Source organism: Rhinopithecus bieti, unplaced genomic scaffold, assembly GCF_001698545.2.
Source record: "Rhinopithecus bieti isolate Rb0 unplaced genomic scaffold, ASM169854v2 scaffold_14826, whole genome shotgun sequence".
NCBI lineage: Eukaryota > Metazoa > Chordata > Mammalia > Primates > Cercopithecidae > Rhinopithecus > Rhinopithecus bieti.
In genome coordinates, this window is record NW_016808328.1 from 3066547 (window position 1) to 3130007 (window position 63461).

General features: G+C 48.0%; 1 pseudogene; it reads left to right on the top strand.

The window, feature by feature from the left end:
• Positions 1–14421: 14421 nt before the first annotated feature.
• LOC108538398 (BRCA2 and CDKN1A-interacting protein pseudogene) lies at positions 14422–50646 on the top strand (annotated as a pseudogene).
• The last annotated feature ends 12815 nt before the right edge of the window (positions 50647–63461 follow it).

A 63461-nucleotide genomic window follows, 5' to 3' on the forward strand; every position in this document is an offset into this window, starting at 1 on the left:
GTCCATCCCTCTGTCCACTCCCTCTGGCTCCACTTCGTTTCTGTCACTCTGCTTTTCCCTTGTTGGCTCCTTACCTTTCTTCTGGTCTCGTTTCTGCTTTTCTCTGTGTCTCTGAGTCTGTCTCCCTTTCTCTGTCTCCTTATCTCTGTGTCCCCTCTGTGGGACTCTCTCTCTCTCATACCTCCGTTTTCTGACTCTTTTCTCCCCCTGCCTCTGTGTCTCTCACTCTCTCTCCCTTCCTCTCCTCCTTCAGCCTTGCTCCCTGCTCATCTCTGCTCATTCCTCCGCCCTGCTTGCCCTGCCTGCCCAGCCTGCCTTCACTGCCTCCCTCTCTCCCCACCGGCCTCCCCGTCGTCTCTTCCTCGCCCGGCCTCGTCTGTCTCCCGTCACCCTGTCTGTCTCTCCCTCCGCTTTCCGGGAAGGCAGCGTGATTTATGAGCTGCGGACAGGGCCAGCTGCGGGTGTGGGAGGCCCTGATTACAGTTTCCCGGAGGAAGCTGCCTGCTCGGGGATGGCAGGGTGACAGCGTTTACACAGAGCAGCCCGGGCTCGGAGCGCGGCTGTCAGCCTGAGACGGATGGAGTGCCGGAGAAGGCCCATTACTTCATTCACACCTCTGCGGGCAAACAATAAAACACTTACACACGGCTTTGACAAGGGGCGGGCGGGTGGGCCTCCCCCAGGAACGTTCCCAGCCTGGCCCAGGGGCTGGGCCTCTCTGATGGGAAAGAGTGTGGCCAGGGGGGGCAGCGGTGGTCCCAGGGGAGGCCCACTAGGCCCAAGCCCCAGAGAGAGCCCCGGAGCTGGCTTTGAGCCCAGGCTTTGGTACTGCCAGTCACTTCTTGCCGGGCCTCAGTTTCCTCATCTGTGAAATGGAGTATAATGCTCACACTGGAGAAACAGGAGAAAAGAGTGTGTTATCATCAATATGAACTAAGAGTCACATTCAGGTCAGCATCCTGGGTGGAAAGGGAAGTGCTCAGGATTCTAAACCTGGCCTGTGAAAGAAGGTATCCAAGGACGTGGGCTGTGACCCAAGGCTGCCATTGGACAGGCAGAAAACTGTGAGGTTGGCAGTCACCCCCTTTCTGCCTGTTTTCTGGGGAGCCCTTCACCAAGGCACGCAATTCTGGAATCTTCATTCACATGGAGGTGAAAGTGACTATGAACAGCTGGCCGGGTACAATGGCTCACACCTGTAACCCCAGCACTTTGAGATGCCAAGGAGGGTGGATCACCTGAGGTCAGGAGTTCAAGACCAGCCTGGCCAACATAGTGAAACCCCATCTCTACTAAAAATACAAAAAGTTAGCTGGGCATGGTACTGCCTGTAATCCCAGACACTGGCTGAGACAGGAGAATCACTGGAACCCGGGAAGGGGGCAGTGAGCCGAGATCGCATCACTGCACTCCAGCCTGGGCAACAAGAGCGAAACTCCACCTCAAAAAACAAAAACAAAAACAGCCATCATGTGCAGCATCCCTCCTTCCCCAGCCATAGTAACACCCGTGGGAAGTTGCGTTTCACCCAGGAACACAGCTTTCAATCCAGGGAATGCTGCCCCAGTGGCGGAATTCCAGGCACCATCAGGATACAGAGAAAGGACTGAGACTGGGTTGAGGCTGGTTTCACTGACTTGTAACTGACCCCGCATTTCTAGAAAATGAAACTAGAGTGGAAATATCGGTCATGACACACTCACGGGCCGTGGGACATGAACCACAAGTGCCACTCCCATTTGTCATACCCCTTCCATGTGCCAGGCATAGGCCATGCCCTTTCTATCCCTTGCCTCATTGGGATCCTGCAAAGTGGGTATTGTGTCCACATTGCACAGCTGAGGAAACTGAGGCTCAGAGAGAGTAAACAGCCGGCTCAGGCAGCTTGTACACAATGCAACTCAGGCTGGAATCCAGCTCTGAAGCTGTGTTCCTCTCCCAGATATGGGAGAGCCATGGGTGGGCTCTGGAGCCCAGTACCTGGGTCCCAAGTGCCGGCTTCTTGACTTGCCAGCTGTGTGACTTTGGACAAGTAGCTCAACCTCTGCTGCCCTCAGCCTCCTCATCCAGATACTGGGGAGAATGATGCTGAGGATCTTCAAGGATGGCCGTGAGGATGAACTGGGATGATGCATGGGAAGTGCTGGGAACAACGCCTGGTACACATACCATGCATCCAGTCAATTCCAGGCCATGAGCAAGGCCCAGAGCCTCTATCCATGTCCACAGGCCAGCCCCTGCTTCCTGCCCCTCCTTGCCCATCCCTGCCCCTCAGCCCCACTGTTCATCACTGGTGTCAATTTAACACCGATCCTCTCAGGGCAAGGCAAGAGGCTGAGGTTACACATGATAGCTGTTAACACAAGGGGTTGATCACAGATTACTTAACTCAGGGAATAAAATCCACCCCCCTACCCCAACGAAAGCCTGCACAACCTGCCTGGGGAAGCAGCCTGAAGGGAGCAGAAGCCAGCAGGTCAGTGTGTGCCTCTGTTTCTTTCTTTATGCTGAACCAACCAGTTGGTGTCATCACACACCAGCTTGTGGTCAAGAGGTGAGAGGCCTTGGTTTGATTTAGGCTCCACTGGTTACTGGGTTTGTAGAGTAGCCAATTCCCCTTTTTTGGAGCCTCAGTTTCCCCATCTGCAAAATAGAACTGAAGTTGCCTACAGCGAAGGGTGGGTATAAGGATTAAATGAGTGTGGTCATCAATCTAATGAGTATTTATTGAGCACTCACCATGTGTGCCAGGCTTTGTTCCTGGCACTGGGGACATGTGACAAACCAGACAAGGTCTGTTCTCACACTGTGGTGCTCACACTGTGGTGGGGGGTTTCAGGTTGTGGGAAGGGCTAAGGAGAAGACAAACCAACAAGGTGTGACGTAGGGGACTGGGGAGGACATCTGTGGCCAGGGTGAGTGGGTGGCGGGAGCAGGTTCTCTGCCGAGCCACTTCTCTTTTCCCACCTAAATTGTGAAAGCCCCATTCCTCCAGGGTGAGCAGGCCCCCTCCCCGAGTGCTGCTTTCTGGGGGATCCCCTGTCTCCACGCTCACAGGGGTTCTGACCAGACCTTTGAGCAAAGAGGCCATGGGGAAAGCAGCCTCCATCAGGGTCTTCTGAGGACTAAAGCGCGCCTTTTCCCAGTGCAGCCTGGCCTAGTCCCCAGTGTCCCATGGCTCCCGCCCCAGCCCTGCCCTGCTGCTGGCTACCAATGGGAGGCTGCTGGAGAAGGCGTCCTCCATTCCGGCTGGGGTCATGGGGCAGAGTTCACAGAGAGGCTGCCGCAGACAGGATGGCCGTGAGCCCAAGGGCAGCAGGTATTGCAGCAAATGTGGTGAGGCCTCAGTCCCGTGGGTGACTGGGCAGGGAAGCCTGATCTCCCAGGTGAGAGTGTCAGGCACAGCCAGTGCAACCGCCAATGAGGTTGTCTCGCCTTCAGTGTGAGGACTCCAGCTGTGGGGTAGCTGGCCACCAGCATGTCTCACACCCTGAGGAGCCTTCCTGGAGCCACTGGAATGAATTTACAGGTACCCTCTGGGATCCCCCATTTGAATGGAGCCTGGCGCCCGGCCCAGAAATGACCCTCTGACTTAAACTGCATAAACGAGACCTCTCTGGACTCTAGGGTTGGGGCCGGAGCTGGTACTGGAGTTGGGGCCAGGACTAGGGCCAGAGCAGCTTTGCTGTTCTATCCTAAACTGAGAGCTTACAGAGTATGAGCTGGGAGCTGCTGAGCAGAAGCAAAAAGGGGGAAATTCTTACCTCTGTTAGGCTCAGTCAGAGGAGGCTTCCTGGAGGAGGGGGTATTCTTAGGATGCTAAAATATGGTTATGATAATAACATTTACTGAGAGTACTGTGGACCTCTATGCACACTGCATCTCATTCTTTCCACGGAAGCTCACCATGGAAGGGCCTCCAGAGTCTTTGATTAGAAATGGGGACCCTGCAGCTCAGGAGGTGGCAGGGACCGTTCCAAGCATTCACGGTGGGTACGGGGGGAGCTGGGTTCCACACCCAGGCGTGCCAGTCCCAAGAACCCGTGTTCATAACCACCGTACCGCAGGTGTCCTGAGTTTAGGCAGCAGCGTGAGACAGAAGGCGCAGGACCCAAAGGCCGTCCAGCTGGAAGAAACCTCCTATTTGCCCACAGCACAGGTGAGAAAGTGGAAGGGGAAGTGTCCCCCCATTCAGCTGTGTCCCCTGTGAGCTCTGAGGCAACCTGGTTTCTGAGAGTTACATGAGCAGAGAGGAAAGTGGCCTGAACCATCATCTCCTAAATACCTGCTACGTCCTGAGAAATCACCATGAGTGGTCTTATCACACACACACCTGCAGAGATGCCAGCAACCCATCCATTCACCAAGGATTCCATTGATTAATTTTTGTTTTTTAAAATAGAGATGGTGTCACCCAGACTGGAGTGTAGTGGCATGATCTCAGCTCACTGCAGCCTCGAACTCTTGGGCTTGCCTCAAACTCTTGGGCTCAAGTGATCCTCCCACCTCAACCTCCAGGGTGGCTGGGACTACAGGTGCACATCACCACCCAGTTAATTTTTTTTTCTTTGGGTAGAGATGAGGTCTCACTACACTGTCCAGGCTGGTCTCAAACTCCTGGCCTCAAGTGATCCTCCTACCTTGGTTTCCCAAAGCACTAGGAGGGCAGGCATGAACCACCAGGCCCGGCCACTTTAATCAATCTTTTTTGAACATCAAGTATGCTTTCACCATTGTACTAAACACAGGGCCAGGGGTGGGGGATAACAAATGTCAGGAAATATAAGACATGACTCTTGCCTTTAAGGGGCCTGTGATCCTCAGATAGTAGAAATGTGGGCTGAGTTACGCCAGAAGGTGAGTTTTGTTCTTTTAAGTGTCTTATAAGTACGATCTGCAAATGCTACAAGAACATGGAAGGGGTTGAGGACCAGTGATCAGGGGGCTTTCCAGAAGGAGGGTGCTCAAAAAGCCCTGTGGAAGTTACCAGCCCCTTTCCACACACAGACACCTGGTCACTCCTGACTGCTGGTCATGTGTGGAGTACCCAGGTGCATGTGCTCATGGTACCCTGCATCTGCCTGGAATGCTTTGTCCCTGGTCTACCTGAAAACACCTACCCCTCCTTCAAGGACATCCTTGATGGTCCCCTCTCTATGGCTTTCCCACAGAGTTGGATGGATGGATGGATGGATGGATGGATGGATGGAATGATGGATGGGTGATTGAATGGATGAATGGATAGGTGATTGAGTGGATGGGTGATTGAGTGGATGGATGGATGGAGTGGACTGAGCTGGATGGATGGGATAGATTGACACCTGGACTGGATGCGAGTGATTGATGGGAGCGATGCGGATGGATGCGATGGTGCGATGGATGGATGGATTGAGATCGACAGGGCGTGATCTGAGCTGATGCGGTGGCCTTGACGTGGAGTGCGATGGTATGAATTGTGATACAGGTGATCTTGACGCTAGCGACGCGCGGTGAGCTCGATCTGAGTGGTGCGTGGGCTGCGGTGGGTGGATGGTATGGATGGATGGATGGATGGATGGATGAATGACTGAGTGGGCAGATGGGTAAATGGATAAATGAGTGATTGGGTGGATGGATAGAAGGATAGGTGGGTGGTTGAGTGGATGCATAGGCTGGAGGGATGAAAGGGTGGTGGGTGAACAAATCCATCCACCCACTCAACCACCCACTCACCCATCCATCTCCACTTTCCCATCCCTCTCCACTTCCTTTGGCAGAATTAGCAGCTTCAATCTCTGTAGTCCGATCACTATAACTAATATGGACTCTCCTACCTCACTGATCACACAGAAATGTGATCACCTGTTTTTCTCTTCCTTCATAGCCACCATGTAGATGAAGAGTCAAGAAGTGATGGCCATCAGGTGCTTCCTTAGCATGGGACCTGACACCCAGCAGGGCCGCAGCCATACAGGTAGTTCTTGATGTGGCCAGTGGCGCTCCACTTGTTCAGCACATGGGTGAGAATGGGAGGAAGCTCACACCTGGGGCAAGGCTGACCAGGAAGGAGCATACATGCAGGGGGTGCATCTAGGAGGCTTGGAGCACTCTGAAGATCTGCAGAAGGGGATGCCTGGTGGAGGAGCTGAGCAAGAGGAGGGAAGAGGGAGGCCGTGTCATCCTTCACTGAGATGAATGGTTCCAGCAACAGCCCAGACAGGTAAACAGTGGGGCTGGGGCCAGACAGGGCCCCACCACACCCCCACTGGCTCTGCACTGGTGACAACTCCTGTCAAGGCTTGATGGGAGGCTGCTGGTTGCTTCTGCCCCTTTTGCCCTGCTAGGGGGTGGGGTTTTACTCAAAGTTGGGGAGCCAGTGTCTACTCTGTTGACTCCAGCTGCATGAGAGAGCCCAGGGGGAGAAAGAAGAGAGGTTCTCCTTTCCTCCACCTCCATGGAAATTCAGGAGGACACTAGTCCTGCCAGATGTTCTGTGTTGGTCAATGCCCCCTTCCTCCAGGAAGTCCTCCCTGACCAGTGCTGTTTATCTCTGCTTCTATTCACCACCACTTCACACCCTCGCAGAAACTGATCTCCCAAGCGATGGCTCCGGCATCCACTGTCTGTCTCATTCACTCAACACTTGCACTGCTGTTTGTACAACTGAAGTCCAGTCTTCCCTCGCCGGCTGTGTGGTCTGGTCTGCTCTAACCTTCAGTTGCTTTATCTACTTCATGGGAATATGAGGTAGATATTCTTTAAGCTGAACTTTGATCCTAGATCTGCCACTTCCTGTTTTGAACCTCAGCCTTGCATCTGGCAGATGGAGATCACAATGCTGGGGTCCGGATGAAGTGAGGCCCTCGTGTGAGGGGCTGGGTCCAGGGCAAAGACGGCAGGTACTTCCTGAGCGTTAGTGATTGCCTCTTGTGACCAGGTGAGCACAGGGCTCACAGGCTGCCCCTGGACAAGAACTCAGGTGTGAAGGTTCCTGCTCCAGTCTCTCTGAGTTGGGATAAGGGATCTGGGAGAGAAAAATGGGGTGTCTGCTACATTCTCCAAAACTCTGTTAACCCAATGACCTGTTTACCTTTTGATGCCCCCCTTCAGTGTTTTTGCACCCACTGAGTATCTGATTTTGTTTGCTCCACTTTTTCTTTGTTTTTTAGCTACTCAGCTTAAAGACATTCATGCGTGATTTGGGGGTGATTAAATAAGGATTTCTTAACTACACAGTGTTTTGGTAGGAGACAGGTGTCCCTTTAAAATTTGTAAATTTACTTTGGAACACTGCAATACAATCTTTCTAGTTTTTTAGAGTTTAAGATCAAGTCACCAAAAGTAATTTTAGTTAACTAACCTTAAAGTGCATTATTATTTGAGGGAATTTTCAGTTTCATTTTTAGTTTCAAGACAACTAAAGAGATGTAAAACCACCCCCAAAGTAGAATTCACTGTAACAGGCAAAAGGCTCAAATGTTCAGGCATTTGTACTGAGGACAGAGGCTGCCTCCTCCCCCCCAGGGGCTGATTTGGGGTCCTGAGGGGAGCTGTCAGGACACCCCAAGAATTGAAACTGGGGACCAAAGAGAAGGGTTACTGTGGTCTTCCAGTTGTTCCCTCAAACTTTGCAGGGCAGGACAAATTAGAGTTGGGGGTGAAAACTATAAGCACAAGTCACTTAGGTGGGGACAGAGAAGACCAAAATCTGAACAGAACTGTAGCATCATCCTTCCATCTCATTCCTTCATCCATCCGTCCATCCATCCATCCATCCAGTCAAATTTGTTCACCCACCACCCTATCATCCCTCCAGTCTAACCATCCACTCAACCACCCACCCATCCATCCATCCATCCATCCATCCAACCATCCATCTAGTCAAATTTGTTCACCCACCACCCTGTCATCCCTCTAGTCTAACCATCCACTCAATCACCCACCCACCCATTCATCCATTCACCCGGTCAAGTTTGTTCACCCACCACCCTTTCATCCCTGCAGTCTATCCATCCACTCAACCACTCAATAACCCATCCATCCATCCATCCATCCATCCATCCATCCATTCATCCATCCATCCACTCACTCACTCATTTATCCATTTACCCATCTGTCCACTCAGTCATCCATCCATCCATCCATCCAATCACCCATCCATCCATCTATCCATCCATCCATCCATCCATCCATCCATCCATCTACTCAATCACCAGTCCATCCATCCATCCATTTATCCATCCATCCATCCAGTCACTCATCCACCCACCCATACGTCTATCCAGTGAATACGTTTTTTTAAAGAGCAAAATAGAAGTAATAGTAAGACCCCTGGGGTATGTAAAAACAGAGAGCTTGAGGATTTGAAAGAGGAACCACGTGACTGAAAGTGTTGAGTAAAAAGCAAAGGGAGGGAGAGCTGTTTGGGTACCCGGGCAGGGACCAGGCAGTGCTGGACCTTATGGGGTCTGAAGTCTGGGTCTGGAGCTTGAGGCCAAGCTGGTAGCGAGGTGGAGGTGAAAAGGAAGACAGAAGCCACAGGAAGCCCAGACCCTGAGGTCTCTGCAGTAGCCTTAGTGCCACCACCAATGACCCAGCAGCCGTGGCAGAGGCAGGAGCTGGGACTGGGAGAAGAGGGTTGGGTTTGGAATCTCCAGACCTGGGTGTGTGTTGGGCTCTGCTTCTAATTGTCTGTATGACCTTCCCAGGCCTCAGTCTCCTCATCGACAAAATGGACATAATCTTTCTATCTCCTAGTTTGCTGGGAGAAGCAAATGATGTAATGGTTGGGAGATGCACAGGTGAGGTTATGAGAAGCCAAAGAAATCCAGGTACATCTGAAGCAGCAGGTGCAGAGAGAGGGCGGAGAATGTGGGCGACTTGCCTAAGTGGCCAGAAGGCAGAGGTGGGGTGTGCCCAGGCTCTCAGACTGTCCGGGGGCTCTAGCTGTGGGGCTGGAGCCTTCTGATAGCAAAAGATGGGCAGACAATTCAAAAGGGAAATGCTATACTTAACCCTACTTGCTCAGGGGAATGAGTGGGGAGTTTCATAACAGAAACCTTCAAGAAAGGTTTCCATCCATCCCTCTGCCCCTGCAGGTGGGAGCCACCACCTATAACTGTACGACTTGGATCCAGCTAGTAACCTCATCGCAAAGTGAGGACAGTTGGGTGGCTAGGGGGTAAAGCAGAAAACATCCTTCTCTCCCCCAACCCTTGATTTGTTCCAGAAAAGTATTTAAGGCTGATGTAAAATACCTGGCACACAGCAAGTGCTAATTCATCCAACAACATTCTCCAGAGGCCCTGAGTGGTCAGCCCTGTGCCCTCCCACCCGTCTTGGCCTGCTAGAGGCCCCGTTGCTCCTTTCCCCTGGGACTCAGTGGGTTTTGAGGAAAGTAGGAGCAGCGACTCGGGAGGAGAAGGCTGGGGCACCAGACCCTGGCAGCTGCCCCCAGGCTAATCTCTCAGAGATCTGAGCTGGGCCGGGATGCACTCAAGCGTGTGCTGGATTCGGGAGCATCCTGGAATCTGTGATGACTGTTTCTTTCCATCTACTCATGGCCTTTGCAAGCATTTGCTGAGCACAGGTTCTGGCTTCCCTAAGTGTGGAGGCCTGGCTGGGGGCCCTCGGGCCTCTGATTGGCCTGAACACCTGGCTCACTAAGCCCAGAACTGGGGAGAGAGGGGTGGGTGAGGGTGGGAGGCGTTGTCCCAGACAGACAGGCAGACAGACAGACAGAGCTAAGATAGCCCCCAAGCTTAGTCACCGTTTCAACTTTTCACATCTGAACCCAAGACAGCAGATGTCAAACCCAGGCCCTGCCCAGACTCCCACACCCCTCTCCCCTCTCTGGGCCCCTCTCCATCCCCCACCCCTGCCTGGAGTTTATGGATGACTCCCAACCTTGCCCTGACACTGTGGGATCCTCACTTCCTGTGTTTATCTTGGAAAGGGATGGGGCTCTCTCCTCTCACCCACCCTGTTGGCTGACAGAGCCACCCCACGCAGGTTACTGCGTGTACTCACGTGTGCACCATGAGTGTGTGTTTGTGCACATGGGCACGAGGGTGAACCATGCACGTGTGTGGGGCCAGGAAGCCTTGCTGTCCTTCTGGGGTCTATGGTGTTTGCGGGTTCTCACTCGTGTGGGTGCCTGAGTGTGTGGGGGGGGCATCACAGATGTTGGGCTCCTACCAGGGGTACCCTCAGCACCGCCCCTTTCTGTCTTCACTGCATCCCCATTAAAGATGGCCCCATTTTGCTGGGAAGGGAGATGAGGTTCATTGTGATGAGGTCATTGAAGCAGAGTCAGAGAGCTACTGAGTGGGTGGTGGAGGAGAGTCTAGAACACAAGACGTTCCTTTTTTTTTTTTTGAGACAGGGTTCCACTAACACCCAGGCTGGAGTGCAGTGGCATGATCTCAGCTCACTGCAACATCTGCCTCCTGGGTTCAAGCGATCCTCCCACCTCAGCCTCCCAAGTAGCTGGGATTACAGGTGTGAGTCACCATGCCCGGCTAATTTTGTATTTTTTGTAGGGATAGGGTTTCGCCATGTTACCCATACTGGTCTCGAACTCCTTGACTCAAGCAGTATGCCTGTCTCAGCCTCCCAAAGTGCTGGGATTATAGGGGTGAGGCACTGGGCCCAGCACCCTTTCTTTTTCTTAATAGTTGTGTGATTTCTTCCCAATTAGAAAAATTAAAAGCACAAAGAAGAAAATGAAAATCACCCATAACTCTACTAGAGATAGCAGTTGTTAACATTTTTGTACATATGCTCCCCGACTTTCTTCATACATACAAATACACACACAACTCATTTACTTAAAAAATGGAATCACATATGGAATCTGTCTTTTCTTCCCTCCTTCCCTCTCTCCCTTCTTCCCTCCTCACTCCTTCCTTCCTTTCTCCCTCCCTCCTTTCTTCCTTCTTTTCCTTCCTTCCTTCCTTCCTTCTTTCATTCTTTCCCTCCCTCCTTCCTATTTTTCTTTTTTACTTTTTATTATAGAAAAACTCAGCTATACAAAAGTTTAAAGAATAGCGTAAAGAACCCCTAACAGACATTTTAAAACCTCCTCTCCTCTCTTCATCATGTGAGCAAATAAACACTCACGCCGTGACTTCTGCCCACCTATGAAGCCCTGACCGTCAGCCGTGTAGACCATGGGAGTCCCGAGGCATCGGTTTGTGATTTGTCTTGTTCAGGGCACACAAGCTGAGCAGCTGTTTCTTCCCTTTCCATCCCAGCTCCCCCAGACTCCACCAGCTGGTTATAAACACTCATTTCTGGTCTCCTGAGCACAGGATGGGGCTGGCACAGGGTTTGGGGTGGTTAGTTTGGGGGCACTGCCTGTCAGAAGTCACTGTCCTTGTCCCTGATTGCTTCCTCAGGAGGCATCCTTCGAAGGAGAATGACCTAGAACAAGGGGCATGGAGGCTACAAAAGACCCTGCTCCTGGTGCTGTGTGGCCCCCTCCCAGACCAGCGTTTACAGTTTACCGTCCACCCACCCATCTTCTGCCTGCAACACAGGAGACGGTCCAAGTCCCTCCCCCTGGGAACACTGGTGGTCGCTCTGCAGACCAAGAGAAGGTCAGAGGGGTCTGTGGGTGGGGGCTGCGCAGAGAAAGCCCCCTCCCTCCCAGGCATCTCCCCTGGTGGCATCCCAGTCTCCAGAGTGGCTCACTCTGTGGGGAGCTCTGGCTTTCTTTCCTCTGGGATGAATCCCTCTCTTCCCCACCTGGAAGGAAATCTGCTCAGGGAGTGAACAGATGAATTCAGCCTTAAGTGTCACTGCCTGATGACCAGTTCTATGTCCTCCCCCGTAGCGCTCACATGTAACATACGGGAGAGTCCCAAAGGTGAGCAAGGCTCCTGGGGACTCAGGCAGTCAGAGAGGCATGGTGTACAAGCAGACCGTGTCCGGGCTGCAGCTGAGATACACTCAGCTTCAGTCTCCTCATCTGCAAAATGGAAATAACCCTTGCCTTGCCTTACTGGGTAGCTGTGAGGATTAAATAAAGTCATATGTGGAAAATGCTTTGCTCCTGGGAAGAGCTAAACATCATTTGCTGTTATCATCAGAAGAGCTGATGCCTGGGTCCAGAGCTGGTGACAGAACTGGCCCCATTTACCTAGAGGGCGCAAGGAACACATCCTCATGGGACCTTCACATAATTATTAAATCATTCAATAATCTATAAATGATAATAATTACAATTTAATTATCAACAATCTAATTGATAGGAAAATGTTCATTAAATCACCTATAATCACTACAAAAAATGATCATAAAGTGTGCCAAGTACATTAGGAAAACAGAGGGCTGGACTGGAGAATGGATTGGGTCACCAGTTGGAGGCTCTTGGAGGAGGCATCATTCAGTCCGAAACCTGAAGGCCGAGGAGGTCTCTGGAGGGTGCAGAGGAGAGCGTTCGGGCAGTGTGGGCAGTGTGTGCAGAGGCCCTGGGGTGGAGGGAGATGAGCTTGCTGAGTTTCAAGGAACAGAAGGAAGCCTGAGTGGCTGGAGTAGAGTGGGCAAGGCAGAGTCCCCAGGAGTGGTGCTGGAGGGGCTCCGGGGTCATTTGTCATCACCCTGTCTGACTTTAGGCTCTGTCAAGGCCCCCTTCCCGGCATGCCAGTCCATTGCCCCTCGAAACAGGGCTCTCCGTTTCCGTTTGCCTCCCCCAGTACTTCATCTGAGGCTTTGCGCCAGGGCCTCTGGAAGCCCTAGACCCATGGGTGGGCAGGAGCCTTCTGGCCTTCTCCAGACATCCCAGCCCTGACTTTGCCTTGACCACAATGTGCAGTGGGCCCAGGGCCAGGCCAGGGCTGGGGGAGGCCGGTTTCCCTCTTGCTTTCATCTGCAGGCAAGATCTCTTTCATCGTATCTGTTGTTTTTAGGCCATGTGTTGGGCTGTGGACAGTGAATGAGAGATCAGGAACACACGCCTATAAATCTGCACAGAATGAAAGAAAGGTCCAAGAATCAGGGCGCCTGACACCCCACGGGCCCTCCCCCTTCCCCTGTCCATCTGAGGACTCCCTGGGGTCTGATGTCAGGGGACAAGCTAGGAAAACTAAGGAACAGGGGTGGGTGGCAGAGAGATGAGACCTGGAAAGGAGCCCAGAAATATCAAACCCAGCACAAGACGGGTGGGGGACTCACTCAGCACATTTGGCCAGAGCTAGACCAGAACCAGGGTCTCTGACGACGTTCCGTGAAGGACCTGAGCACCTCCTGGATGCGGGTCCTGGAAGGAAATGAACAATCCCTGTGAGAAATGCCCTGATGTGGGATGGCCACCTGACAGAGCAGATCCGGGAACTCTGGGCCAGCTGGGTGACCTCGGGCAAGTCGAGACCTCCCTGAGCTTTTCTGAGCTTTTCTTCTTTCTCTTCTGCAAAATGTTTCTGCCAGTGATGTTGGGAGGTTCTGAAATCACATGAAACCACCTATGTTGAGGGGCTCCTGGAGCTGTTGTATCTGTGCAAGCCTCTGAATCCTGTTTTTAAATTATTTGATTTTTTTTTTAACCAGTCAGGCATGGGGCTTCATCCTTGTAGGTACATCCCATTTCTGTCTAGCCTGGGTTAAAGGTGGAGGACTGGGAAACAGACTAACTCACATGACATAGAGCAAACAGTGCAGCATGAATCCAGTGTCTGGTATCTCCTCCTATGGCTGCACAGATGGGCAGCTTACCACCAAACAAGGCTGCCGTTTTCCATGGTGAAATAGCACTGATGGGTTATAAAGTACCTCCGACACCAAGCTGCAGTCAGCTCTCACTCCTGAAGCCGTTAGACCTGCAATAATCCTGGTTACTCACCCATTTTCATGGTGATCCTTCTAGAATCCTCTAGCCTTGAGTGTGTTTCCCTGCCAGCTCCCAGAACCCAGGCTGACTCTAGTTTCTGAAGCCTTTCTCATCTCCCTTGAGTTTTCTACAATGAGCATGTGCTGCTTTTTCTATTTTTCAAAGAGATTATATTATTTGTGATAACCAATCAATACAGAATGTAAGAAGAGGAAGTGAAAGTCTCCCTATTTTTCTCTCTCCAAACCTGGCGCCACGCAAGGCCCGCGGCACCTTGCTCCCGGCTTTTCTCTCCCTTTGGTTATGTATTGTTTGGAAGCACAGAATACCACCGAGAATGCAGCAGCCAGCATGGGGGAGGGGTTGAGAGCACAGGCGCTGGAACCTGCCTGTGGCCGGGACTTGAATCCTTCCCCTGAACCTCAGTCTGCTCATCTGTAAAATGGGGTCATTAGGGTACCTGCCGCACAGGGTCATTAGGAGGATCGAGTGAGTCCATGTACACAAAGCACCCAGACTGGTGCTGGGCGCACAGGAGCCATTATAGGCGTTTTGCTTTGTTTGCTTAATTAAAAACAAATGGCACCACACGTACATTTCATTCTGTAGATCGCATGTACATCATGGACGGCTCTCCGTGGGAGCTCAGGTAGGCCTATCTCATCTTGCCAACAGCTGTAGAGCCGTTGCGTGACCACACTCATGCTTTATCCACGTTTAAGATCAGGAAAAGTCACTTTTAAGAAAGGACCCAAGGTGGGGTCCTTAGGGAGCCTTTGGCTGCTGTTGGTATCATTTCGTCCCGAGAAAATCCTTTGGTCCTCTCCTCGGTGGCCCATGGCGGCCCTGAGCCGGCCAGGCCAGCTCTAGGAAGTGGGAACCAGGCCCTGACCAAGAAGACAGCTGGGCCCAAACAGGGTTTGTCCCCAGGGAGAGGGTGGGTACAGATGAGAAGTGACCAGGCTCCTCCTGGTGTGGCCAGAACCCCTCAGAGAGGATCATGTGGGCAGGGCTAATCAGAGAAGGCTTCCTGGAGGAGGCAGGGTCTGAGTGAGGTCTTGAAGAGTAGGACAGAGCTGAACAGACAGAAGAGGTCTGGGGGAGAGGCACTCATGGCAAAGACAAAGCCATTTGGGCTGGTGAGGAGTTAGGGTGTCTAGAGCCAAAGGGCCACATAAGGGAAAAGGGGGAGGACCTTGAACACCAAGATGCATATGGATTTGCCCTGCCAGCAGTGGGGAGCCACAGAAAGTTCTGGATGATAACAAATGATAACACTCTGTGTGACCCTGAGAAGGCTCAAAGCCTCTCCAGGCCTCAGCTGCCTGTGGGTGCTGGAATAGACCCGAGGGAGGCAGAAGGGACTACTTAGGTGCAGGAATTTGGGATCAGGCCCTGCTTCCTCTAATCAAGGGGACCCAGAAGCATGGGGGCAGTCCCAGAGGTCAGTCTCTGCCTTCAGATCCCCACTCCACAGAATTCAACGTTTCCTTTCCTTTTAACCTGCCGGCTTTCCAGGGAAATCTGATTTTGCAAACATGTTTTCTTAGCCAGGGGAAATGAGCACCATGCAAACAACGAAGATGACTGTGTGTGATAAGGCGTGTGGCTGCTCCAGCACGGTCTGGAGGGAAAAGAGGGACTGGTCGCTGCTGGCTGCCTTAGGTGGAGAGAGGACATCAGGCCTCAGAATGTCTGAGCTGGAGGGGGCCTTGGGAAGTGTCTAGCCCTCAGATGGGAAAGTAGAGGCTCAGACAGGGAAGGGGCTTGCCAAGCCAGGACGGAGGGCCTGAGTCTGCTGGGGCTCATGCCCCACACTCAGCTGGAGGGCTGAGGTGGGACTCCCTTTCTTTCTGTAGCAGGCTGGGCTGGTTGAACCCATGCTGGGATTCCCAGTCTGGCTGATGGTGGCCCTACTGGGTCCTCTCTGGTGGGGATTCACAGAGGTAGGGAGGAGCTGGGTACTTGAGGTCGAGAATGCGGGAGATGAGGGTGATGGGGGCAAAAGGTATGTCCCCCGCCCCACCTTGTTTTTGAGTCTTGATGAGAAAAGGACAGAGAAAGATGCAGCCCAAGCCATTGTCATGGAGACCATGCAAGACCCAGGGCCCTGGAAGGTCTGCCTTAGGGCCCAGGTGATAATTTGCAAACTGGAATTGGCCTAAGCCCACTGCTTGACCACCTCCACGGCGATGTGGCAAACGTGGTGCCTCCATCGCCATGGCAAACGTGGCACCTGGAAGCTTCGGGTGACCAAGGTGGAGGGTGGCCACACCTGGTGCGGCATATTTACGGGAGCATCTGTGGCCGATGCAGTCACCAGGCATCTTACCAAGAAGTGAAGAAAACTCCTAGCCGGGGGTTGGGCACAACTTGGGGGGCGCCGGGAGTAACTGGCCTTCCAGCTGGGGCTGGGGAGGGGTGTTTGAAGGGGATGAGGTCTAAGAAACTTCTTCATCTGAATATTAACATAAGTGTGACGTGGGTACCTACAGGCTGGTGAGGCCTGGGCACAGTGGAATTCCAGTGAGTTGCCTGCCATCCTCCTGCACTCTGCAGCAGGGCCAGAGGCTCCAGGTCCGCTGGGAGGCCCCTCCACTCAGGAAGAACACACCTCCTTTGGCCCCTGGAACTGTGTTGGGAGTTTTCACAAACTGAGGGAGTTGGTGTTGGTTCCATTTTCGAGATAAGGAAACCGAATCTCTTAGGCTGCTGTGCAAGTGGCCTCACGTGTGACTTTCCTTTCTTCCCAACAAGGTTGTGCTTTCTCTGGAAGCTGTTAATGGTGGAATTTCTGATGTTGCAACAGACTAAAAGCAAAGGATGTTGCTGGGCTATTTGTGCTCCTGGGGGCACCCACAGCTTCAGCTGAGCACTAGGAAAGAGTACCAGCTTCCTTTGCAGCCCCCCATTCCACCCCCATCAGTGACTGTGGGAACCAGAGATGTGGGGTGTTTTCCTACGTGATTTCATCTTCCTGAGGACCATTCCACACAGAACAGGCTGCCCCCAGGGAGGCCCAGTCACTTCCCATCCCCGCTATTCTTGGGCAATAAGATGCCAAAGTCAGTTCAGTCAACATCTCGCACATAAGACTGGCATGACTGTAACATTCTGACCTGACTTAACCCTGCAAAGTGAACCAGGCACTTCCCTCTTCCCAGCCATTGTTCTTTCTAATCCTCTTTGGGCAACCTCTCTGAGCCTCAGTTTTCCCTGCTGTAAAATGGGGATTCATAGAGACAATGCCTCAGGCCTGTTATCTTTCTCCATGGCTTGACATTGTCACTGAACAAACTCAGAGACAGAGGTTCAGCTGGGTGTGGTGGATCACACCTGTAATCCCAGCACTTTGGGAGGCCGAGGCAGGTGGATCATATGAGGTCAGGAGTTCAAGACCAGCCTGGTTTAGTAGAGATGGGAAGACCCCATCTCTACTAAAAATACAAAAAATTAGGTGGGTGCGGTGGCTCGTACCTGTAGTCCCAGCTACTCAGGAGGCTGAGGCAGAAGAATTGCTTGAACCCAGGAGGCAGAGATCATGTCACTGCATTCAGGTCTGGGTGACAGAGCAAGACTTGGTCTCAAAAAAAAAAAAAAAGAGGTGAAGGTTCACTTGCTTCCTATCCTATGAGCTCCCACCCCAGTTCCCCGTGGGCTTCTCATCCAAGCCAGGACCACCAGCAGCCCATGAGAGACCATGCAGCTCTCTGGACCTGGATCCCGATACCTTTACTTACCCGATTACTTACTATGACCTCAGAAAAGTCCCGTAGCCTCTAAGTGCCTCAGTTTCCACATGTGTAGAATGGGGACAGTAATAGTACCCACCTCGTAGGATGAAATGAAACTCAGCCCAGGGCCTAGTTTTCAATCGCTACATAGTACATGGCAACCATGAGTGCAGCTGGGAAGCACGGTGAATATGGGGAATGGAAAGTGTTTCATCCCCGGGGAGGCCACATCAATCTCACTTTATTAGATCATAAGTGCTTTTAACAAGGCAAACAGCAGAAGGCAGGCAGCCGGCCAGCCAGGGCCAACAACCCAAGTCCAGTTCTCCAAGACCCTGGACATCAAAACAGCAACGCAAAAGGCCGAACATCAAAGAATGAACAGCAAGTCCAAACATTTCACTGTGCTCTTATCTTAATTAAAGCAAGTCATACTCAGAGTTTTGGATGACACAAGTTGAAGAGCAGGGTCTGGTTTTATTAGCTTTTGCTGACACCCACAGAGAAGTTTGTGACTTGCCCAAGGTCGCCCAGCACCCTGGGGCCAGAGTTGGGGTCCAAAACCAGACCTCAGCTGCTAGAGCCGGTGCACCTTTCATCACCTCCCTGCCCCCACCCTAACCTGAGCTATAGGGACCCAGGGTTGTCATTTCAAGGGAGAAGTCTCCGTTCGTTCATCCAGCTATACACTGAATCATGTTTATTGAAGGCCTTCTCCTTTCTAGGCACTGTTCTAGGCTCTGAGGATACAGCAATGAACAAGACAATCTAAAGGGGTGGGGAAAGCAGACATCAGTACATAATTATGTAGATAATCATAGTCACACATTACATAATAATGTTTTGGTCAACTCTGGACTGCGTATATGACCGTGGTCCCATAAGATTATAATGGTGCGTTCACTTTGCAGACACCGCCACCGTCGGGAGCCCCGTACTATCAGCCACGGTCAACCCCACTGTGTTCGTTGAGCAGATAAGTTTCCAAAGACAGCAGAAAACTTTCGTGCTGTGAGCACTGGAGAGAAAGGATTTGGTTATAAGGATTTCTGCTTTCACAGAATTATTCCAGGGTTTATGCGTCGGGGTGGTGACTTCACACGCCATAGTGGCACTGGTGGCAAGTCCATCCACCGGGAGAAATTCGATGACGAGAATTTCATCCTGAAACTTACAGGTCCTGGCATCTTGTCCATGGCAAATGCTGGACCCAACACAAACGGTTTCCAGTTTTTCATCTGCACTGCCAAGACTGAGTGTTTGGATGGCAAACCCGTCGTCTCTGGCAAGGTGAAAGAAGGCATGAATGTGATGGAGGCCATGGAGTGCTTTGGGTCCAGGAATGCAAGACCAGCAAGAAAATCACCATTGCTGACTGTGGACAACTCCAACAAATTTGACTTGTGTTTTATCTTCACCACCAGACCATTCCTTCTGTGGCTCTAGAGCACCCCTCCACTCCATTTGCTCACAGTATCCTAGAAACTTTGTGCTCTCGCTTAGTTCCCTTTGGGTTCCATGTTTTCCTTGTTCCCTTCTATGCTTAGCTGGATTGCAGAGTTAAGTTTATGATTATGAAATTAAAACTAAATAACAAAAAAAAAAGATTATAATGGTGCTGAAAAATTCCCATCATTTAGTGACGCCCTATCAATGCAACTCATTACCTTTTCCATATTTAGATGCACAAATACTTACCATTGTGTTACAGTTGCCTACAGTATTCTACACAATAACATGCAATACAGGTTTGTAGTCCAGGAGCAGTAGGCTAAGCCATAGAGACCAGGAGTGTGGTATGGTGTACCATCTAGGTTTGTGTAAATGCACTCTATGAAGTTTGCACAATGACAAAATTGCCTGGGGATGCATTTCTCAGAATGTATCCCCATCATTACATGAGGCATGGCTGTATTTTGTTGCAATGGTAAATGCCATTTATTATGTCCCTTCTCTCTGAATCTGGCCTTGACTGACAGATTTCAATGGAAGTGTTTGCTGTAATGCTTTCCAGGCCCAAAGCTACTTTCCCTTCTCCTGGGATGCTCATGTCTGAAACCCAGCTGCCATGGTACGAAGAAGCCCAAGCTGCCCCGTCGAGAGAACCATGTGGGAAGAAGCCAGTCAAGTCAGTCATTACTGTGGCGGGCAATCCCCCAGCGCCTGTCAGCCAGCCCTGGCTGCCACCTACACCACGGGGAGATCAGCTGGCTCTGTCCAGCCCTGCCCGAATTGCAAATTCATGAGCAAAACAAAGGATTGTTGTTTTGAAGCCATTCCGTTGTAGAGTGGTTTGTTATGTAGGAATAGGCAACTAGAGCGCCACCTTTTACCCTCACAGGGTAGCATAGACCCAATGATGAGCCTCATTTTATAGACGAAGAAACTGAGGCTCAGAGAGGTAAAATGATGGGCTCAAAATAACGAGTGGCAAAGTAAGATTAAACGACGTCAACTTCTGTGTTTTTTCCGTGCTACCCCTTTACCGTCAGCGCAACAGCAGGGCAACTGGGAGGTTTCCATGAACACCATTCTCACTCAAAAGCAAGAAACTCCAAAGGGGGATTCTTGGGCATGGCGAAGTGACTGGGGAGACAGTGGCTGAGCAGGGGAGCTTACAGCGGTCTTAGGGTCCTCCCGAGTGTACCAGGTAGATGGGAGTCTGCTCGTTGTTTTATAAGCAGAGGCCATGGAGGCCTTTTGAGATGAGAAACACAGGCTCCTTTGCCTGTTGAGGGCCTCTGTTTCCCCATCTGCGAAAGGGGTATGGGAAAACCACCCCTGTCCTGCTCTAGCCGGTGCTGGAGATGAGCGGGCCCCTGGTCAGCTGCTAGCATTCCATTTTGAAAGAAATGAGTAATAGCGGAGACTCCCACAATGAGAATTTTTAATGCAAGAAAGTCTGTGGTAGGCAAGAGGGAGAGGGCAAAGCCCGCTCCTGAAAGCTTTGTAAGCAAAGCCCCTGCCAAACCGTGTTGCTTCTGAGGCCGGAAGCAGCTTGAAAGATTCAACCGGGGAGGGAGGCGGGGACTCTGATTCTGGTCCCAGCTCTGATCCTCACCTACTGTGTGACCTTGGGCAAGTCACCGTCCCTCTTTGGTCCTTATATGTACAGTGAGAGGATGGGCTGGCTGATCTGGAAGATCCTGACAGTGTCCAACAGGCAGGATGGACAAACGCAAAGAAACTGAGAAGCTTCTCTACCCCCCAACCCCAAAGCTTGCAGAATTTAGCTGTCAGTGAGGAACCGATCAATCCCTTAGGCTGTTCTAGAGGCAGTGATGTAGGTGAGTCTCCAGGCAAATTCTTCTCCTCCCCCTCCTCTCCTTCCTTCTCCATTGTCATCATTATTATTTATTTGCCTTTCCAATGGGCCACCCGGAGCTCTTTATAAAGATAAAAATAGCATAATTCAAAGCCTCCACCAGCCACCCAATCCCATCTGTGTGATGGAGGGTTGCACACAATCACTTTGTTCCTCCCAACTCTGACTCCTTCAGGGTCTTATAAAATGAGAGCATGCACTTTCAATGTTTAATTGAAGCCGATGAGGACGATGCCCATGCTGAGGGTGGTGGCTGTCATGTACCTGCACGGGCTCTGTGCCACACTGTGTATAGCATGGTCTCATGTGCTCTTCTCAATAACCTTACAATGTAGTCAACTATCATTACTTTTTCTTTCTTTCTTTCTTTCTTTCTTTTTTTATTTTTTTTTTTTTGAGACGGAGTCTTGCTCTGTCGCCCAAGCTGGAGTGCAGTGGCCGGATCTCAGCTCACTGCAAACTCTGCCTCCCGGGTTTACGCCATTCTCCTGCCTCAGCCTCCCAAGTAGCTGGGACTACAGGCGCCCGCCACCTCGCCCGGCTAGTTTTTTGTATTTTTTTAGTAGAGACGGGGTTTCACCGTGTTAGCCAGGATGGTCTCGATCTCCTGACCTCGTGATCCGCCCGTCTTGGCCTCCCAAAGTGCTAGGATTACAGGCTTGAGCCACCGTGCCCGGCCTTCTTTCTTTTTTTCTATAGAGACAGGGTCTGGCTGTGTCACTCAGGCTGGAGTGCAGTGGCATGATCATGGCTCACTGCAGCCTCATCCACCTAGGCTCAAGTGATCCTCCCAAGGAGCTGAAACTATAGGCATGCACCATCACATCCAGCTAACTCTTTACTTTTTTGTAGGGATGGGGTCTCCCTATCTTGCCCAGGCTGGTCTCGAACTCCCGAACTCAGGGGATCCATCCACTTCAGCCTCCCAAAGTGCTGGGATTACTGGCATGAGCTACCACATCCAGCCCCATTACTACTTTTACACAGATGAAGAAACTGAGGCCTACAGAGGGAAAGTAATTTGTCCAGGGTTGCAGAATTAGTGACTGGGATTCAGACCCATGCCTCCTGACTCCAGAACCTTGATTCTGAATTATTAGGCTATTTTGCTTCCCAGCAGCAGCAACAACTACTACTACTATTGCTATTACCCACTACTATTTCACTGAGCACTTATTATGTGCTAGGCATGGAGCTCGGGGTTTTAATTCTGTTCTAGCAAATCCATGCTGCAGAACAAATCAATTCAAAGTTGATTAGAACAATGAGTTATATGTTTGTGTTCATGCATCTGTAATTTGGATGGGGCTCAGTGGAGACTACTCATCTCTGCCTCCGCTGGGATGACTCCAAATGCCTGAAAGAGCTGGGGCCTGGCTGGGTCCCTCCCTCCCTCTCTTCCTGCAGGTCAGGGCCTCCACGTGACCTTGCCAGTATGGAGTCCCCAGGGTCATCAGTTTCTTTTCTTTTTTCTTTCTTTCTTTCTTTTTTTTTTTTTTTTTTTTTTTTTTTTTTTTGTGAGACAGACAGAGTTTCACTCTTGTTGCCAGGCTGGAGTGCAGTGGCGCAATCTCGGCTCACCACAACCTCTACCTCCCAGGTTCAAGTGATTCTCCTGCCTCAGCCTCCCAAGTAGCTGGGATTACACGTGTGCACCACCACGCCCAGCTAATTTTGCATTTTTAGTAGAGATGGGGTTTCTCCATGTTGGTCAGGCTGGTTTCAAACTCCCTAACTCAGGTGATCCGCCTACCTCAGCCCCCAAAGGGCTGGGATTACATGTGTGAGGGTCATCTCTTTCTTCAATGGTGGCTGGGGTCTCCTAGAGACTAACACAGAAGCAGCAAGGTCCTTCTGCCCTGGCCTTGGAGGGCAGTGGCGTCACTCCTGCTGCATTCTGCTGGCTACAAACAAGCATAGCGTGGGTCCAGATCCCAGCGGGATGGAAAGTGAATCCCCCCCATCTCAGTAAGAAGCTTGTCAAAGGACTGATGGCCATCTTCAACTCACCACACTTACGTTCTCATTTAAGAACCTTTATGGCCGGGTGCGGTGGCTCACGCCTGTAATCCCAGCACTTTGGGAGGCTGAGGCAGGCGGATCACAAGGTCAGGAGATTGAGACCACGGTGAAACCCCGTCTCTACTAAAATACAAAACATTAGCCGGGCGCGGTGGCGGGTGCCTGTAGTCCCAGCTTCTTAGGAGGCCGAGGCAGGAGAATCGCTTGAATCCGGGGGGCGGAGGTTGCAGTGAGCTGAGAGCACGCTATTGCACTCCAGCCTGGGTGACAGAGTGAGACTCCATCTCAAAAAAAAAAAAAAAGAAAAGAAAAGAAAAAAGAACCTTTACAATAATCTATGGGATCCATTTATCCACTCACATCCTTTGAGCACCTACTGTGTGCCTGACACTGCTGCAGGCCTTGGAAGACAGCAATGAATGTGAATATCATTACACACACTTTACAGATGAGGCGATGAAGACTTGCTGGGGTCTCAGGGACCAGCCCTTTCCCTGTAGACCCTCACAAGTTCTTTACAGCGAGCTCATGAGGGTGGTATTGCGACGGCCAGCCTTGAAGTGGAGGAGCGAGATCGCATGCCGGCCAGGCACTTGCTCAGCAGCCCGTCCTGCCTTGCCTTGGTGAGTCCCAAGGCTGCACTTCACTGTGACAGGGATGCATGGGTCCCACCAGACTTGGGGGGCATCCTGCAGGAGGTGCCAGGCTCATGGAGAAGAAGCCCTCGGTGCTGTTCAAATGCCAGCCCTGATACAAGCGAGAGAGCCTGACAGCGGGAAGCGGTGAGGGAGCCGGGATAATGGCCCAGCCTGAACCTGTCGCCACGGCAACCGCAGGGGCCGTCTGGAGCCAGCAGCCTGCCAGGCCTTGGCCCCACAAAGCCCGAGAGGGAGGCAGAGGGGGCGGGCCCGGCGGGGCATAAATCAGGGAGTTCTATGCCCCTGACTCCGGGCAGACGATTTATGGGACTACTCCAAGCCCACGAGATGCACAGGGGAGAGCTGAGAGGGTCTCCCTGTTCCCACCGCCCCTGGGGCCCCTGCTTGGACTGGGGTGCGGGTGCGGGGTGGGCAGGAAGAGGCCCCTCCAGGCCACCCTCAGCGCTGCCGGAGGCCCCTGCCCCCACCCGTCCTATAAGATACCTCTGCCCACTGTACCAGCACCAACAGCAAAAGCCTCAAGAAAGAGATACCCCTAAATTCTTGAAACGCAGGCTGATATTTTCTATCTTATTCTGTTCTATTCCTTTTTAAAAATGCTGGTCACAACTCACTAAATTAATGTCATGACTCATTCATGGTTTGTGACCTGCACTGATCCAAAGGAAGCCAGAGGGGGAAACTGAGGCTCACCGACTCCCTCCCCTCCCACACCTGGAGCAGACTTATATGCATCAATCAGCTCCTCCAGTCTCCCCACACACCTGGCTCTGCCTCAGGGCCCAAGCTTGTTCCCCACCATCCATTAGAGCCATTCAAGATGGAACCAGCTTCCTTGGAAGGTAATGAGCTCCCCATCTCTGGAGTCATCCAAACAAAAGTTGAATGACCACCTGCTTCAGGGGATCCGAGCATCCCTTAGAGAGAGGCCAGACTAATGCCTCTGAGCCTGTACAGGGTGGGAGGCAGGAAACGCTGACTACTTTGCCCACATAGGGGCTGAGCCATGGACAGGATGGGAGAGAGGCTGCAGGCCAGCCAGCCCCACTGGAGGGAGCTCAGAGCTTCAGGCTGGCTCAGACAGACAAGAGGCAAAGATGGTATCAAGAAGGTGAGTGGCCAGGGATGGTGGCTCACACCTGCAATCTACCTCAGTACTTTGGGAGGCTGAGGCCAGAGGATCATTTGAGCCCAGGAGTTCAAGGCTGAAGTGAGCTATGATTGCACCACTGCACTCCAGCCTGGAGTCTTCTTTTGTTGTCTCAACAAAAGAAGGTGAGTATGCCTGATGGGAGCTTGGCAGAGACAACAGGGACCACTTAAGAGGTCCCAGCACCCAGCCCCCTTCCTCCTGGCCCCTTTGCACTCCCTGCCTAGACCTGCAGGGGGCTGTGCCTTCCCTGGCTCCGCCCCTAGTCCTGGAACAATGTTCCCAGCCCTACAATCACCGTTTTCCCCCTATCTCCTGCCTCTTTCAGCTGTCTACCTCCAGAAACAAGTTCCTCTTAACCAGGTGGTGTTGAGATGCTAAGAATGACTGATGACGGATGACGGCATTTCCGTACAGCACAGAGGCCTGCTGCTCCAGACTCAGACAGATCCAGATCACAGGCCCAGCTCTGCCACTCACCTGTGTGTGACCTTGAGCAAAAGCCTTGACCTCTCTCAGCCATTTTAGTCAATAACATGAGGCTATCATATCTACCTTGTGATCATTGATAAGGGAAGAAATCCAGGGTATATTAAGTCAAAAGGGCAAATATGTTCCCATGTCTGTTAAAAACAAAAACAAAAGCAAACCCTTTTATTTATATGTTCGCTATACATGCAAAACCTTGGAAGGAAACGCCCCAAACAGGTGAAGAAGGGTCACGGAGGGGAGAGGTGGATGATTTTCATTTCCTACTCTATACACTCTTTGAATTGTTTTTTTGTTTTTTTGTGACGGAGTCTTGCTCTGTCACTCAGGCTGGAGTGCAGTGATGTGATCTCAGCTCGGGCAACCTCCGCCTCCCGGGTTCAAGCGATTCTTCTGCCTCAGCCTCCCAAGTAGCTGGGATTACAGGCACACGCCACCACACTTGGCTAATTTTTGTATCTTTAGTAGAGACAGGGTTTCACCATCTTGGCCAGGCTGGTCTCGATCTCCTGACCTCATGATCTGCCTGCCTCAGCCTCCCAAAGTGCTGGGATTACAGGCATGAGCCACAACTCCTGGCCTGAAAAATTTTAAACCAATAAGCATGTACTAATTTTGTAACCAAAAAATTGAAATTAAAAACAATCTAACCCCAGCCCCCGTTCTTGCTGTGAGGACCTAAAGGGTAAATGCATACAGAAGGCTGGTGGTGGCGGGGGTGGGAGGCAGCCCAGCCCCCACCTTCTCATTCATTTTTTCTCTTCAGGGGTCTTGTTCATTCCCAGTTTGTGTGTTTCATAAACTGGTGAATTAAAGATGTGTAAAGATTAATAAACAATTAATTAATAAAAATTAATAAAAGATTAATTGGACACCAATAACTCTCCTTCACCCCAGAAAGCATTTTTTTGACCACTGTCCAGTCTCCCGCAGGAGTGAACAGTGGAAATCCAAGGACAGAGGGATTTGCACCTCCCTTTAGTGACCCCCACTCCCTTTAGGGACCCCCAAGGAAAAGGCAGCCTTTAAGTTTCACACCTGTCTCAAGAAGTGCATGCAGTTATGATGGCCATCTTATAGCGTGAGAAAGTGAGGTTCAGCGCTAACGCCTGGTCCAAAGTCAAAGGCTTGTGAGGGGCGGGGATGGGGGAGTCCAAGTACTTCTCACTCTGACTCCTGTGCCTAGGGCCTCACAGGGCTTCCCTCGGACCAGGAAGCGGAGTGACTGGGTGGCTGGAGAGCAGTGCCAGGTACAGAAGCTTGACATGGGAGGAGTGAAGTCAGTTCCTGCCAGCCTCCTCCGCAGCAGGCCCATGCTGAGTCCTCTTGCTCATTCCATCTTCACGGTGGCCCTCTATCCCCTCAGTGCCTCTGCACTGACTGTTCCCTGGCCTGGAACGCTCTTCCACCAGATGTCTGAATTTTTGATTTTCTTAATGTGCAGGTCTCAGTCCCAGAGGCTACTTCCTCAGAGAAGCCTGTTCTGACCATCCGGGAGGAATGAATGCCATCCCTGTGTCCTCCAGGGACCTTGGCCAACCACCTACCGCTGTGTGTTCCCTGCCTGCTCTGTTGGGCATTATCCGCTGCCTTGGGGCTTGCTAGGTCACCATTTGCCTCCCTCTCTGAGTATCAGGTGGGGAGCTGCACCGCATGTGTTTAGAAGGTGCCTGCACCACACTGTAGGCCCTCAGTAAAGACCCGACGGACACTGTTGCTGGTCCACCCACACCCCCTCAGAACCCCCTTCCTGACTCCCAACATTCCCAACTGGCAGCACCTGCAATCCTCACCTGGGGGCTTCTCTGGCAGCCTGAGCCTGCCTTGTCCACACGTTACTCAGACCAGAAGTTTCAGGGGTGGGTGCTCCCCAGGAGAACCCTTCAGGCAAGGACAGACGGAAGCTGGTGAAAAAGACCCCAGCCTGAGCTGGGGTAACTCCGAGGCATGATCCCCCCGTCTCCTTGAGCAACCCCGAGGGACCTGGCCTCAGTTTTCCACATTGGAATCTGCTATACATGCACACTGCCCTATGTTGACTCTCTCCCCTTCTCTTCTAGTGTCCTAGGGCTGCCGTAGCAAACTTCCACAAACAAGGTAGCTTAAAGCAACAGAAATGGACTCTCTCACAGTTCAGGAGGGTAGAAGTCTGAAGTCAGGATGCTAGCAGGCTTGATTCCTTCTTGGAGGCTCAGAGGGAGAATCTCTTCCATACCTCTCAACTTCTGGTGTTTGCTGGCAATCCTGGGCGCTCCTTGGCTCATGTCAGCATCTCACCGTCTCCCTCCATCATCACATGGTGACCCCCATGTGTGTCCCTGTGCCTTCACATGTCTCCCTACCCTCCCTGTATGGTGATGAGCCCCAATTCCCTTCATTCAATAAGGACACCCAGGCCTACGCTAACCCAATATAACCTCAACTTGATCACATCTGCAAGACCCTATTTTCAAGTACAGGGTCACATTCCCAGGTGTCAGAAGTTAGGACTCTTTGTGTGGGGAACACACGATTCAATTCATAACACCTTCCCCATCTCAATCTTCTCAACCCCAAGGTCCTTCCGGAGCTTCCCTTCCAAACTACTTCACTTGAATCCTTGTCCCCAGTCTGCTTCCAGGGAAGCCCAGCCAAAGACAAAATATCTGTGGAATACATGAATGCATGAATGAATGATTCCTGACAGAGGAGGAAGCTGAAACTCACAGGGGTGACAGCGTTGCTCAGGATATCTGAGCTGGGATTTTACCTCAATTCACTTGTTTCCAAAGCCCCCCAAGAAGAGAGACTATGGAGAGCTGCCTATTAATATCATGGTTGCTTTGAAAGGTAGTGAGTTCCCCAGCTTGGCATGGTGGCTCACGCCTGTAATCCCAGCACTTTGGGAGCCCAAGGTGGGCAGATCACCTGAGGTCAGGAGTTCGAGACCAGCCTGGCCAATATGGTGAAACCCTGTCTTTACTAAAAATACAAACATCAACCAGGCATGGTGGCAGGTACCTGTAGTCCCAGCTACTCAGGAGGCTGAGGCAAGAAAATTGCTTGAATCTGGGAGGTGGAGGTTGCAGTGAGCTGAGATGGCACCACTGCATTCCAGCCTGGGCAACAAAGTGAGATTCTCTCTCGAAAGAAAGGAGGAAAGAAAGTAAGAAAGGAAGGAAGGAAGGAAGGAAGGAAGGAAGGAAGGAAAGGAAAGGAAAGGAAAGGAAAGGAAAGGAAAGGAAAGGAAAGGAAAGGAAAGGAAAGGAAAGGAAAGGAAAGGAAAGGAAAGGAAAGGAAAGGAAGAAAAGAAAGGAAAGGAAGGAAGAAAGGAAGGAAGGAAGGAAGGAAGGAAGGAAGGAAGGAAGGAAGGAAGGAAGGAAAGAAGGAAGGAAGCAAAAGTCCCCATCCCTGGAAGGCTGCAACCAGAGACTGCTCAGGGGATCCCTGCACAAGGCTAAGAGTTGGCTTGGGTGACTTCAAAGGCCCTACTGGCCCTGACATCCGAATCTACATTTTCAAAGCATGTGGTAAAACATCCAGGCCTCAGGGTCAGCAAGCAGAATAACCTTCCCCTGACCTCCCTAGAGCCTCTCAGCAAAGCCAAGTTTGTCCAGAATCAGCTTTAATTTGATGTCTCTTCTTCTCGTTTATTAAAGGGACACAAAAAAGAGAAAACCACTTGAATGGTCCTCCAGGCGGGCTGGCTATAAATGTCTTCATAAGAAGGGCCCAGCCTGGACTTCGGTGCCCAGCAATTACGGCTGCCGTGCACCCCGCCCAGACGACCAGCCTGAGGCACCTCTTTGGTCTTCTTCTTGCCCAGGCAGGTCACAGCCAGCAAGAGTCCCTCTAGGAGAAGAGCCCAATGACCCCAAAGGGCCAGCTACCTAGCAACTCAAAAAGCACACCCAACTACTCTTGTCCAGCGCAGGGATAGCGTGTCCCACAAGGGCACAGCAAGCTCAGCTGGGAGAGTGTGGAGGAAGGAGGGTCATTGGTGAGTTCTCATACACAAAGCACCCCGCACCCCTTCAGTTTCCATATGAGACTCCAGCCTTCCACAAAAGAGGGGAGGAAAGGTTTGGCTCCCCAATTTCCTCCTCAAGAGCCGTGCACAGCTCTCTGCTGCCTCATGAACAAAGCCCCAGTCCCCAGTCTGGGAGAGGAAGAGATAGAGTCAGAGAGACCTAACAGAACAGAACAACGGCGACAAGCACAGACTCTGGTTCAAATCCCAGCTTCCACACTTCCGAGCTGTGTGGCTTCAGGCAAGTCGGTGAACCCATCTGAACTTCTGGGTCCTCATTTGTTAGATGGGTTGATAATAATGGTACCTACTTCATAAGGCTGAAATTTAGAGTTAATCCATGAAAAGTCCCTAGCACAGTGCCTGCTACCAGGCACTACTCAATAAAAGCCGGGTTTAATACCTGTTGAGTACTTGCCACGTGTCCAGCACCATGCAGGGCACTCCACACTGTCACATTTTATCTTCATGATCACCTTGTGAAGTAGATGTTATTATTGTTCCCATTTTGCTGAGGACAACACTGAGATTTCTTTTTTAAAAAAATTTTTTTAATTATTTTTTTAAATTATACTTTAAGTTCTAGGGTACATGTGCATAACGTGCAGGTTTGTTACATATGTATACTTGTGCCATGATGGTGTGCTGCACCCGTCAACTCTCAGCACCCATCAACTCATCAGCACCCATCAACTCGTCATTTACATCAGGTATAACTCCCAATGCAATCCCTCCTCCCCTCCCCCCTAACACTGAGATTTCAAGCAGTCAAGTAGCCTCCCCACAGTCTCACAGGAAAAGGGATGAGGCTGGGATTTGGATCCTGGTTTCTCTGATTCTAGGAGCTGAAGTCTTCCTGGGATCCAGGCAGCTCCTGGATAGAAAAGGAAGGTCTGACCAGGCGCAGTGGCTCACTCCTGTAATCCCAGCACTTTGGGAGGCTGAGGTGGGTGAATCATGTGAGGTCAGGAGTTCAAGACCAGCCTAGCCAACATGGTGAAACTCCGTCTCTAATAAAAATACAAAAATTAGCTGGGCATGGTGGCATATGCCTGTAATCCCAGCTACTCCGGAGGTTGAGGCAGAGGTTGCAGTGAGCCTTGAACCCCGGAGGCAGATGTTGTGGTGAGCCAAGATCACACCACTGCACTCCAGCCTGGGAGATGATGCAAGACTTTGTCTCAAAAAAAAAAAAAGAAAAAGAAAAAGAAAAAAGAAAAGGAAGGTCTGCATCTGGCTCTGCCCCAGACACATTTATTCATTTGTTCCTTCCTTCTGTCATGTATTCATTCAACAAACATGTAGATGTTGTGTCAGGCCCTGCAGATGGAGGCTAACAAGAAACACAGAGACCATGCTTTCAGCGAACCCACAGCCTACTGTTCCTTCTGACTTCCTCTAGATACCATAATTTTCAACTATAAAGGTTCTAGAATATACTAGTAACCCTTCCAAGCCTAGCTCAAATGTCTCTCTCAGAAAAGCCTGTCTCAATCTCCTCCCACANAAAAAAAAAAAAGAAAAGAAAAGAAAAAAGAAAAGGAAGGTCTGCATCTGGCTCTGCCCCAGACACATTTATTCATTTGTTCCTTCCTTCTGTCATGTATTCATTCAACAAACATGTAGATGTTGTGTCAGGCCCTGCAGATGGAGGCTAACAAGAAACACAGAGACCATGCTTTCAGCGAACCCACAGCCTACTGTTCCTTCTGACTTCCTCTAGATACCATAATTTTCAACTATAAAGGTTCTAGAATATACTAGTAACCCTTCCAAGCCTAGCTCAAATGTCTCTCTCAGAAAAGCCTGTCTCAATCTCCTCCCACAACCTGATAATCACAGGTGACATGTTATAATGCCAGTTGTGTGCCAGGCATGGTGCTGAGAGCCATTCAGGTATTAGCCCACTAGGCGAGTAGGATAAAGCAGCCTCCTGAACTTTCTGACTTCTGAGGCAGAAGGTACATGGTAGATCCACGGAAAATCCTAACTGACTTACCGTCGCTCTTTCTAGGAGCACAGTCCATTGCACATTTGTAAAAGACCAAATCCTTCCAGTGGTTGAACTTGACCTGCCCCAGCCCTGACCTCATCTTCTACCACTCACCCCCTCCCTCACTCTGCTCCGGCCACACTGGGCTTCTTGCTATTTCTAGGTTCTCCAAGCACACTCGCACCTCAGGACCTTTGCACGTGTCCTTCCTTATGTCAAGAAGTCTCTTCTCCAAGATGCCACCACACCTGGATTCTTCAGCTTCTTTATGTTGATGTTCAAATGTCATGTTATCATTCAGGCCTTCCTTGATCATTCTGCTTAAAATGACAGCTCCACCCCACCCCCTAACCCTGCTTTTTCTTTCCCATAATATTACCTATCATTGTCTGATATATTAGATTTTTTTTTTTTTTTTTTTTTTTTTTTTTTTTTTTTTTTGAGACGGAGTCTCGCTCTGTCGCCCAGGTTGGAGTGCAGTGGCGCGATCTTGGCTCACTGCAACCTCTGCCTCCCTGGTTCCAGCGATTCTCCTGCCTCAGCCTTCCAAGTAGCTGGGATTACAGGTGCACACCACCACACCCTGCTAATTTTTGTATTTTTAGTAGAGATTGGGTTTCACCATGTTGACCAGTCTGATCTCGAACTCCTGACCTCACGTGATCCGCCCACCTCGCCCTTCCAAAGTACTGGGATTACCGGCGTGAGCCACTGCGCCGGACAGACATTTATTTACTAGCATTTATCTCCCCACTCCCCACTTTTCCCTCCCAAGAATGTGAATTCTAAGAGGTCAAAAATGTCATGTGTATTTTGTTGATTGAAGTGTTCTCAGATCTTATTACAGTATCTGACACACAGCAGGTACTCAAAAAATGCTTTTGAGTGAACAAATGAATGTATGTCTGTGGTTCCAAAAAAGGTTTTATTCATAATAAGTAATAGTTTGTGAATAGTAAGTAGCCAATAAGTGTATGTGGCTTTTACAAACAACTTTGGCAGGGTGTGGCGGCTCATGCCTGTAGTCCCAGAACTCTGGGAGGCTGAGGAGGGAGGATCACTTGAGGTCAGGAGTTTGAGACCAGCCTGAGCAACAGCAACTCTGTCTCTACAGAAACATTTTTTAAAAGGTCGGGTGCAGTGGCTCACACCTGTAATCCCAGCACTTTGGAAGGCCAAGGCAGGTGGATCACATGAGGTCAGGAATTTGAGACCAGCCCGGCCAACATGGTGAAACTCCCGTCTCCACTGAAGACACAAAAATTAGCTGGGCATGGTGGTGTGCATTTGTAATCCAAGCTATTTGGGAGGCGGAGGCGGGAGAATCACTTGAAACTGGAAGGTGGAGGTTACAGTGAGCAGAGATCGCGACACTACACTCCAGCCTGGGCGACAAAGTGAAACTCCATCTCAAAAAAAAAAAAAATTTTAAGATAAAATAAAACAGCTTTACTGAACTACAATAAGCTTGTACAGTTAGATGCATTTTGATATGTGGATGCACTTGTGAAACCAACACTACAAGCAAAAGAGCCTCTGCGTAATTTTTCCTTCCTCCGACCCACCCTCTTCTCCAGGCAACCACTGATCTACTTTCTGTTACTAAAGATCAGTTTGCATTTTCTAGAATTTCATATAAGAGTAATCATACAGTATTTACTGATGGCTTTTTCACTCTGCCTAATTACATTGCTAGGCATCTATGCAGTCTCATATGTTAGAGTGTGTTCCTTTTTATTGCTCCACTGCATGAATATACCATAATTTGTTCATTAATCACCAGCTGAAGGACATTTGGTTGGTTCCAGTTTGGAGCTATTACAAATAAGTCTGCTAGGAGTATTTATGAACAAGTCTTTGTATGAATAGATGGGTCACGTACTTTTTTTTTTTTTGCTCATGGGTTATATGGTACATGCATGTTTAACTTTGTTAGAAGTTGCCAAACTGTTTTCCAAAATGATTGTACCAGCTTCCATTCCCACCAGCAGCATATAAGAGACCCAGTCATTCCCCACACTCAGCACCAACACCTGCTATGATCAGTCTTTCAGATATCAGCCATTCTAAGAGACGTGTAGTGATAGATATCTCCTTATGCTTTAATTTACATTTTTCTAATGACATGTTTTATTTTTTTTTTGAGACAGGGTCCCGCTCAACACCCAGGTGGGAGTGCAGTGGCGCCATCACGGTTCACTGCAGCCTGGACCTCCCAGGCTCAAGCAATCCTCTTGTCTCAGCCTCCCAAGTAGCTGGGACTACCGGTGTATGCCACCACAGCCTGCTGATTGTTTTATTTTTTGTAGAGAAGAGGTCTCACTATGTTGCCGAGACTGACATGTTTTCTTTCTTTCTTTTTTTTTTTCTTCAACTTTTATTTAAGTTCTGGGCTACATGTGCAGGATGTGCAGGTTTGTTACATAGGTAAACATGTGCCATGGTGGTTTGCTGCACAGATCATCCCATCACCTAGGTGTTAAGCCCAGCATCCATTAGCTATTCTTCCTGATGCTCTCACTTCTCCCAGCCACCCCCGACATATTTTCTATCAAACATCTTTTCATATGATTATTTACCATCCGAATATGTGACTTGGTTAAATGACTTCAAATCTTGCCCATTGAAAAAATTAAGTTGGGTGCTCTCCTACTTGTGTTTTTGAGAGTTCTTATGTATTCTGGAACATAAGTCCTTTATCAGATATATTATTTGAAAAACTTTCCTCCGACCGGGCGCGGTGGCTCAAGCCTGTAATCCCAGCACTTTGGGAGGCCGAGACGGGCGGATCACGAGGTCAGGAGATCGAGACCATCCTGGTTAACACGGTGAAACCCCGTCTCTACTAAAACTACAAAAAACTAGCCGGGCGTGGTGGCGGGCGCCTGTAGTCCCAGCTACTCGGGAGGCTGAGGCAGGAGAATGGCGTGAACCCGGGAGGCGGAGCTTGCAGTGAGCTGAGATCCGGCCACAGCACTCCAGCCTGGGTGACAGAGCGAGACTCCATCTCAAAAAAAAGAAAAAAGAAAAAAGAAAAAAATTCCTCCTACTATGTGGCTTGGTGTTTTCATTCTCTTTTTTTTTTTTTTTTTTTTTTGAGATGGAGATCTCGCTCTGTCGCCCAGGCTAGAGTGCGTGGCCGGATCTCAGCTCACGCAAGCTCCCAGCCTCCCGGGTTCACGCCATTCTCCTGCCTCAGCCTCCCGAGTAGTGGGACTACAAGGCCGCCGCACACTCGCCCGGCTAGTTTTTTGTAATTTTTTAGTAGAGGATCGGGGTTCACCATTTCGCCAGGATGGTCTTCGATCTCCTGACCATCGTGATTCCCCCGTCTCGGCCCCCAAGTGCTGGGATTCAGGTTGAGCCCACCACGACCCGCGTGTTTTCCATTCTCTTTACTTGTCTTGTGAATTGGGTACAAGTGGTTTTTATTAAAAATTTTAATGAAGTCCAGTTTATCCACCTCTTTTATGGGAACCCCCCCTAGTTTTTGGTGTTTACATCTAAGAAATATTGCCTAACCAAGGTCCATAAGGATTTTTCCAATGTTTTCTTCTAGGAATTTCATAAGATTTAAGCTTTTACATTTACATCTATGATCCATTTTGAGCTCATTTTAAAATAGAGTATAAATTATAGATAGAGTTCACTTTCTTTCTTTGTTTTTGCAAGGTAGATATTCAATTGTTTCAGCGCCATTCCATAAAAAGACTGTTTTTCTCCACTGAATTGGCCTCTGCGTCTTTGTCAAACATCAGTTGTCCATATACATGTGGATCTAGTTTCTGGATTCTTTTGGTATTCCATTGATCTATGTGGTAGTATTATTATACCCATGCCACACAGTGGTTGAATTACTGCAGCCTTTTATGCTAAGTTTTCTGACATCAGGGAGTGTTAAGTCCTCCCACTTCATGGTTTTTCAGGGTTTGCTTGACTATTACTAGGTCCTTCGCTTTTCAGATGCAACTCTTAGAATCAGCTTATCGGTCCTTACAAAAGACTGAGATTTTGATTAGATTATGTTTGAACTCTAATGGGTTAATTTGGGGAGAACTGAATCTTGCTATTGAGTCTTCTAACTCATGAACATAGTTATCTCCATTTGTCTAAGGTTCCGCACTTCGGCAATGCTCTACTAGCTTTTTCAGTGTACACGTTGGCATATTGTTTCCAGTGTTTGCACCGTGTTACAGTGTTTTCATGTCTTTGAGTGAGGCTGATGTGAATGTTGCTTTTTAAAATATTTCAGTTTCTGTAGTGTTAATTGCTAATATGCAGAAATAGATGAATTGAATATTAATCTGAAATCTTGCTAAACTCAGTAATAAATTCAAGTGCCAAATTAGTTTTCTACACACAAGATTCAGGTCATCTGCAACAGCTTTACTTCTTAGTCCATTCTAATCAAATGCCTTTATTTATGTATTATATACTTTAATCTTTCCCTCATTGCATCTCGTGAGGATTCCAGGACAGTGTTAATAGAAGTGGTGAGAGTAGACATCCTTGTTCTTATTCTGATCTAGTTTGTTAATAGGTGTTACATTTGATTAATTTTCAATGTTAAGCAAATTTGCATTCCTGAATAAATCCTACTTGGTTATGATGTTCATCCTTTTTATAATGTTATTGGATCCAATTTGATAAATTTTGTATGAATTTTTACATCTATGTTTATGAGTAGATATTAGTCCCGTAGTGTTCTTTTCTTGTATGTAATTTTCTGATTTTGGTATAAGGGTGACGCTGGCTTCATAGTATGAGTAGGGGCCGTATCCCGTCCTCATTCAGTTTTCTGGAAAAGATTGTACAGAATCAATTATTATTCCTTTCTAATAATTTGGTAGAATTAACCAGTGAGCCTGAGGCTTTCCTTTGAGAGTTACGTTGAAGAATATGTAGTTTTGGCTGTTTTAGTGGTGGTTTCTATCAATTCAATTAGATCAAGTTTGGTTGATAATTCTGTTCAGACTTTCTGTACGCCTCACTGATTTTTTTCCACTTGTCCTATCAATTCTTAAAGAGGAGTAATCAGAAATCTTGATTGCGGGGCGCGGTGGCTCAAGCCTGTAACCCAGCACTTTGGGGAGGCCGAGACAGGGGATCACGAGGTCAGGAGGTCGAGACCATCCTGACTAACACGTGGAAACTAAAACACGTCTCTACTATAAACTACAAAAACTAGCCGGGCGAGGTGGACGGCGCCTTGTAGTCCCAGCTACCCGGGAGGCTGGAGGCAGGAGAATGGCGTGAACCCGGGGAGGCAAGAGCTTGCACAGTGAAGCTGAAGATCGCCACCCAGCACTCCAGCCTGGGTGACAGAGCGAGACTCCGTCTCAAAAAAAAAAAAAAAAAAATCTCTGATTATAACTATGGATTTATCTATTTCTCCTTGGAATTCTATCAGTTTCTGTTTCTTCTACTTTAACCTCTTTATAAGGTGCTTTGAGAGAAGTTTTCTAGCTATAATTCAATTTCTTTAATAGATAATGGGTTTACATCTATTTCTTATTTATTTCTTTTTGAGTGACCCTTGGTAACTAACATCTTTCAAGGAATTTGTCCATTTTTTTTTTAACTCATGGAATTATTAGCCCAAAGTTATTCATATTGTTCCTTTATTGTCTCTTTAGTATCCATAGAATTTGTAGTAACGTCACCTCTCATTCTTGATATTGTAATTTGCATCTTCCCTCTTTTTTGACTTGTGTGACTAGAGGTTTATCGATTTTATTGATATTCTCAATAACCAGCTTTTGGGTTTATTGACTTTTCTCAGGTTTTTCTGTTTTCTATTTCATTTATTTCCTCTCTGAGTTGTATTATTTCCTTTCTTCTGCTTCCTTTGGTTTTATTCTACTCCTGTTTTTCTAGTTTCTTTAGGTGGAAGTTGAGGTCCAGGATTTGGGATGTTTTTTCCTTTTCTAGTAACATATTAGTGCTGCAAATTTCCACCTAAGAACCGCTTTATCAGCATCCCACAAATTGTGATATGTTGTGTTTTTAATTTCATTCCATTAAAATATTTTCTAATTTCCCTTTTGATTTCTTCTTTGAGCCTTGAGTTATTTAGAAGTGTGTTATTTCATTTCCAAGTATCTGGAGGATTTTCTGGAGATCTTTCTCTTATTGATTTCCAATTTAATTCCATCATAATCAGTGAACATTCTTTTATGACTTGAATCACTTTAAATTTATTAAGACTATATTGAGAATATAGTCCATCTTGCAACCATTTCATGTATACTTGAAAAGAATATGTATTTTACTGTTTTGAGTGGTGTGTTCTATCAATATCAATTAGATCAAATTGGTTGATAATTCTGTTCAGACTTTCTATACGCTCACTGATTTTTTTCCACTTGTCCTATCAATTCTTGAAAGAGGAGTATAGAAATCTCTGATTATAACTGTGGATTTGTCTCTTTCTCCTTGGAATTCTATCAGTTTCTGTTTCTTCTACTTTAACCTCTTTATAGGGTGCATATATACTTAGAATTGCTATGTCCTTTTGATGAATTGACCTCTTTATTATTATGAAATGACTTTCTTTATCCATTGTCAAATCATTTGCTTTGAAATATACTTTGTATGACATTAATATAGCCATTGCAGCATTCTTTTTATTAGTGTTAAGACGATATTTATTTTTCTATAATTTGACTTTTAACCTATTTGTGTCCCCATATTTAAAGTTGGTTTCTTATGGGCAGCATATAGTTGGGTTTTACTTTTTCATCCAACCTAACAGTTCTATCTTTTAATGGAGATGTTCAGATCACTTATATTTAATGCTATTATTGATATAGTTAGGTTCAAATCTAGCATCTTAGTGTTTGTTTTCTAATTGTCCCATTCGTTCTTTGTTCCCTCTCTCCTCTATTTTCCCCCTCTTTTTAGATTAATTAATTTCGTTTTCTTTTCTTTATTTGCTTATTAGCTACAACTGTTTTGCTATCTTGGTCATTGCTTTAAGGTCCACAGTATGCATATTTAACTTATCATCCTACCTTCAAGGAATATTATACCATTTCAAAAATAGTATAAGAACCCTAAAATAGTATTCTTTCATTTCTCCTCTCTCAGCATTTGTGCTATTTTCATACATTTTACCTCTATCTATGCTATAAATTCCTCATTATCTTGTTATTGATTTTGTTTAGTCAGATATCTCTTAGATTTTTATAAAAATTAACAAATAATAATTGTATGTGTTTATAGGTTACAGTATGATTTTTTAAACATATATGTATGTGTATATATATATATAGTGAAATGATTAATTCAAGCTAATATATTCATCACCTCACATACTTATTTTTGTGGTGAGGTCATTTACAATCTAGTCTCTTGGCAATTTTCAAATATGCAATGCATGATTATTAACTATAGTCCATGCTGTACCACAGTTCTCCAAAACTTATTCCTCTAATCTAATGGAAATGTACCTTTTGACCAATATCTCCCCATTTCCTGCCCTCCCACCCCAGTCCTTGGTAACCACCATTGAACTCTCTGATTCTATGAGTTCAGTTATTTTAGATTCCACAAATAAGTGATATCATGTAGTATTTCTGTACCTGGCTTATTTCACTTAGCATAAGGCCTTCCAGGCTCCTCCATGTTGTTGCAAATGACAGCATTTTCCTCTTTTTAAAGGCTGAATAGTATTCCATTATGTTTATATACCACGTTTTCTTTACCATTCATTCACTGATGGACACTTGTATTTATTCCATATCTCATCTGCAATAATGAATTGTGAATAATGCTGCAATGAACATGGGAATGGAGATGTCTCTTCAGTGACTTCAATCCCTTTGGATATGTTCTCAGAAGTGGAATTGCTGGATCATGTGGTAGTTTTATTTTTAGTTTTTTGAAGAACGTCCATACCATTTTCCATAACGGCTATACTAGTTTACATAGCTACCAATCCCATACAAGTTTCCATTCTCTCTACATCCTCACCAACAATTGTTCTCTTTCACCTTTTTCGTTAACAGTCATTCTAACAGGTGTAAGTAGTCAGCTATCTTTTAAAGAGATTTAAATAAGAAAAAAGTTTGTATTTTTAATCTTTAGAGTGATCATGTCTGGTGCTCTTCATTCTTCTGTGTAATTTCATATCCCACACAATATCATTTTTTTATTCTGCCTGAAGAACTTCTTTGAACACTTCTTACTGTGTGAGTCTGCTGGTAGTGAATTATTTTGGCTTTTGTATGTCTGAAAAAGTCTTTATAATATATATATTTTGAGATGTGGTCTTAGGCTGTTGCCCAGGCTGGAGTGCAGTGGTACAATCATGGCTCACTGCTGCCTCAACCTCCCAGGCTCAAGCAATCCTCCCATCTCAGCCTCCTGAGTAGCTGGGACCAGAGGTGCAAGCCACTGTGCCTGGCTAATTTTTTTATAGAGACAGGGTTTCACTGTGTTGCCCAGGCTGGTCTTGAACTCCTGGATTTAAGCAATCCACAAACCCCGGCCTCCCAAAATGCTGGGATTATAGGCAAGAGCCACTGCACCTGGTCTTGAAAAAGTGTTCATTTTACCTTCTCTTTTAAAAGATATTTTTCTGGGCATAGAATTCTAGATCAATACTTTTTTATTTTTCTAATACTTTAAAGACATTACTCCACTGTCTTCTCACTTGCATTGTTTCCAATTGGAAATCTGCTGTCATCTTTACCTTCGTTCCTTTGTACATTGTGTCTTTTTGTCCTCCGGCTGTTTTTAAGATTTTCTCTTTCCCGTTGGTTTTGAGCAATCTGATTATGGTGTAACTTGTTATAGTTTTCTTCATGCTTCTGTGTTTGGAGTTCAGTGGAAGTCTTGGCTCAAATTTTAAAAAATACAATCATTTTTTCTTGGAGTATTTTTCTGTCCAATGATTTTTTGCTTTCCCTTACCCCCTTTCTCTCCTCTCCTTTGGGAACTCCATTTACCTATGTATTAGGCTGCTTGAAGTTGTCCCACAGATCAATGATGCTTTGTTCAATTTTTAAAAATTGAATATCTTTTTTCTCTGTGGTTCATTTTGGCTTTCGTTTGTTTTGTTTTGTTTTGTTTGAGACAGGGTCTCGCTCTGTCGCCCAGGCCAGAGTGCAGAGGCATGATCTTGGTTCACTGAAACCTCTGCCTCCTGGGCTCAAGCGATTCTCATGCCTCAGCCTCCCAAGTAGCTGGGACCATAGGCAGGTACGACCATGCCCAGCTAATTTTTGTATTTTTAGTAGAGACAAGGTTTTACCATATTGGCCAGACTAGCCTTGAACTCCTGGCTTCAAGTGATCCACCCACCTTGGCCTCTCAAGTCCTGGGATTACAGGCATGAGCCACCTCACCTGACTTTCTGTTGTTCATTTTGGATAATTTTTATTTATATATCTTCAAGTCCACTGATCCTTTCTTCTACAATGTCTAGTCAGCTATTATCCCCATCCACTTTATTTTTCATCTCAGATGTTGTCATTTTAACAGACTTTTTATTTGGGTCCTTTTGATACCATCTCTGATTCCACTTAACCTGTTCAATCTTTCCTCTCATTTTTCTTTAACAAATAGAATACAGTTATAATAACTTTTTGAATGCTTTTTGTCTGCTAATTCGAACCTCTGTGTCAGTTCTGGGTTGGTTTTGATTGACTTTTCTCCTCCTTTTGGGGTTGCATTTTCCTGTTTCTTTAAATGCTTGGAAATTTTTTATCAAATGCCAGACATTGTGAATTTGACCTTATTGGGTGCTGCCTATTTTTGTACTTTTATAAAAATGTTTGATCTTTGTTCTGGGACACAATTAAATTGCTGGAAAATAGTTCGATTTTGTCTTGCTTCTTAGATTTGTTAGGAGTGACGAGAGCTGCATTTTGTAAAGGGATAATTATTCCCACTGTTGAAGCAAGACTCTTTTGAGTACTCTCCCCAGTGCCCCATGAGTTATGAGGTTTTTCAATTGCCAGATGAGAATAGGCTCTGTTGCATACTCTGTGTGAGTGTTGAGTACTGCTCTCTCTCATGCTTTGGGGTGGTTCTTCTAATCTTGGGCAATTTTTTCACATGCTTATATGCTTATGGGACTTAGGGAATGTTCAAAAGCCCTGAAACTATGCACAGAAAGACCCCTGACTATTCACCTGTCATCTGGAGCCTCCACTCTATTTTCTTTTAAAAAAAAAAGAAAAGAAACCCTTTTATTTTAAGTTCAGAGGTACATGTGCAGGTTTGTTAGATAGGTAAACTTGTGTCTTGGAAGTTTATTATATAAATTATGGAATCACCCAGGAATTAAGTTTTGTACCCATTAGTTATTTTTCCTGATCCTCTCCCTCCTCCCACCATCCACCCTCCAATAGGTCCCAGTGTCTGTTGTTCCTCTCTTTGTGTCCATGTGTTCTCATCATTTAGCTCCCACTTACAAGCTAGAACATGCAGTATTTGGTTTTTTTTTCCTGTGTTAGTTTGCTAAGGATAATGGCCTCCAGCAACATCCATGTCCCTACAAAGGACATGATCTAGCTCCTTTTTATGTTTGCATGGCATTCTGTGGTGTATATGTACCACATTTTCTTTATCCAGTCTACTATTGATGGACATTCAGGTTGATTCCATGTCTTTGCTATCATGGATAGTCCTGCAATTAACATACATGTGTATGTGTCCTTATAATAGAAGAGTATATATTCCTTTGGGCATATAACTGGTAATGGGATTGCTGAGTTGAACGGTATTTTTGTCTTTAGTTCTTTGAGGAATTGCCACACTGTCTTCCACAATGGTTGAACTAATTTACATTCCCACCAACAGTGTATAAGCGCACCTTTTTCTCCACAACCTTGCCAGCATCTGTTATTTTTTTTTTGTTGACTTTTTAATAATAGCCATCCGAACTGGTCTGAGATGGTATCTCACTGTGGTTTTGATTCACATTTCTCTAATGATCAGTGGTATTGAGCTTTTTTTCACATAATTGTTGGCTACATGTATGGCTTCTTCTGAAAGGGTCTGTTCGTGTCCTTTGCCCACTTTTTAATGGGGTTGTTTGTTTTTTTGTCTTGTAAATGTGTTCAATTCCTTATAGATGCTGAATGTTAGACCTTTGTCAGATGCATAATTGGCAAAAATTTTCTCCCATTCTGTGGGTTGTCTGTTTACTCTGCTAATAGTTTCTTTCGCTGTGCAGAGGTTCTTTAGTTTAATTAGATACCATTTGTCAATTTTTGCTTTTGTTGCAATAGCTTTCGACATCTTTGTCATGAAATCTTTGCCTGTGCCTATGTTCTGAATGATATTGCCTAGGTTGTTTTCCAGGGTTTTTATAGTTTTGGGTTTTACATTTAAGTCTTTAATCCATCTTGAGTTAATTTTTGTATATTGTGTTTAAAAGGGGTCCAGTTTTAATCTTTTGCATATGGCTAGCCAGTTATCCCAGCACCATTTATTCTTTTTCCCATTGCTTGTTTTTGTCAGCTTTGTCAAAGATCAGATAGTTGTAGATGTGCGGTCTTACTTCTGGGATCTCTGTTCTGTTTCTTTGGTCTTTCGGTCTGCTTTTGTACCAGTACCATTCTGTTTTGATTACTGTAGCCCTGTAGTATAGTTTGAAGCGGAGTAGCATAATGCCTGCAGCTTTGTTCTTTTTGTTTAGGATTGTCTTGGCTATTCAGACTCCTTTTGGTTCCATATGAATTTTAAAATAGATTTTCTGGTTCTGTGAAGAATCTCAATGGTAGTTTAATAGGAATAGCATTGAATCTATAAATTGCTTTAGGCAGATCATTTTTACTATATTGATTCTCTCTATCCATAAGCATGGAATGTTTTTGCATTTGTTTGTGTCATCTCCGATTTCTTTGAACAGAGTTTTGTAGTTCTCCTTGTTGAGATCTTTCACCTCCCTAGTTAGCTGTATTCCTAGGTATTTTATTCTTTTTGTGGCAATTTTGAATGGGATTGCATTCCTGATTTGGCTCTCTGCTTGACTGTTGTTGCTGTATAGGAATGCTAGTGATTTTTGCACATTGATTTTGTATCCTGCTGCTTTCTTGAAGTTGTTTATCACCTTAAGAAGCTTTTGGGCTGAGACTGTGGGATTTTCCAAGCTATAGGATCATGTCATCTGCAAACACAAGGAGAGCTTGACTTTCTCTCTTCCTATTTATTTCTTTTCAGTGGTGTTGGTGCCCTTTCTTTCTCTTGCCTGATTGTCCTGGCCAGGAGTTCCAATAACATGTTGAATAGAAGTGGTGAGAGAGGGCATCTTTGTCTTGTGCCAGTTTTCAAGGGGAATGCTTCCAGCTTTTGCACATTGATTAGGATGTTGGCTGTTGAATTGTCATATATGGCTCTTATTCTTTCGAGGTATGTTTCTTTAATACCTAGTTTATTGAGAGTTTTTTAACATGAATGGATGTTGAATTTGATCGAAAGCCTTTTCTGTATCTATTGAGATTATCATGTGGTTTTGTCTTTAGCTCTGTTTATGTGAGGAATCACATTTATTGATTTGCATATATTGAACCAACTTTGCATCCCAGGGATAAAACCTACTTGATCATGGTGGATGAGCTTTTTGATGTGCTGTGGGATTCGATCTGCCAGTATTTTGGTGAGGATTTTTGCATGAATGTTCATCATAGATATCGGCCTGAAATTTTCTTTTCCTGTTGTATCTCTGCCTGGTTTTAGGATGAGGAGGCTGTTGACCTCCATCGTATTTTCCATAGTTTTTCTATATTCCAAACATCACAGCAATGAAGACAAAGAGCCCACCCTCCAACCCAACACCTATTCTGAATTTAAAAAGCAAATCCAATGATGATGACATGACTTGGGGACACTGTAGACCTGCCAGGTGTAATCCTTGGTCACCGGTTTTGGTCTTCTGTTTCTCCCTTCTTATTCTATTAATGCCATTATCAAGCATAACAGAAAATCATTTATTAAAATGAGGGACTCTGGGGACCCAGATTTGAGTCTTTTTTTTTTAAATTTTCTGCAAGTGTGGCACAAAATGATTTGAGGCTTGTTAAACAAAAACAATACTGATAAGATAAGCAGTTTACCCCGCCACAAAATTCCCAAGCTGAAATTATTTTCGAAGTGTACCCCAAATAAAATATCATTTTTTTCTTCATTTACTGAACTTAATACTCTTAATGTACTATGTCAGTATATGGATGACATTTACTTCGATTTAATATTCTTATTGTGTGGTACTTTGGTGCATTGCCACGCCAAAAGGTACTAACTTGGATCAGATTCCTTAAGGAGTCAGTGACCAAAAAGCAAATTAAGAATAACGGGCACAGTGACTCACACTTATAATCCCAGCACTTTGGGGGGCCAAGGCAAGTGGATTACCTGAGATCAGGAGTTTGAGACCAGCCTGGCCAACATGGTAAAACTGCATCTCTACTTAAAAAATAAAATAAAAGCCGGGTGTGGTGACGTGAACCCGTAATCCCAGCTACTGGTGAGGCTGAGACAGGAGGATCACTTGAACCTGGGAGGTGGAGGTTGCAGTGAGCCGAGATCGGGCCAGTGCACTCCAGTCTGGGTGAGCAGAGTAAGACTCCATCTCAAAAGAAAAAATAAAGAAAGAAAGAACAACCATCCAGTTGGGCACAGTGGCACACACCTGTGTTCCTAGCTCAGTAGCTCTGGCAGAAGGCAGAAGGACCACTCAAACTTCAGCAGTTTGAGCAAGAGTTCTAATCCAACCTCGGAAATATAACAAGACTGTGTCTTTAAATAATAATAATTATAACCATCAGAGGAAGAAATTTTAACATTCACAGCTTCCTCCCACTCCCCTTCCTCTGTCCTCTTTTCCTCCCCTACTGTCTCTGCTCTTCTTCTTCTTTCCTGTCCTCTCCCCTTCTTTCCTGGCTTCTCCCACGTCCATATCAGGTTAAAGTCAAAATGACCTGGGCTCGAATCCTGGCTCCACTGTCTTCTTCTTGGATGACCTTGGTAAGGTGACTTCTTAACCTGTCTGAACCTGTTTCTTCACATACAAAAACAGGACGATGCTCTTTAGCTAAGACAGTGGTCACGAGGATCAAATGAGGTAATATGCATCAAACACCTGGCGCATCGTATGTACTTGGTAATGGAAGATATTAATTCTTCATTTGATAAACATTTATTGAGCACCTGTTCTGTGGGGGGTCTTGTGCTGAAGACCCAGAAACAAAGGGGTACAATAAGGGATGTAGGCAAACAAATAAATTGCACTGAAGTATGGTAAGAAATATTATAGAAATCTGAATAAAGTTATCAGAGGACAGGGATGCCCCCAGGCTGATGAGTCCTCCATCACTAGAGGGATATAAGCAGACAGCATGCGTACCTTTTTTTTTTTTTTTCGCTGCCTGGTGTCTGGGTATAAGGGTTTGGTGGAAGAGGGACCTCTGAGCTTCGGGTGCAGTTGACTCCACTCCCAGATGGTAAGGATAGCGGTGCATGTGACTAAGCCTGGCCAATGGGAACTCATATCCCAAGGTCTTCTGAGGGACTTGACAAAGGTTTGGGGCTGCTGGCAGGCACCTTGCCTCCTTATAATACTGAGAATGAGGCTACCATGGAGGGAGCAGAGCTGAGGGATGTTCAGAGACCCACCCTTGATGACATGGTTAGAACAGCTGGATTCAACCGTACCTGAAGCCAAACTCTCCTTGGACTTTGATGTAAACTGAGCCCCTCAAAAAATCCCCCTGTAGTTTTCATCTAGATCAGCTTGGGTACCTTTCCACTATTCCCTGTGACCCAAAGAATCCTGTGACTGACAATGAAGATGCTAAGATGCTCAGTAAATGTTTGGTGGGAAGGGGGTATGGAAGGAGCTAGATGACCTCCAGAAGCCCTTCCGTTGAGAGAGGCTTTGAGTTGGGCATTGAAGGGGCTGAATTGCTGGTTGTTTGAGGGACAGCAGAACAGAGCGGGCAGTGCAGTGCCCCAGAGTTCCGCCGACTCCAGTTTCCATTCCGGGAGCACTTCCTGGTGCATTTAAATGTGCCCCTGTGTATGCGTGCCTTCAGGGGGTTCCAAAATAGCCTGAAATATAAACAGACTGGAAACCTACTCCTTCTCTTCCTCTCCCTGCTTTTCCTCTCTCCCGGGGTAGGGATGGGGGAAGCTGGTACCGGTGCTGCAGAAGCTCCATTTGGAGGATTTATAAAACATTTCAAGTTCGGTCTCCTTTCTAAGTCTGGCAAGCCCGCCTGCCTGGGGCACTTTTCCCCCTGAGTGCCAGGCCCAGGTGTGTGGGCAGGAAAAAGCAGCCCATTGTGTTCCAGCTTCGGATCCTTCCGGTCCTAGGACTTGGCCCCTGCCAGGCTTGGGTTCCCAAGGAAAAGAGGCAGGGAGTGCACTAGAGAAGTGGTGGGAGCTGGCACTTTCCTGCTGATGGAACAGATCCTGTCACGATAAAATTCCAGGCCACAACAATTTATTGAGCAACTACCCCTGGGAGCTAACCAGAGGGACAAAAATCAGGGAAAAAAACATGCTTTAATCTGGGATTCAGGATGTTAGCCTGCCATGAACCTGGGGTAGCTGGTTTGAAAGCCAGCTCCCAGCACACCTCCCAAAATTCAGACCCTTGTGGGGCCTCTCCCCTGGACCTGCACGGGCTCCATGACTCACTTTTAACCAACAGAACGCAGCAGAAGGGATGCTGTGTGATTTCGGAGGGGAGGTCAGAATCCTTGCAGCCCCCACTGTCCTTCTCAGGACACCTGCCCTGGGGTGCTCCCTCTAGGGGCCCAGCCATCCGCTGTGGGAAGCCCAAGACACAGGGAGAAATCACAGATAGTATTATGTGTTCCGTAGTGTTTCCCCCACCCCACCCAAATTCATCTGTTGAAGTCTTAACCCTCAAAACCTCAGAATTTCCTAATCTAGGAATAAGGTTGTTGTAGATGTACTTAGTTAAGATGAGGTCATCCTGGAATAGGGTGGCTAATCCAATGTAACTGGTGCCCTTATAAATTGGGGAGATTTGGGGCACAGAGACATGCACATGTGGAGAATGCAATGAGAAAATAAAGACAGAGATGGGGGTGACGCTTCTACAATCCAGGAAATGCCAAAGATTGCCAGGAAATGATCAGAGCCTGGAAGGTTCTCCCTCCCTTGGACTTTGATGTGAACTGAGTCCCTTAAAAAGTCTCCCTTTATTTTTCCTCTAGATCAGCTGGGGTGCCTTTTGTCTTTTGTGACTAGAGGAGTCCTATAACTGACAACGGAGATGCTGAGATGCTCAGTCAACGTTTGGTGGGAAGAGGGGACAAGAGGAGCTAGATGACCTCCAGGGGCCCCTCCTTCTGTCTATAGGAGAGAGCCTGGAAGATTCTCCCTCACAGTCCTCAGAAGGAACCGACCCTGCTGACACCTGGACCTTGGACTTCCAGCCTCCGGAACTGTGAGACAGTGTGTGCTGAGTGATGACCTGACATCTCCTCCCCCTGTTTCGGAAATTTCAAAAATGTGGGTACCAGAGCAAAATTATTTGAGGGTTGACATCAGTCAACCTCCCAAATAGTTCAGACCAAGGTGTTCTTAGCCAATATGGGACATTCTTTCCTTGCTCAGGAAAAAAGCAAACGTTCCCTTAATTCAGTGATGCCAGAGTTGTTCTTTTGCGAGGATTAGGGTCAACACATGGCAACAGAGGGCTACACGCTCATCGTGTGAGACCAGACTGGCTTGGGTCCAGGGAAGAAAAAATCCATGCTTGCTAAATGCAATGTGGGATCCTGGATTGAATCCTGGAATGGCATTCATTGAAAAATGGGTGAAACCTGAATAATCTATAGTTTAGTTAAGAGTAATGTACCGACGGTGATGTCTTAGTTTTGAGAAATGTGCCATGGTAACGCAAGATGCTCACATTAAGAGAAATGGAGTGAAAGGTATACAAGGACTCTCTGTACTATCTTTACAACTTTTCTGTAACTCTAAATGTTTTTCAGGATAAAATGTTTATTAAACAAAAAAAGCTAGCATTCGCGGTGATGAAATGTGTTTGTCTTTAGACAGGTCAAAGGGGAGTTGGCCAAATCCCTTGTTGATGAGGAGGTCATCTCAAAATCAAAAATCCTTTGCCCTCCCTGGTGACAAGTGGGGTAATAGTTGTTGTTCATAGGGTTATGTCAAAGACTAAATGAAATAAAACATGTAAAGGGCTTGGCATAGAGCAAGGAACATGGCAAACATTCAATAATCATAAGCTGCTGTTGTTGTTTAGTAAAACCACTTCACTAACAGTATCCCCATGATGCCACATCGGCTGGTGTGAGGAGTTTAGAGCTCTGCCAGCCCACTGTGGTTTTGCTCGAACACACTCTCAAATGTATGAATTCTCTGTTGCTGAATAACAAAATTACCATTAACTTAGTGTGCTTTTTTGCTTGTTTGTTTTTGAGACAGAGTCTTGCTTTGTCGTCCAGGCTAGAGTGCAGTGGCACAATCTCAGTTCACTGCAACCGCTACCTCCTGGGTTTAAGGGATTCTCATGCTTCAGCCTCCCGAGTAGCTGGGACTACAGGCACCTGCCACCATGCCTGGTTAATTTTTTTTTTTTTTTTTTTTTTTTGTATTTTTAGTAGAGATGAGGTTTCACCATGTTAGCCAGGATGGTCTCGATCTCAGACCTTGTGATCGGCCTGCCTTGGCCTCCGAAAGTGCTAGGATTACAGGCATCAGCCACCGCACCCAGTGAATTTAGTGCTTTTAAAACACATTTATGGCCAGGCACAGTGACTCACACTTGTAATCCCAGCACTTTGGGAGGCTGAGGTGGGCGGATCGCTTGAAGTCAGGAGTTTGAGACCAGACTGGCCAACATGATGAAACCCCATCTCTACTAAAATACAAAAAATTAACCAGGTGTGGTGGTACACGCCTGGAATCCCAGCTACTCGGGAGGCTGAGGCATGAGAATTGCTTGAACCCAAAAGATGAAGGTTGCAGTGAGCTGAGATTGTGCCATGGCACTCCAGCCTGGGCAACAAAGTGAAACTCTATCCCAAAAATAAATAAATAAATAAATTCAACACATTGATTATCTCACAGTTTCTGTGGGTCTGGAGTCTGGGCATGGTTTACCTGAGTCCTACACAAAGCTGCAATTGAGATGTCAGAAAAGGTCAAGGTCTCATCTGAAGGACCAACTGGGGAAGAATTCACTTCCAAGCTCATGTGGTTGTTGGCAGGTCTGAAGTCTTTTATAGTGCAACACCTCTCACACCAAATGTGTAGGGGGTTTTTTCCATACCACAATAACCAGTTCTCCAACTCTCCAGATACCAACTAGGTATCCAGTGATTCAATTCAAGCCTGACACTAACTACTGGGAGTTAACATCTGTCCCCACAGGTTAAGGGCTCAGTCTGGCAAGACTGCTTCCATTCAGGCACCAACTGCAAGTCCTGGGCTTCCTGTACTTCTGACCAACAAGCTATAAATCAGGAGTTCCCATGACCACCTCTCTATAATTTGCTAGAAAGACTCACAGAGGTAAGCGGTGGGCTGTGGAAAGTGGGGTTCTGCAGTTGCCAGACCCCCTAGTCCAGCATGATGATGAAGAGGAAGATGAAGTTGAGGATGAGGACGAAGACAATGATGACAGTGACGAGGAAGAGGATGAAGAGGATGACGTCACTGACGAGGAAGTCAATATTGAATTTGAAGCTTACTCTCTATCAGATAATGATTATGATGGAATTAAGAAATTACTGCAGCAGCTTTTTCTAAAGGATCCTGTGAACACTGCAGAACTAACAGATCTCTTAATTCAACAGAACCATATTGGGAGTGTGATTAAGCAAACGGATGTTTCAGAAGACAGCGAATATGATGTGGATGAAGATGAGGTTTTTGGTTTCATAAGCCTTTTAAATTTAACTGAAAGAAAGGGTACCCAGTGTGCTGAACAAATTCAAGAGTTGGTTCTAAGCTTCTGTGAGAAGAACTGTGAAAAGAGCATAGTTGAACAGCTGGACAAGTTTTTAAATGACATCACCAAGCCTGTGGGCCTTCTCCTAAGTGAAAGATTCATTAATATCCCTCCACAGATCGCTCTACCCATGTACCAGCAGCTTCAGAAAGAACTGGCGGAGGCACACAGAACCAATAAGCCATGTGGGAAGTGCTACTTTTACCTTCTGATTAGTAAGACATTTGTGGAAGCAGGAAAAAACAATTCCAAAAAAGAAACCTAGCAGCAAAAAGAAAGCTGCGTTAATGTTTGCAAATGCAGAGGAAGAACTTTTCTATGAGAAGGCAGTTCTGAAGTTCAACTACTCAGTGCAGGAGGAGAGCGACACTTGTCTGGGAGGCAAATGGTCTTTTGATGACGTACCAATGACACCCTTGCGAACTGTGATGTTAATTCTAGACAACAAGATGAATGAAATCATGGATAAACTGAAAGAATATCTATCTATTTAACCCATGTCCAATGGACAGTGATGGGCCTGTTTTTGTAACATTACCAGAAAACTCAGTGGAGATTTACTGAAAAACTCATGACTTTATTCAGATTAAGGTCCTCTACAAAAAGTAGGGTTCTGTCCCATGTGTCTGTGACACATTTACAAAATATCAGTTTTTTTAAATTTTGGTCAAATTATGAGTGGTTGATTTAAAAACTTTTCCAAGAAGAAGAAAAACATGGAGTAGTAATTTAAAGAACTTAATAAAAAACCTTCTATTTTTTTATTTAAAAAAAAAAGACTCACAGCACTTAGGAAGGCACTTTACTTACTATTACTGGTTTATTATAAAGAATACAACTCAATGACAGCCAAATGGAAGAGTTGCATAGGGCAGGGTGTGTCGTGGGAGGGTGCAGAGCCTCCCTGCCCTCTCAGTGTACCTCCCTGGCAGCACCTAAATGTGTTCACCAACCCAGATCTCCAAACCTGTTGTTTAGGGTTTTCATGGAGGTCCCATTATGTAGGCATGATTGATCAAATCATTGGCCATTGGTGATAAACTCAATCTCCAGCCCTCCTTTCTTCCCCAGAGCTCTGGGGGATAGGGCTGAAAGTTCCAACCTTCTCATCTTGCCTCAGTCTTTCTGGCAACCAGCCCCAACCCTGAAGCTATCTAGGGAACCCCAACCACCAGTCATCTCATCAGCATACAAAAGACATTCATCACTCCAGAGATTCCAAGGGTCTTAAAAGCTCTTACACCAGGAACCAAGGACTAAGACCAAATATGATAACAACAGATGCTCCTATCATCCCATCATGCAGGAAATTATAAGCATTTTAGAAGTTCTGAGCCAGGAATCAGAGATGAAGAATAAATATATATTTTTAATATTCATCGTATCACAGCAGCATTCAGTTCCTTGTAGGTTGTCTTGCTCGTATTGGCTGTAGACCACCCTCAGTTCCTTGCCAAACGGGCCTCTCCATGGGGCCGCTTACAGCATAGCGGCTGACGGCAGCAAGCAAGCCAGGGACAGAGGTTACCAGCAAGAAGGAAGTTACAATCTTACCAAACATCATCCCAGAAGTGACTTCCTGTCATCTTTGCTGGTTAGAAACAAGTCACAGATCCTCCCGAATTCAAGGGGAGGGGATGACACAAGGCATAATTGCAGGAGATAAAAGTAAAATAAAACTAGGTAAAATCACTGGGGATCATCTTTTGTTTGTTTTGTTTTGTTTTGCTTTTTTTGAGACAGGGTCTGTTGCCCAGGCTGGAGTACCGTGGTATGATCTCAGCTTACTGCAGCCTCAACCTCCTGGGCTCAAGCAATCCTCCCACCTCAGCCTCCTGAGTAGCTAGACACATGTACCACCACACCCAGTTAATTTTTAAAATTGTTGTAGAGACAGGGTCTTGCTCTGTTGCCCAGGCTGGTCTTGAACTCCTGGGCTCAGGTGATCTTCCCACCTCAGCCTCCCAAAGTGCTGGCATTACAGATGTGAGCCACCATGCCTGTCCCCTAGGGAGGGACCATCTTAGAGTCCTCCGAGCCCAGAAGTGTTGAATCAAGGCCTGGCAGTTGATGAATGCACAGCTGCCTAGTACCATGCATTAAAGGAAGCTGAAGAGGGGCTGAGGTGTCCAGGGACATAGACAATAGTAGCTACTATTTACTGAGCACTTACTACGTGCCAGATACTGTCCTAAGCACTTTGTAAACACTTGCTCATTGGCTCTTTCAACAACTCTTTGAGAAAGGGTTACAAATACCACCTTAGAGAAAAGGCCCAGTGAGGGTCAGAAAGATTAAGTGACTTGTCCAAGGTCACACAGCAGAGTGGTGGCAGAGCTCAGACTGGGATTCAAGCCCAAGCTGCCTCACGTCAAAGTCCTGGCTCTAAACCCTTATGGTGACTTGTCTGTGTCCGCTAGTTGAAAAAAAAAAAAAAAAAGATTTGAATCAATGGCTGCTGAATCTGGACATTTCTCTAAAAATAAAAATAAAGGTCAGTCCCTGTCACATGAGGGAAAGATGAAAGAGCTGGGTGTGTTCAACTGGAGAAGAAAAGGAAAAAGGTCACTTTCGCTGACTTCAGAGCTCTGAGTGGCTGTTGCAGGGAAGAGCAGGGACACTTTTTCTGGATGGCTTAAAGGTAGAAATGGAGGGGCGGGGGCGAGCTCTGGGATCTGAGGGAGAACCGTGGACAGACCCCAGCCCAGGCAGCGTCTTTCCCCTTCATGTGGAAGGAGAGACTCGAGCTTGTCCTTGCAGCTGAGCAAATATTTCTACTTCCCCGTTGCAGGCTGGAGTCGGCCTCTTCTCCAGCCAGCTCGGCGGGCCTTCAGAGCAGCGGCCTCAGGCCGTGGGGTGGAGGTCAGCTCGGCCACCCTGACCAGATGGGACCAGAGTGACGACTGCCAGGCCCAGGTCAAAGGGCTTTGCTGACATCCTGTCTCCTTCTGAGCCTCATCACCGTGACTGCAAGGGGCTGCAGAGTCCCCCTTTCCAGCCCATTCTCCATGCCACTGCTGAGTTGTCTTTCTAGAACTTAAAGCAGACCAGGTCACTCCCCTGCTGAAACCCTTCCATGGCTCCCTACTGCCCTCAGGATACATTTAACCTGGCCCAAAGGCCCCACATGATGTGGCCCTGCTCACCTCTCAGGCCTTGCCTCCAACTGCTTCCCCCAAAAGTCCCATCCCACCTTTCAGGCCTCTGGAATGATATGCTGTTCCCAAGACACCAGATAATTCCAGGACTCTAGGCTTACTCTGCCTGGGCTCCCCTTCTCCTGACAGTCTCCTATACATCCATCAAGACTCAGTCCAAACATCACCTCCTCTGAGAAGCCTTCCCTGGCTCCCTCCTATGGAGTTGCTTCCCCTTCCTGTACCACATTAAACCCAGGTCTCACAAAAGCTCACATGTGGCTGGGAGCAGTGGCTCATGCCTGTAATCCAGAACTTCAGGAGGCTGAGGTGGAAGGATCGTTTGAGCTTAGGAGTTCAAGACCAGCCTGGGCAACATAGTGAGATCCTGTCTCTATATAAAAATTAAATAATTAAAAAAAAAAAACAAAAAACAGAAACTCACATTTCCTGAGCACTCACTCGGTGCTTCACATGCATGAGCTCACTCAGTCCTCCCTGCTGTTTCAGTTTCTCACCATCCTTATTTCCCAGATGGAGAGACAGGAACAGAGAGGTTGAGTGCTTTGTTCTAAGACACACAGCCAGTAAATGGCAAAGCCAGGACAGGAANTATATAAAATTAAATAATTAAAAAAAAAAACAAAAAACAGAAACTCACATTTCCTGAGCACTCACTCGGTGCTTCACATGCATGAGCTCACTCAGTCCTCCCTGCTGTTTCAGTTTCTCACCATCCTTATTTCCCAGATGGAGAGACAGGAACAGAGAGGTTGAGTGCTTTGTTCTAAGACACACAGCCAGTAAATGGCAAAGCCAGGACAGGAACCATTTGTGTCTGACTCCAGAATCGGTGCTTTTTAAGTTTCATTGTTTATGTGTTGAATAAAGTAAGCCATGCAAAAGGTAACAAACAAACAAATGCAGGAGTGGCAGAGAGAGAAGACAGGTGAGGGGAGTGGGGGGGAGAGGAGGGGAGGGGAGGGGAGGTCTCTACCCCCACCCCACACCAGCGACATCAGCCAGAAAACTTTTTTGATGTGTTGAGAAGCTGGGCCCAACGAAGCCCCCAGTTGCTCAAATGCCTGTGTAAAAGGTCCATCTTGCAAGGCAGAACAGAATCCCACAGAATCCTGCTGCTCAGGGAGCTCAGCACCAGCGCAGGGGCAGCTGCCACCTGCTTCTCCATGTTGGCCACAAGGCCAGACGTCCTGAAATGGCCTGGGGTGAGAGCATCAGCGAGGAGTGACTTCTCACACAAATGTAAAGCAGCTTTTTCGAGCTGGGCGTTATCCCCCAGAGGAGCGCTGTGCTGGAGGAAGACAGGCGGGTCTAGGGGTTCACACCCAAGAGAGCACCGGGGGACAGATTCCCAGGCATTTCTTAAACGACAAAAAAAGACCCTTCTTTTTTCTTATGGAATATTCCACTGAAACCCACTAGGAAAAGCAAAGAGTAACAGTGGCTCGCGTGTATTGAAGACTCACCACAGGCCAGCACTTGTGAAGCATTTTATAGCATAACGTTCCTGGAATCCTCACTGCACCATTCTGAGGTCTCTCCATTCTCATGTTACCGAGGAGAAAACTGAGGTGCAGAGTGATATGTGACTTATCCAAGGTCTTATAGCTCATGCATGGTGGAGATGGGATCCAAGCCCAGGCAACGTGGTCCCAGAGTGCATGCCTCTTAAATACTGTGCTAGGTAAAGCTACTCTGGTTAAAATAGGTGTGGGAGTAGGGAGGGGAGTGAGCCCTTGTACTCAACTGCCCCAACCCACTCTCAAATCCTGACAGCCCAGGAGGGATCTCTGCAGACACCACAGTTCGGAAGTCATTGTTGGACAGTTTTATGGCATCTCAAACCCACAAAACTGTTTATACCCTGGTTCTTCTCAGACAAATCCTGTGACTTGATTGGTCCTACCCAGGTCAGCCTTAAGGTCTGCAGGGCTCAGGCATAGAAATGACTGTGGGTACCAGGAGGGAGGATGATGGCAAGAAGAGTCCAGGCATGGGAGACAGAGAAGCGTGAGGTTCAAGCCCATCACAGACTGGAATTAGCCAGGCCTCCCTCATTGTCAGCAGCCAAGTCAGCCCTGGCTGACATAAGCAGAGGGGAATGTACTAGAAGGAGCACAGGGGCTCTCTGAACTGACAGGAGGCTGGAGGAGTGAGCTCAGGAGAGGCAGGTCTCAGGGAGGCTCTGGAAGGGCTGGAATGAGGGGAGCAGGAAGCTGCCTGTTGTGGGCACTTCTGGGACCTGAACCCCCAGCCTGGTGCCTGGCTCTGAGTGGCGTTCCGGGGATAGCTGCCGAATGAATAAATCCACGGGCATCTGATGACAGGAAAAGGCCGATTAAGACATTGCTACAACCACCATAACAACAACAACAAATCCCCAGCCGTTGTTCCTTTTGACCTTGGATCAGCGCTCAAGATTCAAAGACTTACCAGAGCACAGGCAGCTGGTCAAGTGGGAGTGTGCGCTGGAATGGGGGTGACGGAGGGGGACTGTGGCTCCCTCTATTCTCACAGAAGGAGAGGAACCCCTAGAATTACCCCCATCGCCACCATCCCCACTGAGATGGCACACAGAGGGCATGGCCATTTGCCCCAAGGAATCCAGAAGCTGGACTCTGGCAACCAATCCAACAAATGTCTGCTGTAACGGCCTGCTCCTGTTGGTAGTGATAATCACACTGACATTGGCGCTACTATTTACGGGCATGAGGATATCCCAAGACTGTGCCGCGTGCCTCTCTGCATTGTCTTACCAAGTCTTCGTAACAGCCTTACAGTTACTACTCCTATTTTATCAGCGAGGAAATTGAGGCTCAGAGAGACAAAGTCACCTGGCTAAGGTCACAGAGCCAGTAAGTGGTATTCACAGAAACCAGACTGTTGAACTCTGAAGAGGGTCTTCCTGACCGTGATCACATGGCTTTCTCCTCTGCCGTGGTGCGGTGTGACCTTCGGAAAGTGGGTCAGACTCTCTGGCCCTCTGTGGCTCTGCTCACCAAGCCATGACTGCCCAGAGGGGAAAATTTTTGTAATATATACAAAGGTGCCCTACGGGCCTGCAGTGGTCCCGACCCTGAACCTGAGTTTCTGCCTCTGTAATGACCCACGCATTTTCTCCTACAGAGATACGGTGAGAACACAGTAATATAACCTATGCTAAAGCACATAGTAGGCTGACAGTTCAGGGAGCGAAGCGGGGCATCCACCTGCATCTCCAGCCCTGACATCATGCACATATCAGGTCCAGAGAAATTAGCATGCACTCAGGACCTCCCCCATCAGTGCCTGAGATTTTTCACTCAGCTGTACAGGCTTAGGCAAGTCACTTTCCATCATGAGCCTCAGTTTCCTTATCTGTCACAGGAGGGGGTGGTGGAGGCAATCTCCAAGGGCATGGAAGCACTGACATTGAATTTTAGGCAGTAAAATACCCGTGCTCACCTCCGGAAGGCATTTCATGCAGGCCCCACGGTGTCCTTAGAACGGGCCAAATGAATGCTGTAAATTTCCCCTCCTCCGAGGACCTCTCTCCTTCCACACCCTCCTTCTTGACGGCTCACACTTTCTCTGCTTTCAGAGAGATGTTTTCAAGCAGCCCACGTGGGGCCCAAGCAACAGCCGCGTGCAGAAGCCCAGCCTCGGCGGTAATCCCAGGCGGAAAGTGAGCGGGAAGAAATGTGCGGGATGAAGGTGCCAGGGAAGAGGTCTTGTCCCTGATTTCCCAGTGGCCAGTGTGGGGTGGAGGCCAAGGACCAGGCCTGCGGGAAGTCCAGTGGGTCCTCTGAGAGGGCGTCACTGGGACTATTCATAGCCCAGGATCCTCACTGGAATCTGGCAGGCAGGGCCAGGCACCCGCAGGGATCTTGCCTGTTTGTGGCACAAATGCAAGCTAAGTCGTTTATGTTGTTCTTCCTTCTACTGCCTCACTTAGCCTCAGACCAAATACCAACCATCCTGGAGCCTGAATAGATGTCCAAGATTCAGAATATGGTCTGTGTGCTGCATGTAATAAAATGAGAACTGGATTTGGAGTGAAGGATATAACCATGGGATTTGGCAAGACACAGAAGAGGGTTGCTGTGTGTGGTTGTTAAGGTTGTGCACTGAACAAATATACCTGGGTGATGAAGTGAATGGGGCTAACATCTACCCTGTGCTCTGCTCTCTAAGCCATGATTGCCCAGAGGGGCATAGTTTTCAAATATACACAAAGGTGCCATACGACCCACCCATTTTCTCCTACAGAGATATGGTAAGGACATAGTAATATAACGTATGTTAAATAACCTAATGGTTATTTGCAATGAATTACCATTATTAATATGAAGACTTGTTCTACAAAGCTTTAAAAGCAGCTTATGAAATTATATATGGTTAAATAGAAAATATGATTAGATAAAATATTATACATTATTTGAATGAGGGAAGGCAAAAATTAGGCATATGCACCAGTACTTCCCTTCGTGTGCCCATGGCAGACATCACTAAAGGATGGATCCATCATGCACCTTGTTCACATTCTGAAAGTCAGTTTTCACCCTGGCACAAAGGAAACGAAGAAATCGGTAAAGGGCTGTATCTTCATGCTGCGCAGTAGGTCAATAAATGAAAATTATATTCTGGGGCCTGTGGCAAGGGGAAGGGGAGGTGACCTGGATCAGGAAGTCCCATGCTGTCGTGTGTCATAGTTTTAGCCTTGAGCTTCATCATGGGCAAAACAAAGATGTAAACACTCAGGCAAGCATACACACATACTCACAGACACAACTGGTGTCCAAAATATAAAATGATACCAGTTTCTCAGACTTCATGCAAATCGCCTACATTGAATTCTCGGCCAATTTTTCCTGGGGTTCCTCATAATGGGATCATGTGATGAGTCAGAAAACACGCTCAACAGCAGCCCTAGAAGAAACACATTGGCAGATTTTCATTGGTGACTCCTTATAGTGAAAGCCCTGGGTAGAAAACTTAATCAGAGCCCAGTGAGAGCGCTGTAAACCCTTTCTCCCATTACACCCGGCTCCTGGGAAGGGAGCTGGAAGAAACAGAAGCCCAAAGCCCTACTAAGTCTCTGGTATTGGAGAGTAGGCCTTCCAATGGACCCCAAGTCCTTTTCTACGGATGAGGAAACCAAGACCCTGGGAGGATAGGGAGGGTCTCCAGGTCCCCAACTCCAAGCCCAGGAGTATTTCCCCTCTACTTCACCACTCCCCCTGGAGGTTGCTCACCCCTGAGCAGCACTTCCTAGTCCAGCTCAACCCACCAGCAGGGTTGACCCACCAGCCTCCAAACCCCACGGCCCAGCCCCCCAGGCAACACCAACTGATGGACCCCTCACCGGAGGGCAAGGCTGTGGGCTACACTGTCCCCAAGGAACCCCTCTGGGGTAACACAATCTACAGGTGGTCCTGGGGTCCCCCAGGGTAGGTGGCATTTGAGTAGGCCTCCAAGGACAGGCCCCTCCTGCCCCACAGCTTGGCCAAACAGCCAGATTATGAGCTTTGGGATCAGGCAGACCACAGTTCGAATCCCAGCCCTGCTGTTCCCCGGCTGTGTCTTTGGGAAAGTTATCTCACCACCTCTAAGCCTTAGCTTCCTCGTCTGTAAAGTTGGAACCGCTCCAAGGGCAGGCATGAGGGCTGCGTGAGACCAAGACTTCACTAACTGAGTAGTTTATTACGCTATTATCATGACCGACGATAACTCACTCACAGCATAGACAGCACTGGCCAGGAGTTGGACAGATCTGAGTGTGGATCCTGGCTCTGATACAACTGGCCAAGTACCTTTCTGAGCCTCAGTTCCCCCATCTGTTAAATGTGAGGCAGGACTATTCCAAAGGTCAGTGGCCTGTGAGGGTGCAGTTCCCGTTTTGGCCCCTCAGATGCTGGAAGCACAAGGGAACCGGGACTTGGGCTAGAGGGAGGCAGGGCCCGAGAAGCCCTGAGAAGCCCTGAGGCCTGGAGCTCACCAGCAGCTCCCCTCACGGGCCTGGGCCGGGGGAATGTGTAGGAGGGAGGTCCGGGGAGGGGGGCCCTGGAACCGGGAGGAACAGCCCTGGCAAGCGGGCAGCGGTGCGGTGACCCAGGAGGGAGGGAGAGCTTGGCTCTGAGCTCATCACTCAGAGAGCTGTCTCCCCCTGGGCCGGGAACCCCGGCGGCCTGTCCTCCCCACTTCCTGCGCGCTGGGTCAATATTGTGATTTCCACTGTGCCGCCCGCCTGGGACGGCCTGGCCCTGTGCACCGCCCAGGGTCACGGGGCTGTAGGGAGACAGGGGTATGGAGAGGTCACCCGCTGCCTGGAAGATGACTCAGGACCTGTAGGCTGCAGGCGGCGCGGCCGGGAGCCAGGAGCCCCAGTGCAGCCTCACCTCCAAATGCACAGAAATGGCGCCTGAATAAGGCCTATGCACTCTCCCATCCAAACCGAGGGATCAACCAAGGCCCGGAGAGGGTGAGGACTTGCCTGAGGTCACACCGTGAGTCTGTAGCTGAAGGAAGCCGTGAATCCCATCTCCTGACCTCAGATCTTCACCAAACCTCCATCTTCTACCCTCCCTGCCCAAGTACCTACCTTCCTCTTCATCAGCATCTGGAATGGACATCTTCCTACACCCCCGCCAGAGCCCGAGGAGAGAGGACAGGCTGACCCTGACCAAGGAGGGTTGGTGTGGAGGCTTCTCCGGGAGTGAGGGGTGGTCAGGAGGACACAGTTTGGGACACCCATACACTGGGAGTTACGAGGATGGAGGGCGCCAGCACCAGCCCTGAGGATCCGGAACCTGTGGCTTCGTTTTTCCTAGTGAGCTATCTTGTCAAGACTGAGTGCAGTCTTCTCCTCCTCCCTGGAGCACCCACCGCACCCCTGCTCTCCTCCAGACCGCCTCCTCCGTGCAGTGCACTTCTCAAACCACACACCTGCCTCCCTCCGTGGATCAGGAGCTCCTGGGGGAAGGCGCCCGGGCGATCTCACTTCCAGATCCCAGGCCCAGCCCAGGGTGAGGCCATCCCTGCGTCCTGTTCCCACTGCTGAGTGAGGGAAGGGAGGAGTCCTGTCTTCCCACATCACTGTCAACTCCACGGGGGCAGAAACTCCTGACCTCCCAGTGTCACCTCTCCCGGAAACTCTTTTTATTCTTCACGGGGTTACCTCCTGCTCTTCCTTTAGGTCTCCACTTAACTGTCACCTCCTCCTGGAAGCCTTTCCAGACCATTCTGCCAAAACCACATTAGTTGGCCCTGCTCTGAATCCATTATACTTCCCTATCAGTGCTCTTACCCCAGGGGAATATAATGGCTTGTTAAATGTTCTTCCCCTCTAGGCTGAACTAGGATTGGAGTCCCTATCTCTGAGTGAGATGAGACTCACCATTGTGTTTCTAGCTCAGGGTCTGGTGCAGAGTCAGTGCTAGATGGATGGATGGATGGATGGATGAATGGATGGATGGATGGATGGATGGATAGATGGGCCTGGTGCAGAATCAGTGCTGGATGGATGCATGGATGGATGGATGAATGGATGGATGGATAGATAGATATGTGGGGGGAGGGAGGGAGGGGGGGGGGGAGGGGGGGAGGGAGGGAGGGATGGATGAATTGCTCATGGAGCCAGGCCTGAACTAGGGATTCAGGAGATGCTGGCAGATGGAGATGATGGTTGTGATGATAGTGGTGTCTGGGATGGATATCTCTTGCTCTTTTCTGCCCAGCACCCCTCTTACCCCAACCTTGGTTTATTATCAGCCACCTGGTCCCCTATGGGAAACTGCTCTTCCTTCCTTACATGAGTCTGTCAATTACTGAACCCCAATGCCTCATCCACATGACCCAGACTTGGTCAATGATTGTCCCCCACTTCCTTAGCCACAGTGATTGCCCCACAGGCACATGGCCCAAACAAGGTCTGTCAGTCCTTCCTTGGAACTGACATATGGATCTTAGAAGAAAGCAGTTCTCTGGTTTTAGACTGGGGTTCCCAAGCCAGGCTGATGGTAGCCAAGTTCTCCATCTCACAGAAGGGAAAGAATGAGGCCAGCCCCAAAGGGAAGCAGAGACAGCAAGGATGAATGACAGACAGAGATAATCCTGTTTTCCCTGAGCCGTGATTCCAGTCCCCTAGCTCTACTCCCCAGGGCCACTTCCCAGGCCAGCAAGTCCCCTTTTGTGCTCAAGATAATGTGATGTGGCTTCTCTCAGCTGCAATGGGAAGGATTCTGAATAACAGTAAGCCAAAGAGAAAACAGTGAGAGAAGCAGGGTGGGTCCAAGTGGAGACACAGATGTCGAGCAGCAATTGACCAGCAGACTCAAGGAGATGAAGGAATCTCCTGCTAAGGGCATAGCCAGAGACCCTCCAGCCCCACTGTGGGCAGAGCCAAAGGCCAAAGGCTGTGGGGCAGAAGGAGGGACCTAGGGTGGGGTTGGAGCACCTTTGCTGCAAATGACGGAAACCCCACTCAAACTGGCATATTTAGCAGTAAGGCAAGTTTATCAGTTCACATATCTAAAATGTCCATGGTTTTTAGCTTCAGGCATGGCTGGATCCAGGTACTCAATTGCAGTTGTCAGGAGCTGTCTCTCTCCAGGCCTCCACCCTGCTTTCCTCTGTGTTGGATCCATTCTCAGGTAGGCTTTCTCCAAATGATGGCAACTTTAGGCTTCCATCCTAACAGCAAACCCAACTGAAAGGACACCTCCTTCTCCATTGTTGCAGCAAAATGCCAGAACTTCATCTGATTTGCCTTGATTCGATCACATGCTCACCCCCAAACCAACCCTGAGACAAGACGAGGGGAATGTGGTGCTCTCATTGGCCAGGCTTGGGCCACAGGTGCACTCAAGGTAAACCCCACCCAACCCACAACTTGAGAGTGGGGAGGGGGCCTCTCTAAGGGGTGCTGCCATCAGAAGCGGGAGCATGGGCTGGGCAGGCAGAATTAAAGTTGTCTACAATCTGTGGGAAGAGGTCTTTGGCTGGAAGTTGCTCCCCACAGGAATGAAGGCCTGAGGGAGAGGAAAGGAGCTCTTTGGGGAAAAGATAACGTTGCCTTTGGCTGGGATGATCTTCGGGGGAGGGTAGAAGTCCCCCTGAAGGCAAAAGGATGGATAAGAGGAGCTCTCTCTCGGTTACTCCCAGCCCTGGAAGTCTCTGGTTCGCAGCTGTGACGCCAATGGTCTGAAGCCAGACACATTCCTGGACTTAGCCAAAAAGGCACAGATGAGATTCAAAGATGTAGGAACACCTCCGATGTCCACATCTGCATGCTCCAAACTCATGTGTGCACCCATCCTGCAGCCCTGCACACAAAATTGCAGCCTGACCTGTTCAAATTGCCCAAGTTCTGCAGTTTGCAGGAGAGAGAGCCGATGGCTTCCAGGTTGTCAGAAGGCAGCAACGTCCAGGGCCACTCTGGAGTGGTCATCGAGCCCACCCTGGAAGGAGACTGCAGCTGCGGAGCTCAGAAACCCTTGCTTTGTGCTTGGAGAAAAAGAGGGAAATGCTCTCTTGGCTCTTCAAGGCTGCCAGGCTCCCGCCTCGTACTTCACAGTGACAACCTGGCCTCATACCCACGTCCCCCAACCTGGCTTCCCTCAGCCAGGCACTTCCCCTTAATCCCCTGCTTCAACTCCTCCTGTCGTCTGGAAATTCGAGGATATATGTGCCATCCGGGGAGTACACACATCTTCGTGGATGAGGCATGTGTTACTGTGAGAGTCTATGTCCTCAACTCTGTGATGAAGGAGAAACCTTCCTGGCCAACCTCTGAGGCATGCTAAGACCATCACATGGCCCGCGGCTGTGATCATGTCTTGGGAAATTAGAAAGCCTCTCTCACAGGGCACTTCATAGTGACCCCCTCTATGGATATGGGGGAGGAGGGCAGGCAGGTTCTGAATCCTCCAGTGTGCTGTCCATTGGAGCTGGGGTTTGGGGAGAGGATGAGTCTGTCTGGTCTGAAGGCAGGAGGATGGAGGATGGCATGAGGAAGTCTCAAAATCCTTTAAAACCTTCAGTGGAATTGCCCAGCCTGGACATAGTGCAGTCAGACTTCTCTAAATTCCCACCAGACAGGAGCCCAGCCCCTTTGTCATCTCTCCAGCATGCGCTGAACATGTAATGTGAGCTCAGAAGTCACGTATGGAGGG